Raw genomic sequence first — 60,752 nt, 5'->3', positions numbered from 1 at the left:
TAGGCACCGTGCGCCTTTGCTATGGAGGCTGCCTTCTCCCCATTCCTCTGCCAGCGCTCGTCGCCCTCTCGGGTTCGGTGGCCTGCCTGGCAGGCCACAGGCAGCGCAGTGCCACCAGAGAGCTGCTGGAGGGTGCGGTGGGATCCAGGTGCACCGTGAGCCTCGGGTCCGTCCCAGTTTTAGACCGATGAGCACGACGCATAGTGCTCGCTACTCCCCTCCCGGCCTCGGCAGCGAAGGGGCGCAGCGGCGAGACTAGCCCGAGGCCGGCGCAGGGAGACCTCTCTTTTCACCACGTGCGGGGAGACAGCTCAATCAGCCACGCCGCTGCGGGGCTCCCAGGTGCGTGTCTACGCGAGACTAGAGAACGGGAGAGGCGGGGCGGAAAGCCGCGCGAGAGAGTGGGTTGCGGCCGGGAGCCACGGCCCGCGGGCTGCAGACTCGGAGTGGGGAAAAGGAACCTAAAATTAGCGCGGGGAAGGGAGGCCGGGAACGAAGTAGAGGCTAAGGGTGGAGCCGAGGCCGCGTCAAGAGTGCCGATACGGAGTGGCCACCGGCGGGAGGCCGCGGCCTGAGGGCGCCTCTCCCAGGCAAGGAGCGCGGCTCCGTGCCTGCTCCAGCCCGGGGTAGAAGTGAAAGCGAAACCAATCGCTGGTTTTTTTCCACCACGGCCTCCCGCCAGGCACCGCTTACCGCTCCCGCCCTGGCGGGAGCAGCAACCCTAAAGGCTGCGCCTCGCAGGGCGGCCTTACAGTCTAAGGGTTCCGCCCCGCCCCGCCCCCGCCCCGCCCCCTTCCTGGCGAGAGCCGCTTCCTCACACGGTTCCCCTCCCCCTCTGGGTTCGCGCAGGGAGTCAGGCCCGGGCCGCCTCTGCCACCTCGGCCGCTGCAGCCGCCTTGATTCCCCACCCCCGCCATGGCCGAGGACCTCTCCGCAGCCACCTCTTACACCGAAGATGATTTCTACTGCCCCGTCTGTCAGGAGGTGCTCAAAACGCCGGTGCGAACCGTGGCCTGTCAGCACGTGTGAGTAGACGCCCCCTCTTCTGCGAGGTGCCGGGTGGTCGTTTAGGCCCCGCATGCGGCCCTGGATCCTCGGCTGCATCCTGACAGGAGCGGAGCTCGCCGCGGCCTTCCCGGGGCGCCGGTCTGCGCGGAGGACCCATTCCCGATCCGTGAGAGCCGGGTTCGCCCGCCCTCCGAGCTCCGGGCCCCTGGAGGGTTGCAGTCGGTCAGCCTGAGCCCACGGTCTCCGGGTCTCCTTCGATTTTGCGCCCCCGGGGCAATGCCCAGGCCCTTCTCTGTGGCTTCTTCAGGCCCTGGTCCAGGCCCGGGAGGAGTAGCAGGGAACGTGGAGCCTTTTTGTTTCCTAGCAACACGAGTGAAGGCTGGGTGTCGAGTGTCAAAATCCTCCGAGGCGCCGGCACCGGCCCGCTCGCCCCACTCCTGGAGCTGCCTGGCTTTGAAGTCTTACCTTCTCTTGCTTTTTAGTATCTTAGTCCATCCTTTCCGAAAGTAAGAGCTCTTATCTTACCTTCCAGCCCTGCTGCCCAGACACCCTTAAATGTGTTTTGTTTCGTTTACGTTTAGTACGTTATTAGAATGACCTAGAGGGGGTCTTCTCTCCTGTGTTAGAAGTGACAGGATTTCCGGGTATTGACGTGATAGTTTCCCTTTGTTTTACCCTTCTGCTTATTACTTGGTTATTACAAGGGTGGTGATGAGAAAGGAAAACTGCTGTCAGGAGGAATGAACTGAAAATAAGGCAGTAACCCTACGGACGAGGGAGAACTCAGAGGGCTTAGGGGACGTGTCATGCTGTTTGATTTGGCATATTTTTATAGGAAGAACTTCGATAATTTTACAGACTCCTGGAGTGTCAGTAAGGGTTGGAAGGAGCCCTGCTTGAAAAGGCACTTCTGACAAACCTGGCTGCTGATCAGAGTCCCTGGGCAACTTTTTAGGTAAACATACTAAATCCCAGGCACCATTCCAGACTTACAAAATAATTTCTGGTAGATGAGGTCTGGAAATCTTTATTTCAGAAGAATACACTCAGGTGTAAAAGTTCTGTGTGCTTGCAAGTAGCTGAGAAGACTCAAAACAAGTTTCTAAATACACCCCCCCCCCTTTTTCGGTGGGAGTGGGAGGTTCTAGAGTTTTGTAAAAAATGGATTGAATTTTGGGTTAATCAGAAATTTCATTACAGCTTTCTTGATACCATTCTCACTGTGATCTTCAATCTTAACTGTACTGCCTACCTTACACTTCTAATCCGTGGTGGTTATGTGAGCCGAGAGTATGTGGCTTTTCATGATAGAAGTTAGGCCATTTATGTTTTTGTGTTTGGGGGAGGTGAATGAATGTGAAATTCCTTTATTATTTGGGGCAACAAATGCTGATTGTTAGAAAAATATTTTGAATGCCCAGGGCACAATGCATGTTTTTTAGCCTTTAATCTGTTGGTAAATTGATGCCTTTCCTGTGCGTGTGCTAGCAGTGAGGGGGTAGAAGGAAGGAATGAAGGGCAAAGTGAGAGGAAGTAAATTTTTCTGGACAGAATCATTGCAGTTACCCTCTGGGTCACTGACCCTATAGGACTATTGTAATCTCTAGCTCCTCTCAAAATTCCAAGCAGTTTACTCAAGTCCACTTCCCTTATGGGACATTTAAAATCAGACTGAAATTTGGCTTGACCTCACGGTCATGGAAAAGAGAGTGGAGATGATTGTCAAGGACCTTTCTCAGATCAACTCACTGGGCTTGGATGTGATCAGACCAGATATGGAAATGAAATGAAATACAGAGCAGACTGTGTTGATAAGAGGAGTGAACACTGCTCTAACCCCCTCCCCCATCTCCTCTCTTGCCCCCTCCCCCAAACCTCCAACACACACAGTTGCTCTAGGTTCTGGCTGAAAAAGGAATCCAAGAAAGCAGAGGGGATGAAGTTTTATTTGGAAGGGAGGGGAATGGTGGAACAGGGCCTGATTGACTGGAAGAGAGTGGTGAGAAAATAGTATTCTGTTTTAAATAATCTTAAATTTGCAGTGTCATTGCTCTTTTCACAAAGGACAAACCTGTGCCTTTAAACAAATTTATATTTAGCTACTCAGTTTTTGATTAATGGGTAGTGAGAGATAAGGTCACTGTGGCACTGTGGGTCTGTTAAAAAATAGTTTGTTTTTTTAATTTTATTTATTTTAGAGAGAGGGGAAGGGAGGGAGAGAAGGAGGGAAATATCAGTGTGTGAGAGAAACATCAATATAAACTCAGGCGTGTGCCCTGACCACGAATCAAACCAGCAACCCTTTGGTTTGCAGGAGGGCATCCAACTCACTGAGCCACACCAATCAGGGCAGAAAATAAAGTTTTCACTACCACTTCATTGACAGCAAAAATTTTCCCACTACTATTCTAGTCAAAGGAACAAGTTCATTATCTTTAGAGTAACTCCACCAAAATATAAATTCCCATTTAATCCCCATTCAGTCCTTCAAACAGCAATTATTAAATGCTTTCTGTATGTCAGGTACAGGGAATACAAATTGCTTTATTGCTAGAGACTGTTAATGGTCTAATGGAGAAGACCTATACATGAATGTGATTAATATGAAAGAGATTTCGGTAGAAAATTTTATGTGAGTCTTGAGAGCAGGTGTCTAAATCAGCCTTTGAATGTAGGGGGGGATTTCCTTGATGAAGTAATACTTTAGGTCAGAATTGGTATTTAGGGTTTCCTGGGTAATAACCCGATTAGGTTTATAGCATATGCAGAGATAAGCAGGGATTTCAGAGAATGACTATATCTGGTCTACAAAGTTTGGCTGAAGCCAAAGTATGAGTGTAGTGGAGATAGAGCTTAGAGATATTGGCAGGAACTTACTGTGTAAACCAAAGCTTTTTCCTGAAAGCCATGGAGACCAATTTAGTAATTTTTGGCAGAGGAGAAGCATGATCACATTTCAGTTTTGGAAGGTTCACTTTAGCAGTGGGGTCCAGCTTGTTGGTGGTGAGGCTAGTGAAGAGGTCATCCATTGCTGTGTCAGGGATAGAAATGATTGGAACCTGAACCAAGGTAATGATACTGGGATTGAAGGGAAGAGATTTCTGACATTTTAAGGAGCCATGGAAGAGGTGTATAAATTGAAAGGTAGCAGAGGGCCTAGATAGAACAAAGTGCTAGTGAATACATTTTTAAATATAGAGTGAAGAAAAGTGCAACCTGAGAAGAAATAGACAGGATAGGAAGGAAATAGAGGATGAAGTGTGACAGTGGAAATAGAAAAAATGTAAGGAAACCAGTTGTCAACAGTGTCAGATGCATAGGTCAGATGTACTGTTTTGAAGTGTATAGTTGCATTAAGAATATTAAAGTTGATCTGGCTGGTGTGGCTCAGTGGATTGAGCACTGGCCTGCGAACCAAAGGGTCGTGGGTTTGATTCCCAGTCAGGGTATATGCCTGGGTTTTTGGGCCAGGTTCCCAGTTGTGGATGTGCCAGAGGCAATTGCACATTGATGTTTTCCTCTTTCCCTCCCTTCTCTCTCTAAAAATAAATAAAACCTTAAAAAGAATATTAAGGTTGAGCTGGTATTCAAAGTCAGTTTTAAGAAGGTACAGACTGGCATTGTAGTAAGGTATCTCTTTTGGTGTTGTCCTTTGTAATCTTCAAAGGTTCTTTGAACCAGAACTTTCTTCCCTTTTGTGAATGGTCAAGGAAATAAATAACTTGTGCATTGTTAGAAGTAAGTTCCATTACAATGAAAATCACACATAATAACAAGGTGATACCTTGCCAGACTCTTAAAAATGGAAATTAATCTGTTTGCTCTTAGGCATCTCTTGTAAGGAGATATCTTTTCAAATAAGCTAGTGTAAATCAGCTTCCACTTTCAGGTTTATATTATTCTCTATTAACCTGCCTTGGATTATCCAGAACCTGAATTTTCAGTTTATAGTTCTTATAATTTTAACAACTTTATTGGTTTTTAAGACTATAATTTTTAAAAGCTATGCAATTTAATTATGTAACAGAAAATTGACTTAATTTTAAGTCCTGAAGACCAACTTTAAAAGTCTGACTTAAAAAGGAAGTCTAAATTATTTTGGGGAATGATCTTGATTATAGACTAGGAGGCAAGGTGCCAGATTTTACTAAAATCAGGAGCATGATGGATGGGAAAGTTGTTTTACTTTCTCAGTGTCTATTGATCAGCTTTTGGTTGGGAGAGAATGGGTAAGAACAGAAATTCATCTAGCATTTGCTAATTTAAAGTTGAAAGAAACTTAAAGATAATCTTTTTTAAGTTGTTTCAGAGTAATGCACTATCCTAAAGACACAGGATCCTTTCATGTGTAAAGATAGTTTTAGTAATCTTCATTTGTAGCTTCTTTCCTCCTTGTTCTATACTTTGTTTTGAAATAAGTTCTGTTTAGCAGATTCAAATAGCTCAGCCAAAGGGAGATAAGGAATAAGCAGTTCTACAGACACGTGTGGTTATACAGAGGAAGGAACAGTCCAATTGGAGATAGAAAACCTGAATAACTTTCCTTTGTACCTTTTATCACAGCTTATACTCAACATTTTTGGAATCAGATGATTTGACTACTGTCATTTTCATCTGCTAGACTGTAACCTCTATAAAGCAGTATCCCAGGTTTACTTTCAGTTACCTGAGCCTACTCTGTGCATTCAGTATTGAGAAAAGGAATGAAATGGTTTTGTGTTGAGAGAGCACAGATTATAGCTGTTATCACTTTGTCAAGTCATTTAACTCCTTTTACCCTGTTTTGTTGTCCATAAGCCAGGGGTAGAGCATGTTACCTATTTCACAGTGCTGTTGCAAGGAACAAATGAAGTAATGTTTGTGCATAATGCATACTATATATGTGTTTTATAATTTTCAAAATCCATAATAATATAAAATTATGTCATTACTTTAATAACTATAGCACCTCACACAAAAAGCTAGAATTTTTTTAAATTTTTAATTTTTTTGACATACAACATTGGCATTTATTTATTGCTCATAAGTCTACAGATCAGCTTTGATTTGACTGGTATAGGCTGGCTCACCTGGGCTTGGCTCCAGGCTCCAGGTTGCTTTGAGGCCTGCTCCACGTGTCTGTTAATTCTTATTTTGGAGTCAGAGTGCAAGAAGCAAGCTCAAGTGACCAGGCATTTTTTCCAGCCTCTGCTCATATCCACCCATTGAAACAAGTCACATGGCCATGGATGGGAGGGGTTGAGAGTGAATCCTTGCTGAACAAAATTCAAACTAGCATACTAAGTGACTTTACACAGCCTTTTCCTAATTTCTACCTTGGTGAGTGTCATCCCAAGGTGTCTGACAGTCTTGATATAGTTGTCCCCCTTTATCAGTGAGGGATAAATTCCGAACTCCCAGTGGATTCTTATAATTGTAGATAGTATTGAAACTTATATATACAATGTTTTTTCTTATATATACATATCTACAATAAAGTTTAATTTATAAATTAGGGACAGTAAGAGATTAACAACAGTAACTAATATACTGTAATAAAAGTATGTAACTGACTTTGGGGCCATTAGTAAGTAAAATAAAGGTTACTTCCCCTGGCTGGTGTGACTCAGAGTGGATTGAGTGCTGGCCTGTGAACCAAAAGGTCGCTGGTTCGATTCCCAGTCAGGGCACATGCCTGGGTTGCAGGCCAGGTCCCCAGTTAGGAGCATTCAAGAGGCAACCGGTAGATGTTTCTCTCACACATCAGTGTTTCTCTCCCTCTCTTTCTCTCTTCTCTTACTCTAAAAAATAAAATCTTAAAAAAAAAAATAAAAGGGTTATTTGACCACAACCACTGCTATACTGGGACAGTTGATCTGGTCGCTAAGATGGTTACTAAGTGACTAAAGCATATGCACAAAAAGTTATATTATTGTTGTAAATAGAAAGGCATCTATCTCAGCTTCTTTTGGTCCAGATATTTAATACCAAAAGAGGTGGGGTGAATGGAGAGTATTGTATTTCATAATTATAAAGGTATAAAAGGGAATAATATGACTATATACTACAATCACTGTTATTTTATATCTTATATATTTTATATCTTATATCTTACATATCCTTCCAGTGATATGTATATAAACAAGGCTACAAATATTATTTTGTTTTTCACATAAAGAACAGTATACCGTATGCATTCTTTTGTACCTTGTTATTTACACATTATATCTTAGAAATCGTTCTGTGTCAGTACATAGAGGCCTTTTAAGAAAATTTTTTTTATTTGGTTGTAGAGTTTTCATTCATTCATTCAACCAACATTGCCTGTCCATTATGTGCCTTGCAGGACATTTGGTCCTGTCCAAAGCATCCATGGAGATGTCTATGCCACCCCATCTACCTAACCCCATGTGCCGTTACCAGCTAGGCTATGGAAGTAAGAAGGATTATTATTGGCAATGCAGACACAACACAAACACGATTATTCGACCAAGAAAACATGATAGTATTTTTTTATGCATTAATCTCGTAAACCAAAAGTATAAATAAACATTATGGCCTGTTTGAGCCCATGGAGTTTTTTAGCAGTGTCAGATATCAAGGTCCATTTGGCATGGGCCAAATATGCTCATGGACATTTTTGATAGGACCAAATTTCGAGGACCTTTTGGTGTGAACCAAATGTCTCCGTGGATGTTTTAGAGAGAAGCAAATGTCTGCTAATCATTATGTGCTGGTACTAGTGTAGATAATAGGTCTGTACTGTTCAACAAACCAGATAAAAATCCCTGACCTCATAGAATATAATTTAGCTTTCTACTCATATTCCACTGTTTGATGTATCATTATTTATCCAGTCTCAATATTGATGAGCATTTAGGTCGTTCCTAATTTTTTGTTGTTAGGAATATGCCTCAACAATTAAACTTGTATAAATACCATTTCATATGTGGGAGTTTTCCCTGTATGATAAATTTTTACAAGTTGAATTGTCAATGGGTAAAATACAGGGGAATTTCTTAGCTGTATCATACAGGGATGATTACAGCTTTAGCAGCAAAGTTTTGTATATGGGAGGTGCTTACAGTTTTGATTTGAGGACTATGGATTATATCTTTGGGTTAAGAGATTTAATATTTCTTGGACTGGATTAAGGCAAATTGGCATTCTTTTTCTTTAAGATTTTATTCATTTACTTTTTTGGAGAGAGGAGAAGGGAGGGAGAAGGAAAGGGAGAGAAACATCAGTGTGCGAGGGATACATCAATTGGTTGTCTCTCGCACACCCCCAACTGGGAAACCTGGCCTGCAACCCAGGCATGTGCTCTGACTAGGAATTGAACCGGCAACCTATTGGTTTGCAGGCTGGTACTCAATTCACTGAGCCAAACCAGCCAGCGCTCATTGTTTTAACAAATATTAATGCCTATTAGGTGCCCAACTCTTTGCTGGGCATACAGTGTTGAAAAGATAGATAGGATGAACCCTGCTGTCTTGGAGCTGGTGTTGTTAAGACATATTTTCACTCAACTACTCAGATAAACATATAATTACAAACTTAAGTATACAACAAATATTAATGCCTATTAGGTGCCCAACTTTTGCTGGGCATACAGTGTTGAAGAGATAGATAGGATGAACCCTGCTGTCTTGGAGTTGGTGTTGTCGAGACATATTTTCACTCAACTACTCAGATAAACATGTAATTACAAACTCAAGTATATGTATATAAGAAGGGGATCAGATCTTGGGTGGGTTGGGGGTGGATGGGTAGGTAATCAAAGACCATTTCTTGAGGAAGCGATACTGTTGCTGAGATTTAAGTGGTGTGTAGGTGTTCATTTGTAGAGGGCTGTGTTTAAAAAAAAATTAACATTATTATTTTTTTTAAGTATTTTATTGATTATATTGTTAAAATAGTTCAATTTTTTTTTCCCCTTTGCTCCCCTCTGCCCAGCAATTCCACCCCCCTTAGTTTATGTCCATGGGTCATGCATGTAAGATTCCCAGCTTCACCCTTTTCTATATTAGTCTTAAAAAAATTAATTAATTAATTTTTTAAAACAATTCCTCCCTCTCAGACTTAAGACCCTTTATAATCTTATAAAGGACAATGGGCAAAGGTCTTGTGCTCCTCTAGCTGCTTCAGGCTGGACAGAGTCATTGTCCTGCCTACCCTTGGGTCCAGAAATCCCTAATACAAGTGGGAGTGTGGGTGGGAGGGTGGCCTTCCCACATGAGGAAGGATCTCACAGACTCCACGTCAGTTGGCTATTCCCAGACAGTGGCGTGCTTGATTTAACAGGCTGGCATCCTTGTTGTATTCTGGTGGCAACAGATTTGGCAACAGGGTTAAAAGGCATCATTCAATCCATAACCACTAGATGACAAAAGGCAGAGATTAATTTTTCAATGTCCCACACTTGTCCAAAACCCTTTTGCTGAGGGGAATATTTTAGGTTTCCCCCTCTCAGACCTCTGGGCCCTTTCTGTCCAAGCCATTACGATAGAAAAGAGACACCAGTTTTAAAAGTGAAGTCCCCGTGCTTCACCAACCCAGTCACTTAGTTCAACCAAACCATTGAGTCTCAGGAGGCAGTGATGCAGACAGGATTAAGTGAGGCCTATACATACAATCACTCAGGTAATGAGCATAGGCTTATGCCCTATGAAAACAGAACACATGTTAATTTACACAACATAACCCACAAACCAGTCTCTAAACATGCGAGACTGTCTTATTGGAAGGACATCCAGTTGCAAGGCATTTGACATTCTTCTTGCCTGTAAATTAAGCATCTTTGATCGTGTCACAGACCTAGTTTAACTTTGAAATGAAAACAAACTTTAAATGAAAATAAACTTTAAAGATAGTTAGCTGCACTACTTTATAGTCTACCACTGAGCATTGTGATTTTCCTTGAATTGCGATTTTTCTCCTTAAGGTTACCCTCCTTGTTGTTAAAGGGACTGCATTAAATCCAATTTTAATTTATGCTTGTCGTTTGCCTAAACATAACAAGAGCGGCAAATGATCACATATTTATGTCTGCTTTGTTGGAAGTTACACAGGAACCTTTAGGGTGACCTTTAGTCTGTCCTTCAGGACACAGAAGCTGAGCCACATACCTGGCATTCAGCCTTGCCTGTAAACACCTGTCTTTTCCAAGTCCTTCAGGTTTTCCATTGTGCCTTAAGGTCCCTTCTAGCCATCTTTCAGAAAAGCAACCTTTGTTCCTTCCCCGGAAAGATGGCCATGAACCGCACAACCAACCAAGGTACCAGGCCTTTTATCTCGTGGGCTTTTATTACCTTCGTAAGTCAATCCCAAGTTCCTCAGGGCTTTTTGGTAACAACCAGAGCCCAAGCATGCCTCCTTTAGGCATGACATTCCAGTCAAAGTCTTGATAAGCAAAACCTCTATTAACAACTGGTCTTATTAGTTTTATGCAAAGGAACTTATGGCATTACTTACTTCTTCAGAATGCCAAATTCTGGAGAGGTCAAATAGGGAGAAAAATATACAGTGTGAAGGAAAATCCTTGTCCTTCTAATATTCACTAAAATTTCATTTCCATACTTTACATTTTCTTTTGTTCACTTTCCTACATGTGAAGGGTTTTGGGGGGGGGAGTTTGCTAGCTCATTTATTTATTTTGCTTTCATTTTTTCTCCCCACTAAAAATTTGTGTTTGTTTGTTTTTTTATTACAGTTGTCCCACTTTTTTCCTCATTGCTTCCCCACACCCTGCCCACCCTTTCTCCCAGGTCAGTCCCCACCCAGTTGTCTATTCCATGGGTCATTTATACATGTTCTTTGACTAGACCCTTCCCCTTCTTACCCTCCTCTCTCCCTCTCCCTTCCCCCCTTGTCATTGTTAGTCTACTCCTTGTTTCCATACCTCTGGTTCAACTCTCCTCATCTGTTTTTGTTGTTCATCAGTCTCCTGTATTAGGTGATATCATATAGTATTTCTCCCTTGTTGCCTGGCCCATTTTGCTAAGTATAATTCTCTTGTTCCATCCATGTTCTTGTAAATGGAAGAAGTTCCTTCTTTCTTTCTGCTACATAGTATTCCATTGTGTAAATGTACCACAGTTTTTTGATCCACTCATTTACTGATGGGCACTTAGGTTGTTTCCAGCACTTGGCTATTGTAAACAGTGCTGCTATGAACATAGAGGTGCATAAGTTCTTTTGAATTGGTGTTTCAAGATTCTTCGGGTATAATCCTAGTAGTGGAGTCGCTGATTCAAAAGGCAGTTCCATTTTTAATCCTTTGAGGTAATTCCATACTGTTTTCCATAGTGGCTGCACCAGTCTGCAATCCCACCAACAGTGCAGTAGGGTTCCTGTTTCTCCACATCCTCGCCAGCACTTGTTGTTTGTTGATTTGTTGATGATGGCCATTCTGCCTGGTGTAAGGTGGTATCTCATTGTGGTTTTTATTTGCATCTCTCTGATGGCTAGTGATGTTGAGCATCCTTTCATATGCCTATGGATCCTCTGTATGTCCTCTTTGGAGAAGTGTTTGTTTAGGTCCCTTGCTCATTTTTTAATTGGGTTGTCTGTCTTCTTGGTGTTGAGATTGTAAGTTCTTTATATATTTTGGAGATCAATCCCTTGTCTGAGGTATCATTGGCAAATATTTTTTCCCATATGGTTGGTTCCCTTTTCATCTTCCTGATGTTTTCTTTTGCTGAGCAGAAACTCTTCACTTTGATGTAGTCCCATTTGTTTCTTCTTTCCTTTATTTCCCTTGCCTTAAGAGATAAATCGGTGAAAATACTGCTACGTGGGATATCTGAAATTTCCTGCCTATGTTTTCCTCTAAGACTTTTATGGTGTCACATCTTACATTTGTAAGTCTTTGATCTATCTCTTAAGTTTATTCTGATGTGTGGTGTAAGTTGGTGGTCTAGTTTCATTTTTTTTTTTGCACGTCCCTGTCCATTTCTCCCAGCATGATTTGTTGAAGAGGCTCTTCTCACTTCTTTTTATGCTCCTTCCCCCTTTGTCAAATATTAGTTGGCCATATAGACTTGGGTTTATTTCTGGGCTCTCTGTTCTGTACCATTGACCTATATGTCTGTTCTTATGCCAGTACAAGACTGTTTTGATCACTGTGGCCTTGTAGTATAGTTTGGTATCAGGTTTTGTGATTCCTCCTGCTGTATTCTTTCTCAAGATTGCTTTGGCTATTCGGGGTCTTTTTTGGTTCCATATAAATTTTTGAAGTATTTGTTCTAGGTCTGTGAAATATGTCATCGGTATTTTAATAGGGATTGCATTGTATCTATAAATTGCTTTGAGTAGTATGGACATTTTAAAGATGTTGATTCTTCCCATCCATGAACATGGTATATGCTTCCATTTATTTGTATATTCCTTAGTTTTTTTCTTCAGTGTTATGTAGTTTTCTGAGTACAGGTCCTTTACCTCCTTGGTTAAGTTTATTCCTAGGTACTTTATTTTTCTTGTTGCTGTAGTAAATGGGATTTTTTCTAGTTTCTATCTCTGATCTTTTATTGCTGGTATACAGAAATGCCTTCAATTTCTGAATATTGACTTTGTACCCTGCTATTTTGCCAAATTCACTTATTAGGTTGAGTAGTTTTTTAGTGGAGTCTGTAGGGTTTTCTATCTACATTATCCTGTTGTCTGCAAATAATGACAGTTTTACTTCCTCTTTTCCAATTTGGATGTCTTTTATTTCTTTTTCTTGTCTGATTGCTGTGGCTAGGACTTCCAAGACTATGTTGAATAGGAGTGGAGAGAGTGGACATCCTTGTCTTGTTCCTGACCTCAGGGGGAATGCTTTCAGTTTTTGCCCATTGAGTATGATGTTGGCTTCAGGTTTCTCATATATGGCCTTTATTATGTTGAGGTATGCTCTCTCTATTCCCATTTTGCAGAGTTTTCATCATAAATGTGTATTGTACTTTATCAAATGCTTTTTCTGCATCTATTGATATGATCATGTGGTTTTTGTCTTTCATTTTGTTTATGTGGTATATTACGTTTGTTAATTTGCGAATATTAAACCATCCTTGCATCCCTGGGATAAATCCTACTTGATCGTGGTGTATGATCTTTCTAATGTGTTGTTGGATCTGGTTTGCCAATATTTTGTTGAGGATTTTAGCATCTATGTTCATCGGGGACATTGGCCTGTAGTTTTCTTTCTTTGTTGTGTTTGGAATTAGGGTAATACTGATTTCATAGAAAGAGTTTGGGAGTTTTCCCTCTTCTTGGATTTTTTGGAATAGTCTGAGAAGGATAGGAGTTAGTTCTTTCTTAAATGTTTTGTGAAATTCACCTGTGAAGCCATCTGGTCCAGGGCTTTTGTGTGCCGGGAGTTTTTTGATCACTGTTTCAATTTCACTAGTTGTTATTGGTCTGTTTAGGCCTTCTCCTTCTTCTTGATTCAGTTTTGGAAGACTATATGTTTCCAGGAATTTGTCCATTTCCTCTACGTTGTCAAATTTCTTGTGATAAAGTTGTTCGTAATAATTTCTTACAATCCTTTGTATTTCTGTGGTATCGGTTGTGATTTCTCCTCTCTCATTTCTGATTTTATTTATTTGGGTCCTCTCTTCTTGATGAGCTTGGTCAAAGGCTTGTCAATTTTGTTTATCTTTTCAAAGAACAAGCTCCTACTTTTGTTGATCTTCTGAATTTTTTGTTTAGTCTCTTATGTGATTTAATTCTGCTCTGATCTTGATTTCCTTCCTTCTACTCACACTGGGCTTTGTCTGTTGTTATTCTAGTTCTTGTAGCTGTAGGGTTAGATTTTTTATTTCAGATTTTTCTATCCTTTTCTGGTAGGCCTGTATTGCTATATACTTCCCTCTGAGGACTGCTTTCGCTGTATCCCATAGGTTTTGGGTTGTTGTGTGTTCATTATTTGTTTCCAGAAACTGTTTGATTTCTTCCTTGATGTCATTGTTAACCCATTCATTACTTAATAGCATATTATTCATTCTCCATGAGTTTGAATGTTTTTGAGTTTTTTCCTTGAGGTTGATTTCGAGTTTTAAGCCATTGTGATCTGAGAAGATGCTTGATATAATTTCAATGTTCTTGAATTTGTTGAGGCTTGTTTTGTGTCCTACCATGTGGTCTATCTTTGAGAATGTTCCACGTGCACTTCAAAAGACTGTATATTTTGCTCTTTGGGATGAAAAGTTCTATATATATCAATTAAGTCCGTTTATCTAGAGTGTTGTTCAATGCCTCAATATCCTTGGTGTTTCTTTGCTTCGAAGATCTGTCCATTGTTGACAATGAGATGTTTAAGTGCCCTACAATGAGTGTATTGCTGTTGATATCCTTGTAGTCTTCCTATATTTTCCTTATATATTTAGGTGCTCCTATGTTGGGTGCATATATGTTTACCAAGGTTATACATTCTTGACGGATTTTTCCTTAAGTATTATGAAATGTCCTTCTTTGTCTCTTTTCATGGCCTTTGCTGTGAAGTCTGTTTTGTCTGATACAAATATTGCTACCCCAGCTTTTTTTTCATGTCCCTTTGCTTGGAATACTTTTTTCCATCCCTTCACTTTCAGGCTGTGTATATCTTTTGTTCTAAGGTGGGTCTCTTGTAGACAGCATATATGTGGGTCATGCTTTCTAATCCTTTCAGCTACCCTATGTCTTTTGATTGGTGCATTTAATCCATTTACATTTAAGGTTATTATCGATAGGTACTTATTCATTGTCATTTTCCCCTTTGTACTTGTGTTCCTCTCTGTCTCTCTGTTTCTTCATCTTCTTAAAACAGACTCTTTAGCATCTCTTGCACTGATAGTTTGGTGGAGATGTATTCTTTTAGCCTTTTGTCTGGGAAACTCCTTATTTAATCTTCTATTTTGGATGAGAGCCTTGCCGGGTAGAGTATTCTTGGTTGTAGGCCTTTGTTTTTCATTGTTTGGAATATTTTTTGCCATTCCCTTCTGGCTTATAGTGTTTCTGTTGAAAAATCTGATGATAGCCTTATTGGAGTTCCCTTGTATGTTATTAGCTGGTTCTCTCTTGCTGCTTTTAGGATTCTCTTTTTGTCTTTTAATGTTGCCATTTTAATTATAATGTGCCTTGGAATGGGCCTGTTTTGGTTCATCTTCATTGGGACCCTCTGTGTTTCCTGGACTTGAATGACTTTTTTCTCCTCAAGTTAGGGAAGTTTTCTGTCATTACTTTTTAAAACAGAGTTTCTATACCTTACTCCTCCTCTTCTCCTCCTGGTATTCCTATGATACTGATATTATTACATTTCATGTTGTCCTGCAGCTCTCTTAAAACTTCTTCATTCTTTTTCAGTCTTTTTTTGTTTTGTTGCAGTGTCTGGTAATTTTTTTCTATGTTGCCCCTCCAGCTCACTGATCCAATTTTCTGTTTCCTCTAGCCTGCTTTTAATTCTTTCTAGTGTGTTCTTCAATTCAGAAATTGTATTCTTCATTTCCTCCTGGCTCTTATTGGTAGCTTCTATGTCCTTTTTCATGCTGGTGAAATTCTCAGTAAGTTCCTTGTAGTTTCCCTGGAGTTCTTTGTAGCATTTTCTTTGAGCTCACTGAGCTCATTGAGCTTCCCTATAATCCGCATTTTGAATTCCATGTCTGATAGTTTGCTTTCCTCTATTTCATTTACCACTCTTTCTGGGGATTCCTCCTTTCCTTTTGAGGAGGGTTGTTTCTCTATCTCCCCATTTTTGTGACTCTGTTGTTCTGCAACAGATTATATCAGAATAGATTGTTGTATATGTGATTTCCTCCCTGCACATTGATTTTTGGGCTACTAGCAAATGGCCGCTGAAGCAAAGGACACTAACACTCAGCTTAATAACAAGCCACTGAATCATATACTATTATACAAAATGCCAGTCTACATTCTTTGTTCACTTTGGCCATGAGTTTTCTCTTGGAGAAGCTGTTGAAAATTTACTAACTTCATCCCTGGCTGGTGAGGCTCAGTGGATTGAGTGTCAGGCCTGCGAACCAGGAGGTCACTGGTTTGGTTTGCTCAGGGCACATGACTGGGTTGTGGGCCAGGCATGTGAGAGGCAACCTATCAATATTTCTTTCCCACTCTTTCTTCCTCCCTTCCCCCTCTGAAAATAAGTGAAATTAAAAAAAAATTTTATTAGGTTCAGCCATTCCTTATAACTCTCTGAACCCTTTCTAAATTTTAGGGTTAAGTATTTATTATGAACTTAAATGTCTTTTAAAATGTATTAATATTTTCATTAGGATTGTTTGTGTCTTTGTTAGTGCTCTGGTGATAGGGTTGCCAGCTTTTTTTTTCCCCACAAGCCCTGTAAGTTTTAGTGTGCAGTTTTATAGAATGCAAGGTTTTTAGTATTACTTGTATTACATTGTATCAGAAATGCCTAAAATATATAAAGCAAATGATTTAGTATCAAGAAGATGAAATTGTAGTTGTAAATCATTTTTCCCTCATAAATTTGACACATCATTCTATTGTTTTGTCATCTGTTTGTTATTGCTGATGATTTTGATGCTACTCTGATTTTTCTTAGTAAGTCATCTATTCTTTTATTCCCCCTCTGGAATATATTAGAATTTGAAAAAAAATCATTAATTAAAAATTTCCAGTGATATATGTGGGTGTGGATCTTTTAAAACCGTTATACTGGTCATTCAGTTTTCCCTATCTACAGACCTATTTTTTGCTCTGGATTCTAGCAATTTTTAAATTTTATTTTAAGCTTGGTTAGATGATAATTTTTCTAAATTTCATTTTCAGTTTCAGTTTATATTCATTATTCTTTTATATTAGTTACAGGATAACCGTTTCAACATAATTACCCTTTTTTTTTAAACTCCTAATTAAAATTTTTTTCATGGAACTATAATATACATAATAGAAAAGTGCCCCAACATAAATGTCTGCCTTAGTGCATTTTTCCCAAACCAAGCACACCTGTGTATTCAGTACTCCAGAAACTTCTGTCATTCCCTTTTCCAAGGAGTGTATCCCACCTCTTTCAGGATTTATGTACATGTGAATAACCTAACTCATTTAACATGAGTACATATCCATAAGTGCTTGTTTGTGTTTAATCATAGCAATTAAAAGACTACTTTTTTCTATAGTTAACATGTCACAAACAAATATTTGGTTTAGTTTCTGTAGAAAATGTTTCCTGACTGCAATGAGAGAAAGCGGAATACATTGTCCCCTCTGCCGTGGAACTGTGACTAGAAGAGAAAGAGCATGTCCTGAACGGGCCTTAGACCTTGAAAATGTCATGAGGAAGTTGTCTGGTAGCTGCAGATGCTGTGCAAAACAGGTATTGTAAACGTGGCGTAGCTCTTGAAAGTCAAGTTTCTACTCTAAAATTCCTGTCTGAATATTCTTTGCAGGTGCCGTTTTGAAGAGAAAGAAGTTATTTAGATTGAGTATTGGGGTGAAAATGCCAAAATAAAAAAGTTATGGTTATAGATTATAAACTCTACTGAGAACAGATACTGAAAGAAAACATCTCAGAGTTTACCATAATTTCTACCATGTTCTTTTTTTCTCAATTAGTCATTTATTATCAAGTTAATGTAGATATGAACTAAATGAAAATGAGCAAAGTGAGATTCAACTCTTAAAGCCCATTCTGATACAAAGTCAACCGTTAAATAGTTTTTCTGGTGGTAGTATCATCAGTGCAATTTTGCACATAGAAATAGCCAAATGGATTTTTGTAGTCAAGGAATTCATTAGCTGCCCACTTGTGTATTTGTGTGTTTCATCTAAGAAATCACAAAATATCAGCAGAAGACTTTGCTTAAGATTTAAGGAGCAAGTGGGAAAATCAGGTATTGATAGATAACTGGCATTAATTCTCCAGTCTGATTTTATCTTTCTTCCATTTGGAGAAGGAGTAAAATGGTAAAGTGTGGTTAGGTTTAGAGTATATCCATGTATTTGTGGATTTATTACAGCCACTTTTTCAAATAGTTAATATAGTCAGTGAGTAAAAACCATTTGCTATCTCATGCATTCACCCAAGTCAGATCTGTGTTTCCATGTCTTTGAGGGAGGTCTTAACTGACAGGGCAATGAAGTGAAGCTGGAAAATACACTTGAGAGTTTTTTGGCTCTATTCAGAGAGAAACTGAAAAATATTCCAAGTGTTAACTAAGGGATATAGCTTTTTAAAAATGCTTTCTAATTCTGCCAAGTTGCAGTAGTTAAAGAATAATACCATGAAGCATCCTCATGGTACTTTTATTTTTTGTATATTATTAGTATTGTTTCAATTGTAAAATTATTTTGTATATTCTTTGTTAATATGTTTTGCACCGAGTTTAAGGACAGATGGATTCTTCTCCATTGTCTGCATCTAATGGAAAGAAGTGCATTAAAAATTAAATCACGTAAAAAGTAATTTAATCTCTTGTTTAAGTGGAATATTTAGTTACCAGTTTTTATCTTTTTCCCCCTCTTTTTGATGGTACCTCAAATCTTGTGAATTTTATTTTAAATTGAAAGTCATATTACAGCGACTCTCTCAGGAGCATGCCCATGCTGTTCCCCAGCCCCTCCCCACCAGGAGCATTTTCCTTGCCTCTCTTTCCTAAGCTGCAAGGGCCCTCTTTTGCCTCTGTAACTTGTTCCCTAAGCCCATTTCTTCTGTAGCTCACTTCTTCTATCTCTGTGACTTTGTAAATCAACTTTTTTTTTATCATTTGAGTCTTGGCTCTGAATTTTTTCTTAGCCAGAACTCATGTACTGAGGTTGCTAAACAAAGGTCTGGTCTGACTCCATTGATCTAACACTTGGTACTGCTCTTTCTGTCAGCAGTTAGACTGTTCAGTGCCTTCTTTACTTACTGTGTGTCTGTTTCCAGCTACTGGGGGGCTGACCTTCCTAGCACCTTGCCCCTGAAGATGTAGACAGACCTTTCTGTACCTTGTGATTTAAAGCAGCACGATCTGGTGTCTTCTCTGTGCCTTTTTTGTTCCTTTAGCTATATAAATAAAATTGTTTTTTTTTTTAAGTCACATTACATTTTAATCAATAATTTACAGATTAAATTCTATCGCATGAGACATCATTACAAATCATGTAAGAAGTATCAAGATGAGTATGGTGTTTCTGCTATCATTCCAAACTTTCAGATCTCTCAAGATTCAGTAGGGAACAGGTAAGCAATATTTATTCTTAAAAAGAAAATTTTTATACTTGAAATGGAAATTGTTTTGATATGATAACTATATGATAAGGTGTGTTTTGTTTGTATGTCTGTGTTTTTAAAGTAAAATGATATGAGAACTATATAATTTGTGTGTTTAGAAGTTTGATACATGTGAGATTACATGTGGGAGATCAACCTTGAGTTTATGTCATTTAAAAATAATTTTAGGAAAATTATACTTTTTTGAATAAAAAATATACTTAAGAGTCAAAGGTTATATTCTTTTGCAACTGAAGTTATTTAAAAACAAGAAAAATTCCCTTTTAGTAATGTATTTAAAAACTGGAAACTTCTTTTTTGCTACCTAAGAAATAGAGTTGTTTGAGATTTTTACTCTGATAGTAAGATGTCCTGTAAAAGTGAGACCTGGTATAAGACCTGGTACTATTAAATTCTTAGTTTTAGTCTCAATTTTTTTGAAAACTAGGTTTTTGCTTGATTTACTGTCTCAGATTTCTGTATATTAGACATTTTGTGAAATGTATTTCATATAGAAGAAAGGCCAAAATGCATATATGATTTAAGAAATGGTGATAAATACCTGATTACTCACTAACCCAGGTCAAGAAGTAGAACATTTTTTAGTACCTAGAATCTCCTTTTGAGCCCATGACCATCAGACTTCCATATGCCCAGAGGTAACCACTATTGTCTTTTTTGGGTCACTCTTTTTTCTTATTTGTTTTACCTCCACTGCATGTATCCCCAACAATGAAGTGTTTAACTTAAAAAAACTCAATAACAAGCACACACACAATTGTGTAAAAAAAAAAAAAGGCAGTAGGCTCTGCTATAGAAAGGCCCCTGAGACAGTATTTTAAGCAGAGACTCTTAATGATTTTATTTTAGTAGCAGTTATGTCACATGTTGTTAATTTTTGGTAATGTAATCACTCATACTTCAGTTAGGCTTCTTACCTATTCCTCAGCTAACACGGTTCTGGTAAAAGTCTTTAGTGATTTTATGATCGCCTATTCTGCAGAATCCTTTCATGTTCTCATTTACTTGACGTGTCACTGGATGAAATTGATCACTTGTATCTTGTGATTTAAAAAAAAAAAATACCCTTTGGTTTCTTCATCCCATATTGCTTTGTTATTGTACTTCTCTATTGAAATCACTCAACAATTTGTTATTAACTCAATAGATTATTCTTAAGGGCAGGGATGGTATTTGTCTTCTTGAACATTGTATCTCCAGCTCTTAGCAAAGTTCCTAATACGTATGATTTGTGCAATCACTGAGTGTTTAAATGACAAAATTGTCTTCTTAGGAGATGTCCCTTCTTCCTTTCTTATTCCTCAGATCTAATTGGTCATAGGTACTATTGATTCCTAATAGTATTTCTCATCTGTGCTTTATCTCTGTTGTCACTTCCCTAGCTCAAGCCCTCATCACCTCTCAGTTGAACTGTTCATTACAATAGATCTTTAGGTAGTGGTCCTCCTGTAATCTGTTCTATATACTCTTGCTAAAGTGATATTTCAGAAGTGCGGTTCTGATCTCTTTCTCCCTGTCCTTGCACCTTTCTCCCTATACCTTGTCAGTGACTTCTCATGGCCCCATGACATGTTTCTCATCCAAGGTTCCATGGGTGACTAAGGGCTCTAAACCACTTAAACTGCTAAATTTTTCTTTATGTACATTTTTTCTGGACAGAGATGTTAAGATTCTTAAGGGGTTCCATGATCTAAAGTCCAACAACTGGCTTATAAGACAAAATTTCTTATTTTAAAGCCCTTTCTGATCTGGCACTTGCCTTTCTTTTTAACCTTTGAATTTCTTGACTTCCCATCATTGCATCAAAAGCCTTAGTCTTGTTGAATTATTTGCATTATATATACCCTTGCCATCCTTGAGAAGCAACATAACTTAGTGGTTAAAACGAAGGCTTGGAGCCAGACTGCCAGTGTCCTAGATTGTGTCACTTACTAATTGTATGATTTTGATAAGAAATTGTACCTCAGTTTTCTCATTTGTTTAAAAAAAGTGGATGGTGGTGAGATACTATTAGCACCTCATCGGGTTAGGAGTCAATAAATAGATTAATAAGCATATTGAATAGTACTTTCTTGGGTAAATGTTAGTTTTTAATCATCATCATCATTGTAATCACTCTCTTACCTCTGTACTTTTACCAGTGGTACTCCCTTTCCTCACCACCTCAACCGACACTTGGCCAGCTGGCAGACATTTTCTTTTCTTTGAAGACTTAGAACTAGACCCTCTAATACTTTATATTTATTTATACTTATACTTTTTAAATATATTATATTTATGTCTTTTTACCTAGAATGGGGTTATTCATATTTATGTACTATGCAAAATTCTAATTGCATTAGAAAAGTTGAATTTGGATTTGGGTTTTTTGTAAGGAAACTGGTGAACAAAGGAAAAGCAATTTTTTTAAAAATATTTCTTCAGAAATATAAGATATGAAGACAGAATATAGCGAGGATCTTGGGAGGAAACAGATATGTTCAAATTAGGTAGTTTGAGAAGAATTTAGTGAAGGGACTATTTTCAAAGATTAGGGTACCAGGTACACTATGTGAGAAGGTTATAGAAAATCACAAAGGGTAGTGATTTATTCTGGGTCTACTGAAAATGGGGAGGGGAGAAAGTAGATACCAGAACTTGGAAAAAGAAAGCTGTATGGAGAGGGATGCAGTCAGTCAAGGCAATTTTACTGGGAACGAGTCTGGGAAATAAGTACCTCCTAACTTTCTTCTTGTTACATAGGGCTGTATTTTAAAGATCTTCTGACATGCCTTATTGCAGTTTATTAAAGCTTTTCTTTCAGAGGCTTTTCTGGATATTCTGTCTTAATCTAGGTGTGGTGATAGAATGGACAAGATGTATACATTCAAGTAGTTCTCCAGGAAGATTATTTCTAGTAGCTATACTTTTCTTTTTAATCTTTACCCAGGGATGTTATTGATTTAGAGAGTGAGGGAGGGAAAGAGAAAAGCATCAGTGTGAGAATGAAACATCGATCTGTTGCTGCCTCTATGCACCCATATGGGGGATCGAACCCTCAACCTAGGTATGTGCCCTGACCAGGGATCGAACCCACAACCTTTTGGTGTATGGATGGTTCTCCAACCGACAGAGCCACCCAGCCAGGGCTGGCAACCACGCTTTTGATAAACTTTATTTCGGAGAATTTAAAGTTTCTATTCTTTGTCAAGTAACTGAAGAGTAGATGTATTTTATATTATTGATTAATAACAGGTCCATATGCTGTAGTTAATAGCTAGTTAAGCAGAGTTTGGTGGCATTTTATGAAGATTCATTACTTTAAAAAGACCTTTCTGGCCCTGGCCGGGTGGCTCAGTTGGTTGGAGCATCATCCCAGACTTTAAAAAAGGTTGCGAGTTCGATTCCCAGTCAGAGCTTATACCTAGGTTGCAGGTTCCATTCCCAGTTGGAATGCATCCTGGAGACAACTGATTGATATTTTTCTCACATCAATGTTTGCCTCTTCCTTCCTCTTTTTCTAAAATCAATAAACATATCTTTGGGTGAGGATTTAAAAAAAAAAACTAGCAAATTCAAGGGACCACCTCAGAATAGAGCCTGTTTTTTTCTTAGAATACAGTTTGCAGTATTCTCTCATAAGTACAAATGGGTGATGAAGACTGGATTCTATGGTTATGGAAATTCTTAAAGTGGTATTTACATGTACCTATCTTGGTAGTCAAAAAGTTTTCAAAATCCATAGATCATTTCATTATTCTCTTTTTAAAAAATTTTATTTGTGATTTTAGAGAGAGGGAGAGGAGAATCATAAATTTGTTTTTCTACTTATTTATGCATTCGTTGATTGCTGCTTATATGTGCTCTGACCAAGTATCAAACCTGCAAGTTGGTATATTGGGACGATGCTCTAACTAATTGAGCTATTTGGTCAGGGCACATTTCATTATTCAACATATATTTATTGTACCTTCTGAACTACTGAGCACACTCTGCATGTTGTTGAATATACAAAGATGGGCTACATAGACATAATCCCCTTTTCCATGAATATAAGTAGTATAACTTTCAGTTGAGTGATTCAAAATAAACTAGCATTGGTTTCAGTCAGATCATTCAGAGTAGAACTATTACTATTAACTAATAAATGTTGAAAGATGTTTAACAAATTATTGCATTGGCATGGGTAGTTTCTCTTAATAATTATATAACAGTGCCATTTCTTTTACTAAGGCCATTTCTAATTCATAACAATAAAGTTCTGCTTTTAACATATAAGACTGTATCTTTCTGTTTTCTTTAGCCCCTAGAAGTGAGGAGGAGAAAAGGAGGATGCATGTAATCATTAAGCTAAACCAAAACACATTTCTATTTTATCTTCCTTGGAAATTATTTGGTCTGCAGGCTTTTCCTACTAATTTTGATTCTTTGTAAACATTAATAACTTGATATCTGTAAGCTCATACAGATTTCTCTCCAATGTGTTGGACATTAAAAAAAAATAGTATCTTTTTTTTTAAAGTATATTTTATTGATTATGTAGTCCCAATTTCTTTTCTCCTTTGCTCTCCTCCACCCGGTACCCCCTTTCCTTCCAGCAATCCTAACCCCCTTAGTTCATGTCTATGGGTTGTGCTTATAACTTCTTTGACTTCACTCTTTCCTATATTATTCTTAACTTTCTCCTGTCTATTTTGTACCAACCAATTATGCTTCTTAATTCCTGCACCATTTCCCCATTTCTCCCTCTTCCCCCTCCCAGCTGATAACCCTCCAAATGATCCCTATACCTCGATTCTGTTCCTATTCTGGTTTGCTTAGTTGGATTTTGTTGTTATTTTTTAGATTCAATTGTTGATAGTTGTGAGTTTGTTGTCATTTTAATGTTCGTAGTTTTGACCTTCTTTTTCTTAAGTCCCTTTAACCTGGCTGCTGTGGCTCAGTGGATTGAGCGTCGGCTTGCTAACCAAGTGTCACTGGTTCAATTTTCAGTCAGGGCACATGCCTAGGTTGCATGCCAGGTCCACAGTTTGGGGGCACATAAGAGGCAACCACACATTGATGTTTCTCTCCCTCTCTTTCTCCTTTCCCCTCTAAAAACAAATAAATAAAATAATAAAAATATACTTTTTAATAAAGTCCCTTTAACATTTCATATAGTAATGGCTTGATGATGATGAACTCCTTTAGTTTTACCTTGTCTGGGAAGCACTTCATCTGCCCTTCCATTCTAAATGATAGCTTTGCTGGATAGAGTAATCTTGGTTGTAGGTCCTTGCTTTTTATTACATTGAATACTTCTTGCCAGTCCCTTCTTGCCTGCAAAGTTTCTTTCGAGAAATCGTCCCAGTCTTATAGGAAACCCTTTGTAGGTAACTCTCTGCTTTTCTCTTGCTGCTTTTAAGATTCTCTACTTATCTTTCACCACTGGCATTTTAATTATGGTGTGTCTTTGTGTGGTCCTCTTTCGGTCTAGCTTGTTTGGGACTCTGTGCTTCCTGGACTTATATGTCTATTTCCTTCACCAAATTTAGGAAGTTTTCCTTCATTATTTTTTTCACATAAGCTTTCAATTTCTTGCTCTTCCTCTTCTCCTTCTGGCACCCCTATGATTCGGATGTTGGCACGTTTAAAGTTGTCCCAGAGGTTCCTAAGCTTCTCCTCATTTTTTAAAATTTATTTTTAGAGAGAGGGGAAGGGAGGGAGAAAGAGAAGGAGAGAAACATCAATGTTTGGTTCCCTCTTGCACGCCCCTAACTGAGGGCTTGGTCCACAACACAGGCATATGCCCCAACTGGGAATCAAACCAGCAATCCTTGGTTCGCCAGCAGGCACTCAATCCACTGAGCCACACCAGCCATGGCTAACAACTCTTTTAAACCTATGTAATATGTATACATTTTGTTCACAAGCTATCTCATTTCTGTTTTAACATTTCTGCTATTGAAAGGCCTTGTTTTTATAAAATTGACCACATTGGTGAAATTCTATAATGTCCCTATATAGAATACTCACTCTTCCCTCAGGAGTCCTCTGTTCATGCGTATGACACATGACTCTGGCATCAGGTCTGAATGAGGGTTTCAAGATGTTCTATATATTAAGTATTGGAGAGTCTAGTTTCTTTTTGGAAAATGAACATTCAAGTATTTTCTTAACCCTATTCCACTTTCTAGTACACAACCTTAAACCATGTTCTGGTTATAAACCAAAAAGTTCTTGAATTCTTGAGCCTATCCCACCATTCAGGTACTTACTAGCTTGGGTAGAGGAAGAGGTAGTCTTCATTTTAAAAGTCTGAAGGACCTGGGGAAATGTTCTCATTCTGTAGATTTAAGATAATTCTGCAAAATTCTACATTTTCTATACTTTTGTTACAGCATAAAATAATTTTGAAGGACATTGAACAAGGATGCAGTAAGCAGTCTTATTCAGAATTTATTTGAAAAGTAATTAATGCCATGTATTATTCAGAACAATTTTAAGTTCAGGGTTTTAAAATAAATTTGGACTGGTCTTCTTAATTAGCAGTTAAAGTTGATGAATCTATATTGTGCTTTATTACTTGAGGTATTAACTTTACCCCCCTATGCTTCTTAAGTAATAGGAGTGAAACATCCACATCTGATAACATAGAAAGTTTTCAAGAGAATACAAGGTAAGCTTTTGAAAATCCTGCTGCTTTAGTAAATAGTATCTATTATTATATAACAATAGATTTTTAAGTTAAAAACTTTTTACTCAGTTAAATCACCGGACACAATGTTAGAACTTAGTTTAGAAATAAATGATGCAATTGCTGCTTTTATGGATCGCATTAAATTAGAAGAGTTTTTAGCTATCCTCTTTCACTGTGGTTAGGTTTCTTTCATGCATAATTTAGGTAGAGTTGTCAATATCTAACTGTCTCTTGCTGAAATTCAGAGGTATTAAAACCCAGTGATGCATAATTCTCAAAATGTTTTGAAATAGCAATCAGTTTGATTATCAGTGCTTTTTTGTTTTTCACTTTTTCCTAGGAATTTTGTATGTTAAGAGTCCCAGAGACTGGGATAGATGAAATATATTGATGGAAGTTGTTTCAAAATTAAAGTCCTAGATACAGGGTTTACAAACAGGAACACCACAGGATATTTAAAAACTTACAGGTGCATGCAGTGACATCTTTTGGCCTCATATGAATAACCAAATTAAGTTGTTTGGACCTAACTTCTTAAATACATGGAACAGCAAGGTTGGCTTTTGTTTTGGTCTAAAGGTACCATGAAAAAAATTACTGAGACATTAAAATGAGATTGGGAATATTGGTTGTAGGTTATTTATTTTAGTTTTTTCCCCCCATAAAATTAGAGAATCTTGGAAGTCTGTTAATTGTAACTTAAAAACAAAACAAAACCCTGTAATAATTGGTTAAAAACCAGGAGAGCATTATTTCTATGTTGCGATTTGTGATTTCAAATTAAGTATACTTCATTGAATATTGTTTTATAGTTCTTCTGGGCATCCCACCTTTAAGTGTCCCTTGTGTCAAGAATCAAATTTTACCAGACAGCGTTTACTGGATCACTGTAACAGTAATCACCTCTTTCAGATAGTTCCTGTGGTAAGTACTTATGTCTCTGATAGTCTTCAGCTTAAACACGCTGCTCCATGTGTTTCACTTCATGTGTACAACAGGGAAGGTAGTTGATTTAAATATAGAAGGGGCATTATCAATAAGGTAGATTTTTGTCAACAGAAGATATGAAAGATTTGAATTTAAATGAGATTTCAGTAATTTATGAAAAGGAGATACTTGTTGTGAGAGTAATGTAGACAAATAGTGCAGAGAAGAGTGAAATAATGAAAGGTGAACTGGGGGCTCATTACCCAGCTCTGGGGTTTTTAGTTTCTTGGTCTATAGGATGCTGTCAGCTCGATCTGGTCATGTGGATCTGTTGTAGGTGAAAACTGTAAGTAAATATAGAAGTCACTTGGTATTTTGAATTTGTATCCTTGCAGAATCTAGTATATGAATTTATACTGCAAGGAAGGAAAGGAATCATACTTACTTTTTGATGCATATGTATCTTTTTGATACCATTTTGAGGGTGTGTAAGAAAGTGGTGAGACCTTTTTGGTGAATGAAGGAGATAGTGCAGAGTGCAGGATTCCAACATTGTGTTAATGATCCTACAACTCCATTTGGAACATGAGTTTCACAGGTAAGTGATTTCAGCTGTGGGTGAAACAGGAGTAACTGAGCTAGAAGAGATACTGCCCTTTCAGCTGTACATTTTCATATATAAATATTTTCTTCAGAAATAATAAAAGGAAATACTATAAATAAAATAAGAATTGTAGATATTTCTAAGCAGTTTTAGTGGATGTACTAAAAAAAAAATTGTGAAGGAATAGGTCTCAATAACTATTGTGGATGCCCTTATAAACTTGTCTCATAGCACTAAGGGATCATACCACCAACTTTGCTCATTAGGACAGGGTCAGTTACTGTTAAATAAACAAATGTAGTGCCAAAGATGTCTCTAGGGAAAAAACCTCATATTGAAGAGATTTAATTTGTTTTATATTGCATTAGCAAATTTTTATTTGATTTCATTTCATTATATCATCCATTCATTTTTAAAGCTGTGCTTCATTTAAAACCTTAAGGATACAATTTAAAGTTTACTACTCTTATATTTTACTTATAAATGAAATAAAGCTTATAATAATTACGTCACAGTTATTGTGTGGCTCATATTGGTTAATAATAATTAACATTACAAATAGTATTGTTGAAAACTGGATGTGGTATTTCTCTTGAAACAGTTGTGTAATTGGAGATTTAAGTTATAGAATATATAACATCCCCTTTTTATTATGTTGTGTTAGAATAATGTAATTTAAGGTAATTTGGCTGACAAATGATCTAATCATGGAATTTGGCTCTAGAATGCTTTTCATGTAGGTGTTTTTGGTTATATAAGCCTGTGTTTTAATATTTTCAATAATTATAACATTTTATTTTCATTGATTTTTATTTCAAACATTGTTTCTCATAGACATGTCCTATTTGTGTGTCTCTTCCTTGGGGAGATCCTAGCCAGATTACTAGAAATTTCGTTAGTCATCTAAATCAAAGACATCAGTTTGATTATGGGGAATTTGTGGTAAGTGAATTCTTTAAGATTAAGAAAATACTGTTTAAGTATTCATGTTAAATTAACTTTTTCAGTTTAGACTTGAGTTTTGAGGCAAGCTGTTGTTTCATATTAGATGGTTACAGAGCAATTTCTACTCTTTCTATAATAATATAGGTGAATTTTGGTTTGTGAAAGTGGTAAAAAGTTCAGTATAATGTCCACCTCCTGTACCAGAGAGATAAATAATAAGAGGAAGAACAAACACTCAGAGTAACAAAATGATTTACGTGAAAACTGTATAAGGGAAGACTGTAATTGCTAGAGAAGGAAAATTGGTACAACAGATGAAAGAGGATGTGTTTTTCATGTAGTGTAAGTTGCTTGCTAAACCCATTATAATAGATATATCTAGCACGTGAGACACATTTTTAAAAATGAGGGAGCTTAATTATCAAGTAAAGCCACGTTGAATGGTAGATTTTTGGCCTTAGTTGACTGCTTTAACAGGTTGAGTGAAGAAAGTTACATATGTAAAAATGGATTTTTAAAGCAAAACATGCAGTTAATTTTTGCTTTCCAAATGTATCATGATAATTTCAAAAAAGATTAGATGTGGCTTTTGTTTTAAGTATTGTGGGATTGCATTTTATTCACTTTAGTGTATTAAAACTTTACCTAGTTTAAAATTAATTTTGACAAAGAATAGCTGATACTTTTTCAAGTTTAGGTAGTAAGTATAGGCATGTGCAACTCTTGACAATGACATGAACAAAAATATTTACATTTTCCTCTACCTTCCAGTGTTGAAATCACATCACTTCTGATAAATATTTATTTTGTGGAATTTGCATTTTAATTATGCTCTTTCAAAATTACTCAAATATGTGTAAAATTCAGGTATACTCTTATAATGTTAGTATTTTTATGAAGCAATATTAGGTTATTTTAAAATTCTCACTGTAAGAAAGGTTACTGTGTCTACAGGGCTATGTATTTGGAAAAACAGGTGAGCCACTTTTGATATAATTGGCAGATTGTTTTACCTTCACAGAAAAATATGTAATTTTAATTATTTGAGATTGTCAAGTGGTAGTCTATTCTAAAGCAAACTCATAGACCATAATTGATAGCAAACAGAATTTTTTAAGTTGAGTACTAGTATAACTAAGATTGAGTGAGCTATAGTTTTTAGCTTCATGTGATGGTTAAGAAGCTGTTATTTGACTCTTGTTGATTGAATAAATGCTTATTTTCTTTAAAATGAATTTACCTTCAGATGTTGTCATTCTTTTCTAGAGATCACACAAAATTTATGATTGTGGGTTACTCTTAGCTATACTTTGAATTAATGACTAACCATAAGGCATTTTTTTTTTTAACCATTTATTTTTTTATTATTTTTTTTTTTAATTTTTTAATTTTGGTTTTTCAATTACAGTTGTCCCCTTTTCCCCCAATTTCTCTCAAGGCATTTTTAACTTTCAGCTTTTATTCTCTGCTGCTCCTCTGTTGTTTATCAATTATTCCTAAATTATTACAATTAAACTTAATTTTTTATTAAAGTTTATGTACATAAATCCTATATTTTAAAGGATATATGTTGGCCCTGAACAGCGTGGCTTGGTTGGTTGGAGCATCATCCCGTAGACTGAAGAGTTTTGGGTTCAGTTTCCTGTAGGGGCACATGCCCAGGTTGTAGGTTTGATCCCCAGTTGGGCACTTATTAGAAGGCAACCAGTCAATCTCTCTCTCTCTCTCTCTCTCTCTCTCAAAGCAGTGAAAAAAGGTCCTTCGGTGAGGCAATAAATAAATAAAATCTTTTGTAACATAAACTGTTTCAAGTATGTGTAAGAGTGTGTCAAGATGTGTAATATACTGGGCAAAGTATTGAATAGTTGACTATGTTTTTTCTATTGACATATTAATGTTACCATTTTTAGAATCTTCAGCTAGATGAGGAAACCCAGTATCAAACTGCTGTTGAAGAATCTTTTCAAGTAAACATCTGAAGGCTGGAGACATCTGTGAATCTTTGTACCTGCAAGTGCCATCTTTAAGGAGAAAACTACATGAAGTCACCATTTCAATAACTTGATGTGTATATTAATAAAAGTAATTAAGCCTATTATTTCAGTTTTTTAATTGAAAAATGAAGATGAGCCATCTAAAAATGTCATTCTTTTGATAAGTTAAAAAGTGAACATTAGGATATTATCTTTAAAAGCATTAAAGTGATTATATTTCATTAATGTATTGGTGAAAAGGGAATACTTATTGTAGTTTTTCTTTTTTATATTACATATTCTTGAATTTTTCCTTATGTTGCTTTTGAAATTTGATGCAGTTTCTCCCATTGATGTTATTGTACACAGGTAACATGCAGTAGCAAATGCTGGAAGATGTGATTGATATAAATGTAACAAATCTGAGCCAGTTATTAGAGTTGCAGATGGAGACTTGAAGTGCTAAGTGAAACAATCCAAAGGAAAAAAATTTTTAATACAGATTCTAGCTGAAGAATTCAACTATAAGAACATGGTATTTATATAACATTTAGTATTTTTGAAGACTAGTGAGATTTCTTTAATAATTTTAACTGTTCAAAAAGTGAAAGCTCGTGTTCTTTTTCTTTGCTATTAGAAGGAAATATCAAGAGAAAAATTTCTTTGGCAACCAGTTGGTAATTTCAAATCTTGTTTGTTTGGCTGACTAATTTATAACCCTGGAGCATATTAAATTGAATCACAGTTCTTTGGCTTCAAAATTTTCAATAGCCAGTATTTCTGATGAAGTAAGATGAAACTTTAATTGAAAACTTTCAGTTGGTGATTGAGTTGTATGTTCTACATATATATTTAAGTGAGAAGTTGGGCTTCATCTCAGTTGAGAAATTCAAACAAAGCTAAAGATGTATATGTATAATATACACACATGCATGCAGTTTATCAGGTCATATACAGAATTTATTAAGATTTAAAAATAGATAAGCAATATGGAATTGAATCATTTATCTGATTTGATTAACATTTTGTATATCACCAAATTTTTGAAAAATAACAGTCAAATGCTATTTGGTCTAGTTGGCTGCTATTACACCTTAAAATTGAGTTTACACACACACACACACTCAATTACCTGTTTTTATGGTGCTCATTTGTTCTCAAAAGATAGTGCATGACTATGAAGTAGTGAGTTATATTTTACCAGCCACTTTGTTTCACTACTTTTTAGTCACACTGGGTTTGTTCTTAGTATTAATGAGAATCATAACTTGTACTAGAATGCCTAAATCACAGAATAAAAGATGAAGAGTGGATTAGTGCACATTCCATACTAATATACATTGTTTATGCTTTCTTTAAAATAAATAACTAAAAGAACATAAAATCTCAGAAGTAGTTTGCTGCTAATATATACGTATATTGTATAAAAAGGTATATTTTGGTTTTGTTAAAACCCTTGTTAACTTTTCTACAGTGAACCTTTTTTTAACTTGGTTTAATAAAAATGTTAATTTTGGAAGTGGAGTTTTGTAAAAACCTTTTTCAGTCAAACAGTAATGACTTTATTTATGGGTAGTAATAACAGTCACCAAAAAGCCATACATCTTAATGAACTAATGCCTTTGTTCTATCATTCGAAAGAGTGCTGTTTACTATGTGCTTGAACATTTTCTCTGCAGTTACGTGAGTGTAATTAATTGTAAGAATAACTAATTTAACTTTTTAAAAAGAGACTTTGACCATAGGTTTTTCCAATTTAAAGCAATAACTTTAGTACTTTGTTTCAAAGTTTAATACTTCCCAGTATGTCAAGTTAAACCATTTTGGGATGTGAGAACTTCTTCAAAGGAAAATTGTAGTAGAGATCATCTTGATAAAATTGTGTTTTGCAATTTTGTGGATTAGTTCAATATCATTAATAGTCATGTGTTTTTTATATAAGCTTTCTCATAAAGAAAACATTGACTTTTATTTGCTGTTATGTGGGAACTCCTCAGTAAGGGAATGTTTGCTTAAAGTCTCCCCTCCTCTTGCCAGTGGATTAGGAATAGGGATTTACAGATTTACAGTTTAAATTCATGAAAAAGTCCTTGTAGCTCCGTCAGAATAAAAGAGGGGAACTATTGATAGTTTGATACCTGAATTTAATAATACCAAGTAGGAAAACGATTTTCCTCAACAAATTACAGTTTATGTTGTTTAACAGAGTCTTATTTGAGATGTATTGCTTTGTTTTTCAATTAAAACTGGTTTTCTCCTACTTGTGTGTCTAATTAAAATTTTGTCTGGAGGCAAACATAACATTTAATTCCCATAACTCACACTGGAAGACATGTAGGAGATAACCTATTATTTTGCACTTAAAAATTGGATATGAGAAAGCTACCACGTGCTGGTGCTGTATGTTGGGTTTAACTTTATAAACCTATTTTATCTTTCAAGTGTTAATCAACTTACAAAGTTATTTCATCAAGTATTCATGGAGCGAGATTTTCAAGCCCTGTAAGCAACCAGGTGAAAGATAAGTTAGCTGGTTAATAAATACTTTTATATGGGGAATTTACCCTTAAGTAAGGTATCAGGGCTGTAAGAATACATTGCCAAATACAATGTCATATACTTGTTGGGCTATTCAATAAATGTAATGATCTTAGTGAATCATAACTTACAGAAACCCCTTAGGGTCACTGCTCAAAGAATAAACCCTTTGTGGAGGCGGTGATATTTTAGGCTTTGTAGAATAGTTGTGACCCAGAAAACATGTAAATAACATGTAGTATAAAATTCAACATGAAATGCCCATTCCATGATACAATTTAGTGTGCAATGTAATTTTCTTATTGTGCAATACAATTTGAAAAAAGATGAGGATGGGAATTCTATTAAGAGGTTCAAAGAATACAGGAACCTCAAGAAAATATGTGTTACAGCATGCATCCCCCCTCCCCCAACAGCAATTGTCCAATCCTGGGGCCAAGAAAGATGACAGTTGCTGCACTCCTTTCCTGAATGAGGAAGATAAATGTGTATTCCATTGTGTACTTGATTGAAAAATTAGCATTAAATTGTACCGTACAATTTCCTATGAACAATAATAGGAATTTTTTGGAGTATAATAGTGAAAGAGATACTGTCGTGGAATCTAAGATGAGCATGGCAGGGGAGCAAATATGGAGGAGACTGGTAATCATAAGAATTCGAATCATTCAATGCAGATTATGAAGAAGAAAATACTTGAGGTGTGAGGGAGGGTATTTCATATTTGGGTGGACGGACAAACTAAATGATACATGATACTGAAAGTGCACCAAGTGAGCAATAGCAATAACCTTTGTAATCTGAGCTCACATCAGGGAAAACCATTACTAGAATCCCATAAATCCCCTTATTCATACTTCAAGTCATAACTCACCACCACTACTAACCTCTGGTACCACAGATTGTTTGCCTGCTTTTATACTTTATACAAATGGAAGCACCCAATAAAAATTACATCTGATTACTTTGTTTTGAGATTTTTGTCAGTTTTTAATTTAGTCAACAGTTTGCCTACAGAAATTTGTCCAGAACAGAAAAACTAGAAAGTAACTTCTAAAGCTACTTTTTAATACTTGTTAAAGTTATGTTAGATGTATTGCAAGTTCTTCATGTATGTTGGCACCTGATGGGGGGTTGGGGATGCCAAATCTCAGTAAAAATTGAAAACTGGCTGATCTGCTCATAATATCGAAGGAAAGACAGATGAGGAGTATAACCTAGTGGCCTTCCACTGCTCTCACCTGAACTCATAAGCTATGGATGGGATGTTCTCTTCAGGGCATTTTATAGGGCTTTTTTTTTCCTTCCCCCCCACAAAGACACAACATGCTTTATTTGTAAAATCGCCTCCACATAAAAACTATATACAGATAACTTCTTATCATAATAAGGGAATATGCAAGGGCTACATTGCCACTTCACTAAAAAACAAAAATCATTTTAAAAAAATGAAGTATCAGGCACTATCTCAACACATCTAGAAGTTATTCTAGATGGCCTCTCAGGAGGTGGCATAGGAAAGTTTCAAAATCTATTGTGTTTAATTTAAAAACTAAGCCCTGGCTGGAGTTCCTCTGTGGGTTGAGCACGAGCCTGCGAACCAAAGGGTCGCTAGTTTGATTCCCAGTCGGGGCACCTGCCTGCATTGCAGGCCAGGTCCCCAGTTGGAGCGCAAGAGGCAACCACACATTGATGTTTCCCTCTCTTTCACCCTCCCTTCCCCCCTCCCTCTAAAACTAAATCTAAGCATTCTATAGAACAGTCTTATCAAGACAAGACACATTTGCACTCTCATACACTAAAGAAAGGCCTTTTAAGAAGTGACATGGGGTGGCTTCACCTAGGGGTCTTGAAAGTATGGAATCCAAGACAATTCAAACAGGCAACTGTTGGTTAAGTTCCAGGAAAGACCAGAATTGGCAAAGGGAATGTCATTTTCAGACTCTTAAGTCTGTTGTCAGTAGTGCTTGGAGCGGTATCTAAAAAGAATGAGTGGGATTTTAATAAATATGTAAGGACTATATTTTATTGGAATAGAGTCTAATGTTACTCATAAGAATGAAAGGGCCAGCTGCAGTAGATACAGAAGAAGGGGGTAAATAAGTCTACTGGGATTCTGAAAGCATTGCAAACAACTAAGCCTAATTTCTTGGGCCAAGTGACCTGCTTTTGATGATTCTGTAGGTTGATACTTGCATTGTTCTGGACAAATTATGTAACCTCTTATTTCTGGATTATGAAGATTGAATGACTTAATACATGAAATGCTTGTTATCTTTACTATTACTGTGTACACAGTACAAATCTACCAATTATGTTTATATCTGGTAGGTCTCCAGTCTTCATAAATCCTGCCAGGAAGTCTGGAATAATTTGGATTTTGTAGGAAGATCTGAGACACTCTTTTTCTCCAAGAGGAATGAATACTCCAGACAAAGAAATTCTAAATAAAAATATATGTTTTAGAAAAATCAGCCAATGATCATACTTCTCAATCAAATCTATGCCCAGGATTTATGAGAAATTTATTTAACCCACTTTTTTTTTTTTTTTTTTTTTTTGGTTTATTGAGATAAATGGACATACAGCACTATATGTTTAAAGTGTATAGCATAATGGTTTGACATACATATATTGTGAGTTGACTTCCACAGTAAGTTCAGTTAGCATCCATTGTCTCATACTGATTTTAAAAAGAAGTTCTCCCTTTGATAAGTGTTAGGGTCTCCTCTCTTAATGCCTTTGAAGTAAACCATACATCAGTGTTAATGACAGTCAGCAAGTACATTATGACCCACTTTTTATTTTCAAATGCTTGTTTCTTAGCTAATAATTAACATGAAGAAGCCACTGTTTAAAAGAAAACTTGCCATATTTGCAATATTAGCAAATTATCTGAATCTTATATATGATTATCTAGATTATTCATTCATCTCTTTAAGAACTTTCAGATTTATAGTTCTGACCTTTTTGAAAAGTTCATGAGTGTTGAGAATATTACTTTACACAAACTTTATTTTTTTATTTCTAGATAGAATAATAAACTCATTACATTTACAATATAATTTTTAATGAGAAATAACTTCAAAAATGTTTCACGGAGAATAGTGGCATTGTTTGATATTTTTACAGATCTCTAATATCTGGCTTACTGGACCTTCATAAATCGGTTGTGTAGGTTCTAGATGAATCATGAAGGCAATCTAGTCTCACATGGATAATGTAGTTGGAAAAGAATATTTTAATAACCTTCCATTTTAGATGGATGTGGATATTCTTGATACTATGCCAAAACTCAACAAATGATAACTTCTTAAAAGTTAGTTGCTATCTGAATCCATGGCAAACTTTTTGTACACTGGTAACAGTAAAATCCAATGGCCTGTCTTCCACTTTGAATGGATCTTGTACCCATGCATGATTTTTAACATTGTGTAATGGTCAGTTGGAAGATGGTAGTATAAGTTTAGGTAGATATTCCAATGTTGACACTTCTAAAAATATTTGTATCAAATCATGTTTGCTAATATCACCATTGATCTCATCACTCTTTTAAAAATGGGAAGCTGAGAAGATCACAGCTTTATCAAAATTCTAACTTTTAGCCCTGGTTAGAGCACTGCCCTGACCCACTAAGGTTGCTAGTTCCATCTTCTGTCAGGGCACATACAAGAAGCAACCAATGAATGCATAAATAAGTGAAACAATAAATCAACGTCTCTCTCTCTCCCCCCTTCCTCCAGCTTCACCTTGATCTCTCTAAAATCAATAAAAAAAGATTTTAGAAAACATAAGAATTCTAATTTTTGCTTAAAATCTTTAATTTTATCATTGCAACAAGTGGTTGTTTCCTTGAAGTAATAGGTTTATTTCCTCCAAATACCCAAGTCTGAGTAAACATGGTATGTTCATCAGATGCTCTTTCAAGCAAAAATGGTGGTGCCATGGAAAAGGTCCAAACTCCAAACACTTGCACAAGTATATTTCTTTGAGACGATCAGTGCAAGAAAGTGCTTTGTGCCTATTTCCCATTTCATTACATAGGACTTGTGCTTAAGGGTTAACTTTTAAAGCATATTTTACTGTTTGAATAAAGGTATTCACTTGTTTGCATGGGCATCTTAATGAACCTACACACACACAATCTTGTATAATCTGCACCATTAAAGTTTTGAATTTTGCATTTTCAATCAATTCTATTTTCTTACCTGTTTCCTCATTTTTTTAAATTTTACTTTCAGCATTGCCAATTTTATTTTTAGTAGTAGTATCAACTTCAATTTTCATTTTTTCTTATTTCTAATAATTTTTGCTTATTTTTACAGGATGTATGTATCTTATAGCTCTACAGTCCATTCAGATCGATTTTGGACTAGTTATTTACTCATTCATTTACCTTTTTTAGTATTCACCCCAAAGGACAAGATAGTCACCCCCCATGCTCCTCCCAAATATTAAAGAAATTAATAACAACTTAGTTTAAGTGAAAACTTAAGATTAATTTCTTTTATCTCTTCTAGTGTTGTTTCCTCTTCAATGAATGACTTTGCCTTGGCTTATAACCTAATAAACTTCACAGGGATCTACCATTTTCATCTAAAGGATTTACCTTTAAACCCTGAAGTGTACTTCAGAAAATCTTCCTCGTTATACCTTTAGTACTTTCAAATGGGGGAATCCAGCCCAATAGTGAATGAAATGACCCAGAAGCCTAAACTCTTTTGATAAAGATTTAATTATATATTTCTAGTGTTCCCCTGAGAGCACCTGTGTGCCCAGAAAAGAATTTTATCAAATTGAGAAGACATTTAAAGGTGGTGTTACAGTCATTGACCCATGTAATTCACAGGTTTTTTTGTTTGTTTGTTTGTTTTTTCTTTAGAGAGTCTCAAACAATTTGGCTGCCAGGTTATGTTAATGTCGTGCAAACCATTCTCATTTTATAATAATAACAATGACTGACTTTTTCCAGACAGACCCTGTATGTCTGTGATGATATTATATTTAATCTTCCCTTTTTCTACCAGGAAACCAAACAACCTAACTTGCTAAAATTGTGTAAATAATAAGCAAGCTCTGATTGAAGTGGCGTGGACATCTCCAAAAGTAATATAAATTTAAGCTCATGGACTTTCTGAATGGCAGAGTGAGGGATCTTAAGCTCTGGGTCATTCACCCTTGGTTTTGAAACCAGGTCCAATCATTTATTAACTGTCAGTTTGGGTAGGTCATTTAATCTGTATAATACAATCTGTTTCCTTACCTATACATGAAGGTAGGATTGCCCTACCTCATGAGACATCACAAAGAATAAGATAATACCCAATAAGTAGCACTCCATTTCAGCCATTTCTAAAATCTACATTTACTTTTTTCACTTGGAAAAAAAAAAAAGGCTAGTGTCACTACTCTCAGCTTTTATAAATACATTACCTATTATCTATCTTTGTTATTTTTATAAATGTGTTTTTAAAAATACATCTTAAAATATACCTTGTGTACTGATAAAAACCACGTGTTTTTAAGTGGTTAAGAATATGTGGATCCACACTGGGGACAAGTACATTATAAAAGACACTAATTGGGGCAACTGATGAAATGTGAAAGCTGAATATATATTAGATAATAGTATTACATAGAGCATTGTAAAATTTTCTTAATTTGGTAGTTGTACTGTGGATATATATGTATAATTTATAAAAAATTGCTAAACTGTTTATACCATTTTACCAACAATGTATAAGGAATCCATTCTCCTCAATGGCATTTGGAATTTTGGATATATTTATTTTAGCCATTCAAATAGGTATCTAATGATATCTCATTGTGGTTTTAATTAATATTTCCCTAATGGCTAATAATATTGATTGTCTTTTATTATTTGTTTATTTCATTTTTTCCTTCTCTTTTAATATGTTTATTTGACATCTCTGTAGCCTCTTTAGTGAAATATCTATTCACATATTTTGACAGTTTTCTAATTGAATTATTTGTTCCTTTACTGCTGAGTTTAGAGAATTCTTTGTATATTCTAGACCAAAATCTCTTGTCAGATGTATGGTTTGCAGATATTTTTTCCCAGTCTGTAGTTTTTCTTTCCTTTTTAAAGGGGTCTTTCATAGAGCTAAAGTTTTTAATTTTGGTGAAGTCCAATTTATTGATATTTTTCTTTTATGGATTTTATTTTTGGTGTGTCTTCTGTAGGAATTCCTCAACTAACCGTATATCCTGCAGATTTTTTCCTATGTTTTCTCCTGAAAGTTTTATAATTCTATATTTTACATTTAAATCCATACTCTATTAATATTTGTGTTAGGTGTAAAAATGTGAGGTTTAGGCTGCGGGTTTTTGTTTTTTTGTTTGTTTGTTATTTTGCCTATGGATGTCCTGTTGCTCCAGCAGCATTTATTGAAAAGACGCTCCATCCTGCATTGAATTTGCATTTGCATTTTTGTAAAGAGTCATTGGAGTGTACTTGTGTGGGTCTCTTTTGGGGCTCTCTGTTCTGTTCCATTAATCCGTGTGTTTATTCCTCCACCAATACGTGTAGTGCAAAAGTAAGAGAGTGTCCTTGTTCTTAGAAGAAACATCAGAAATACTAGGTCATGGTATTTGCAATTTGCTCTCAAATGGTTAAGCTAAAAGAAAAGACACAAATATTGATACCCAGAGACAATAGGTGAAGGGCATATGAAAACTTACTGTAATAGTCTTGCAAATTATCAGTTTGAATTTTTTTTTTTAAATGTGATAATTTTCTATAAAAGCATTTTAATTAGGGAAAGACCTGCTTTTTAAAATTTCAACTATGTCTTCAGTTGACCAACTGCAGAGCACCAGTGATTTCTGCAGAAGATGACAGGGAAGACAATGGCCTAACAACAACAACAAAAAATAGTGGAGGCCCCACTGGCTGCTGTCGAAATGGGTACGTTTATGAAACCCGGGAAGATCGTGCTGGTCCTGGCTGGACGCTGCTCTGGGCGTGTCAGACTGCGCCCACAGCCATGCTATGATGGCTGGAATTGACTGCTGTCCCCGCAAAGGGACAGCTGCCAAGGGTAAGAAGAAAAATTGCCAAGAGGTCTAAGATCAAGTCTTCTGTGAAAGTTTAAAACTACAATCACCTCATGCCTACAAGATACTCTGGATATCCCCTTGGACAAAATTGTTGTCAACAAGGACATCTTCAGAGGCCCTGCTCTGAAATGCAGGTCAATTTCGAACAGAGGTACAAGACCAGCAAGAACAAATGGTTCTTCCAGAAACTGCAGTTTTAGATCTTTTTTGTTTCTGTCATTAAGAATCAAAAAAAGAAAAAAAAAAGAAAGTAGTGGTTGTCTGTGAGCCTGCTGCTTGTTGTCTGATGTGATATTGTTACAGAATGAAAGGGGGTTCTTTCACATGGCGCCTTGGTGTAAAACCCAACAACTAGTGTTGAGGAAAACAGGTCTTTATTTACAGTATTCCAACCTGGGGAGGGCAGTGAGCACTTCAGCTTAGAGCCCTGTTCTCCCATGGGACCCAGTACTTTCCTTGCTCCCCAAAAAGCTAGAAGCCAAAAACATGCCCAGAAGTTCCCCATCCCTTATCTGTCAGCTGTCTCCTTCAGGATCTGGGTACAATGGCATCAGCCTCCATATAACAGTCCAGGAAAACATGTGCTATGTTGCACTGGATCATGCATGGTTCTCCCTTTGCCCTTTCAAAGCCGCATGGTATTCTCCCTTCTCAAAACCGCATAGAGAACCCAGCTAAAATGTCTGCCCCCTATTTTTAAACCCCTGACTGAGTCCTCTGATGAAGTGGGTGTGGTAACCAGTTCTGACCATTCACAGAATCTTATGCAGGCTTCGTGTGCTGCTCTTTCTGTACCATTCCATGGTCCAAAACCTCTCCCATCTTCTTGGGACCTTGGAAATATCAAAGCCATTTGAGTAACAAAGGCACTAGCCACAGGCATATGAAGGCATCTTAAAAGCTGTTTCCTTTCCCCATCCCCCAACCCGCAGGCTCTGGGGATTTTTGGACACCCCCATTCTGTAACAATATAAGATGATGATAAGGAGGCAAGTTGATCTGAGGTTTGTGAAAATTATAACATAGCAAAGGGCCTACTTGTTGATAACTATTTTGAATGGGGTTTGAGACATCATATCATTTAATCCAGTGATGGAAACTGCACTCGAAGTCAATGTAGCCTGTGTCTTTCTTATTCTAGACCTGGGACTTCCTGGTTTACTTGTCTCGCCTTTATCACTGCGCATGGAGTAACTGCAGTAGTTCTTTGATAACATTGTGAAAATGATGATTGTCATAATTACCACATTGATATTCAACCTACTTTGAGAATACACCAGGGCTGGACCTGCCTAGCTGTCTGACTTATCTGAGAGCACAGGTCCAAAAACAAAAACCTGAGGTGAAGCCAGAGGTCAGTTAATGTGTAACCAGTTCAAAGGCTCTGAGACAAGAGGGAAAAGGGAAGAGATAAACTACAGTGAACTGGTTGGGGGATGAAGATGCTGGTCAACACAAGTAGGCACAGAGCAGGAAAAGAAGGAAAGAAGTATGAGTGCTCTGTGGCATGAGGTGGGTTCAGGTAAACCTTAGCGGCAGGAGATGCTTGGAGCACATCCCTTTCATTTTCAGGCTGCCTGCAGATTGAACATGAAGCTTGAATGTGGGAGGCTTTCAGCAAACAGTAGTCGTTGTCTTCATTATCATGGAGTTGTCACTCATCATACTGGGATGCCATTTATCTGATATAAATTCATCTGAAGCAGTTATTTACTTTTATTCACATACCTTGAGCTTCAACTCTATGTTATGCCACTCCTTCTAGTTAAGTATTATTTTCCTGAGAAGAAAAAAATAGAAGATATAGTTTGTATCCCAAGGACCTTATTTCCTACATGGAGGTCTGATAGCTACAGAGTACTTGTCTTTTTGTTTTTTACTGTGTTGAAATATTGTTTTTTTAACGTGCTTTATTGATTATGCTGTTACAGTTGTTCCAATTATTTTTCCCTTTGTTCCCCTCCACTCAGTGACCCTCCTCCCTCCAATTATCCCCGCACCTTAGTCCATGCCCATTGGTTGTGCATATAGTTCTCCTCAACATCTTCCTATCTACTTCGCTCCCTCCTACTATGCTTCTTAATTCCTGTACCATTTTCCTCCCTTTCCCTTCTTCCTCCTCCCCACTGACCTCCCCCCCAAATGTTCCTCATATCTATAATTCTTTTCCCACTCTCGTTCCCTACTTAGTTTGCCTTTGTTTTGATTCCCTAGTTTCTGTTGTTGGTTGTAGTGATACAGTTTTCATTTTAATGTTCATAGTTTTGATCCTCTTTCTCCTAAACAGGTCCCTTTAACATTTCATAGAACAGTGGCATGGATCTGATGAACTCCTTCAGTTTTACTTTGTCCTGGAAGCACTTTCTCTGCCCTTCTATTCTGAATGACAGCTTCGCTGGATAGAGTAATTGTGGTTGTCAGTTTTTGCTTTTCATTACTTTGACTATTTCTTGCCAGTCCCTTCTTTCTGCAGTTTCTTTTGAGAAATCAGCAGATAGTCTTATTGGACGAATTTGTACATAATTTTCTTCTCTCTTGCTGCTTTTAAGATTCTCTCTTTATCCTTAATTTTTGACATTTTGATTCTAATGTGGCTTGGTGTGGTTTTCCCTGGGTCCAGTTTTTTTGGAACTCTCTGGGCTTCCTGGACCTATAAGTCTATTTCCTTCCCCAATTTAGGGAAGTTCTGGTTCTTAATTTTTTCACATAATTTTTCAATTTCTAGTTGTTCTTCACCTTCTGGCAACCCTATGATTCAGATGTTGGCCCGCTTATAGCTGTCCCATAGGTTTCCGAGCCTCTCCTCATTTTCCTCGCTTTTCGTCTCCTCTTTCTGCACTGGTTGACTGTTCCTTCGTTATGTTCCTATTTGTTGATTTGGTCACTGGTTTTCTTTTCCTCATGACTAGTTTCGTATGTGTTTTTATTCATTTCAGCATGACTAGTCTTCATTCCTTCCCCGTCTTGTTTAAGATCTGCTGTTAGGTCTGTAAGCATTCGTATAACCAAAGCTCTGAACTGTGCCTCAGAAAATTTCCTATCTGCTGATCTGTTAGATTAGATATTTTCTTTCTGGTCAGCTGCGTCACCTGACGCATCTGTGTCATCCTGACAGTTTTGTATTTACCTTTGCTTCCTGGGCGGGGCTGTCACACCTCCTATGCTATAGAGGGCGGAGCCCCATGCACTCATCACTACTGGGTGACCCTTCTCACAATGCTGTTGTGCTTTGTTTTTGGGCAGGGCTCCAAGATGGATTCCTGCCGTTCACTCTCTGCTGAGAGACTGGGAGCCTCCTCTTCTGTCCCCATGCCTTCCAGCCCTCACAGTCTGAGGCAATGGGAGTCTGCCTTCCCTGGCGTTAGAATCACAAGCTGATGGGTTTGGTCTGCAGTCAGGAGTGTTTCCCAGGTACTTCTCGTGTTAGAGCAGCTTGGTGACTTACAAGCTGAGAGACCCCAGCTCAGCTCCTTCCCACAACTCCTACCTTCTTCTATTTGCTTGTAACTTCTTTATAACTCTTGTAAAGTTATGTCTTACAGGATATCTAGTCTTTTTGCAGACATGACTAAGAGGCTGCAGCTGCAGCTAAAGATAACCTTATGGCCTTGCAAATCTCTGTTCCTGTTACTGCCAAGACATTCCTGCAGCCCTGCCCAGCCCCCGCTTCCCAAGGCTACTTCCCACCAAAAGAAAAAACAAAGAAACAAAGCCCTATATAAGCCCTGCCCTAAAACCCATTCAAGGTCGGAGCTTTGTTAGAGACCTGCTCAGGTCTCAGCTTGACCACTGGCAATATACTTTGCTTACTTTATACACTGCTTCAGATCATTCAATCTCGCCTACACAGCCACAACACTCACCTCCCCTTAAATATGGGTGTCTGTGCTCACCACCGTCCCACCGCCGTCACTGCAGCTGCCACCACCAGCACAGCTTGACCTCTTCACTTTGGCTTCGCCCCTCCTACCCATCTGGATGAGCACCACTTGTTTATAACTTCAGATGTTGGACATCCATGTAGCTTTATTTTCTGGAACTTCTGGTTATTACTGGTTTTGCAGTAGTTGTATTCCTTCTTAGTTGTGGAGGGAGATGGAGCGTGTCAGTCTAGACCTCTATCTTGGCTGGAAGTCTGAAATACTGTTTTCTTTTGGCATATATGGCACTGTACTCTACTTCTCTGGTTCTCCTTAGATTCCTGTCCTGCTCTTTCTTTGCTGGTTCACTTTCTTTAAGCAGACCTTTAAATATCAGAGTTCTTCAGGGCTCAGTTCTAGCCCTCCTCTTTGCTCACTGTGCAATTTATCCCTATTAAGGATTCTCGTTCTTCCTTGTACATCAGTGCTCATATTCATTCACGTTTCCTACCATCATTATATTAACCATTCTCAAATTTTTATCTGTGCCTCTCCTCTGACCACCAGACCTGTATATCCAACTGTTTGCTCAGCATCTTACTGTCTTGAAGGCATCTCAAACTTACAATAGTTTAGACCAAACTGATCTTCTCCTCACACCTCGTTTTCCATGTTCCAAAACTCTGAATCACAGTACCTTCCAGCACTTGCGTAAGCCAAAAAAGCCTGGGAGTCATCCTTCATACTTCTCTTTTCCTTACTCCATGTATTTAATTCATTATCAAATCCTGTTTATTTGATCTCTTAAGTATCTCTTTAATCTTTCTGCTTTTCTTCCTATTGACTCACTCTATTACCTAAAGATATTATCCCTGCTTGTGGACTGTTATTAGTCTTCCTAAATCTGCTTTTTGTCGTCTTAGTATATATCCTCAAATTTCTCATCGTTTTCTGATTAAAATCATTCAATTACTTTTTTTTGTTCTTATGAGATAAAGAAACAAAAGTTCTTTTCTTTTCAAAAATTTTTATTGTTCTCTAACAGTTGTCCCATTTCCCCCTGTTGCTCTCCCCTGTCCTTCCCACACCCACCCCTCTCCCACAGTCAGTCCCCACCCTGTCTCAGTTCTTGTTCACTTAGTTTGTTTTTTAGATTCAATTGTTGCTAGATATATATTTATTGCCATTTTATTATTCATAGTTTTGATCTTCTTTGTCTTGACCAAGTCCCTTTGACATTTCATATACGAATGGTTTAGTGAGGATGAACTCCTTTAGTTTTTTTTCTTGTCTGGAAATCTGCCTTTCAATTCTAAATAATAGCTTTGCTGGGTAGAGCAATCTTGGTTGTAGGTTGTTGATTTTCATGACTTTGAATGTTTCTTGCTGATCCCTTCTAGCCTGCAAAGTTCCTTTTGAGAAATCAGCTGACAGTATTATAGGAACCCCTTTGTAGGTAACTCTCTGCTTTTCTCTTGCTCCTTTTAAGATTCCCCCTTTATCTTGAAACTTTGGCATTTTACTTATGATGTGGCTTGGTGTGGTCCTCCTTGAATCTAGCTTGTTTGGGACTCTCTGTGCTTCCTGAACTTATATGTCTTATTTCCTTCACGAAATTTGGGAAGTTTTCCTTCTTTGTTTTTTCACTTAAGCTTTCACTTTCTTGCTCTTCCTCTTCTCCTTCTGGAACCCCTATGATTCGGATATTGGTATGCTTAAAGTTGTCCCAGACATTCCTAAACCTCTCATTTTTTTTCAATTATTGTTTCCTCATTCTTTACTGGTTGACTTTTTTTTTCTTCCTTTTGTTCCAAATCATTGACTTGAACCTTGGTTTTCTTCCCTTCATCATTGGTTTTGTGTGGCTTTTCCTTCGTTTCATTTAGCATAGCCTTCACTTCTTCCTTTATGCGTCTGCCATACTTAAGCATATCTGTCAAGTGTGTGACCATCTTTATCACCAGTGTTTTGAACTCTACATCTGTTAGGTTGGCTATCTTCTCGTCGCTTAGTTCTCCCACTGGAACCATGATCCGTTCTGTCTTTTGGGCCATATTTCTCTGTCTCCTCATTCTGACAGGATCCTGTGTTTGTTTGCCTCTGTGTCTTAGGTAGAGCTGTCACTCCTGTTATCATATAAGGGGCGGAGCCTTAGGGATTCGTCAGTACAGGGCGACCTGTTTCACCACGTTGTGGCGCTGTGTGTGGGGGAGGGGTCTGAAGGAACAATGACACTTGCTCAACACTCACCCCTTTTCCAGGAACTTCTCCCACTTCTGTATGGGACTGGGACCCCTCTAGTTGTTGCCCTGGCTGTTGTTCCCAGGGTGTGTGGGTCTGTGGACATTCTCGGACTGTGGGGCCCTTTAAACAAGTGGACTCTGCAGAGACTGGCAGTTTCTTCCTCTGCCCCAACCCCCACTGGTTTGCACAGTCAAAAGCAATGAGACTTTTATTTTCCCTGGCGCTGGAATCGTGAGCTGTGCAGTATGTTCTGGTGCTGGGCATGCTCTCCAGGTGTCCCTCCCCTCTTTTTAAAATGTGTGACTGCACTTTCCGCTGGCCTGCCGCCACACCGCATCCTCTCTGCCCTGGTCCCGCCCCTCCTACCTGTTTGGATGAGTATTTCTTCTTTGTATATTTGTTTATTGGACTTCCATATAGCTCGATTTTCTGGAACTTCTGGTTGTCTCTAGTTTTGAGCTAGTTTTATTCCTTCTTAGCTGTGGAGGGAGACACAGCGTGTCTGTCTAAGCCTCCATTTAGGCCGGAAGTCAGGAAACAAAAGTTCTTAAGTTGGCCTATACACCTACATGATTTGTTTCTTGCTTAACCTTTCCAGCCTCATCTATCACCACTGTCCTTACTAGAGACCAGGCATTATAGCCATAGATTTCATTTTTTCAAAACTGCCATACACATTCCCACCAGAGAGCCTCACAAATGCTGTGTCCTCAGCATAGGACACCCACACTCTCACGCTCTTTCCCACCTTGCTATATATGATCTACTCATCTGAAAGTTCACTTCTCACCTGGTTTGCTCAAGGCAGCCCTGGTGACCTTGCACACTGAGGTCTTGCTGCACGCTCCCAGAGCATGAGGTCCTGCCGCACCTTCAGGTGTTTTCTGTGTCTCCTGTATAAACTACTTATAGCTGCATCCTTGGCTCGGTGTCTACTTCCTGTGCAACCCAAACTAAGACATACAACAGATCTCAGAGTGTGTCTCTGAGTGTGGTGCTCAGACTAGCAAAAGCAATATTACTTGGAAGTCTGTTAGAAAAGTAAATTCAGAAGACCTGCTCCCGACCTCTGATATAGAAACCCGTGAGGGCAAGATCAGCAATTTGTGTTTGAGCAAGCAAGGCCTTGAGGTGATTCTTATCCAGCCCAAAGATTGGAGTAAATCGTCACTTCTTCCCCAAACAGAAAACATATCTCTGACTTTTTCCTATTGTCCAAATGTAGCTCTAAAAAGGTAAAAAATAAAATCTTCAAAAAAAAAAATCTTTAGAATTTTTCAAGGGTCTTATATATTCTGTACACTATATATCTTGAAATGATTCTTAAGAGTTTTAGGCCATCAATGTTCTTTATCCTTGTGTATATGTTCCATTTACAAGAAGGATCAATCCCATTTTAAAAATCTGACATCATTTGAATGTGCAGTTACTTTGATTTCATTATTTCCCCCTTTCTCATTGGGATCAGTTTATGATAACATTGTTAGAATATCCTTTCTAGTACCATTTTTAAAAAGTCTCTGACCCAGAGACTTCATCTGAACTTATTGAAATATGCTTTCCCCCCACTACTTCATGACTCTTCCTCCAAAGAGAATTTTTTAATAAATAATTATTTTCCTAATGTATCAAGACATCCAGTTCAGAATTATTGTCAGTTGTATCTTAATAATTTGAAAATCTGCTTTATTTTAGGAGATACTTATTCCCAACAATGTTATATATTATCACCATCTTCCAATATGAATCTAACTGAATCTCTGTATCTTGAAGCACTGCTGTAATGAAAGCCAGGCTCCAGCCAGTTGAACTTCTTTGGTCAAACTATTAGTGGAGTTTTGAATCAAAGAGTAATATCATCAACTTTCTCCCACTATGGAAATGAAGGCATGTAGTCTTCTTGTTTATAGGAATGCAGCTCCATAAAGAAATATTTGATAACCTTAGAACTTGAATGCTGTTTTTGAAAACCAAAAATTGTGTAATGCATTGGTCTTTGATAATTACCAATTTTTGTATACTGTTGAACAAATCCCTTAGCATGGAAATCAATGTAGTTTTCCATTAGTCTTCATCATAAATCTACCAACTAGTTTTTTTTTTTTCTTTGAATTTTATTTTGTATACTTCACAGAGTGTTCCCCTTGATATTTCTAATACCCAACTGGCACCATACATAGTTGTTACAGTATTATTGATTATATTCCCTTTGCTGTACTTTACATCCCTGTGACTAGATTGTAACCACCAATTCGTGCTTCTTATTTATTTATTTATTTATTTATTTATTTTAAAGTATGTTTTATTGATTATATTGTTACAATAGTTCCATTTTTTCCCCCTTTGCTCCCCTCTGCCCAGCACCACCCCTCCCCCAGAAATCCACCCACCCCTCCAGTCCATGCCCATGGGTCGTACATACAAGTTCTCTGGCTTCACTCTTTCCTATATTATTCTTAAAAAAAAAAAATAATTATTTTAACAATAAAAAATAACAATCCCCCCCTCTCAGACTTAAGACCCTTTATAATCTTATAAAGGACAATGGGTAAAGGTCTCGTGCTCCTCTAACTGCTGCTTCAAGCTGGACATGGTCATCATCCTACCTACCCTTGGGTCCAGAAATCCCTAATAAGAGTTGGGGTGGAGGGGACGGTGGCCTTCCCACATGGGGAAGGATCGTGCAGACTCCAGGTCAGTTGGCTGTCCCCGGACAACGGCGTGCTTGGTTTAACAGGCTGGCATCCTTGTTGTATTCCAGCCACTTAGTTCAGTTGTGCTTCTTAATCCCTTCACCTCTTTTACCTGTCCTCCAACCCCCTCCCCTCTGGCAACTACCAGTTCACTCACTGTGTCTACAAGTCTCTTTTAATTTTGTTTGTTTATTTTGTTCTTTAGATTCCACATATAAGTGAAATGATATGGTATTTGTCTTTCTCTGACTGACTTATTTCACCAAGCAGAATACCCTCTAGGTTGATCCATTCTCTCATAAATGGTAAGGTTTTGTTTTTTGTGTTTTAGTAATATTCCACTGTATAAAAGTACCACGGCTTTTTTTTTTTTATCCACGTGCCTATTTATGAGTACTTGGGCTGCTTCCATATCTTGGCAATTGTAAATAATGCTGCAATGAACATAGGGGTGTTCATATTCTTTCAAACTAGTATTTTGGTTTTCTTCAGATATATTCCTAGAAGTGGAATTGCCGGGTCATAAGGCAGTTCCAGTTTTATTTTTTGAGAAAACTCCATACTCCATAGTGGCTACACCAGCCTGCATTCCCACCAACAGTGCAGTAGGGTTCCCTTTTCTCCACATCCTCGCCAACACTGTCATTTGTTGGTTTATTGATGATAGCCATTCTGACAGGTGTGAGGTGAGATTTCAGTGTGGTTTTAATTTGCATTTCTGACAATTAGTGACTTTGAGCATCTTTGCATGAAAGAGAAGTAGTTAAAAAAAATACCACCCTTATACTTACTAAATACTCTACAATTTTCATGTACTTTGAGCCCATTGTTTTGATTGATTGTCACAATGTTGACGTAGAAAGGAAAAATATTCCCATTTTAGAGGTGAGGAATTTGAGTCGAGGTAAATAAGGTTGGGTGATTGGTCCAAGGTTATAGACTTAGTCCCTAGTTCTTAATCCAATACTCTTTTGAACACAATGGGTGTCCATAAAAGGTAAAATTGCCTGTGAGGTTGGCTGTCAGGCAGAGACATGTATGAACTCTGTATTCCCCTTTTTTATGTGTCTGGGTTTACCATCCTAGGAGACCTCCTTCTGGAGCCAGGGCTTATCTATTACCTACCAAGCCCCTAGATGGTGCCTTTGACATGTCCTCCTATATTTATCTCCCAGGACTGAGCCTCAGAGAATTTAGCTTATTATACTTACTTAATGAATGATTTATATTTAATGAGTGGTTGGTTATGCCAGGAACTGTATTACACTCTGGACAGACAATATTGTGTAGGAAGACACAGTTCCTGCTCATGTGATGTGTGACAGTTGTGGGCTAGAGACAAGCACTAAATATCCATGCATGCATGTATTCACACACAAATCTAAAAATTGCAACTGTGATTGCTACAGAACCCTGTGCGCTGTTTAATTATGAGGGGCCCAATTGCCCGCTGCCAGAAGCATATCTCTCAACACCAGAGTTTGGTGAAAAGAAAAAGGATTGTTTATTTAAAGATGATGTGTATTTAAATCTGTGGAGTTCCCAGCTTCCTTGCAAAGAAAGCATGGATCTCTCCTCTACCTCGTTGCAATACCACGTGATTCTCTGTCTCTTTCTCTTCCTTTCTCTTTGTAAACCGCCCAATTCTCCTCCTCTGCCAGCTGCGTGGAGCTCTCTTCTTTCCTTCCTCTCCTCTTTTCTTCCTCCCCAAATGTCTGCCACCCTCTCCTTAAATTCCTGACTGTGGCCTGTGACAGAGTAGGCGTGGTAACTGGTTCTGATCATTCACAGAACCTTTCACAGTCCTTGCTTATTCACTGCTCATTATTCCTTGGAGCTGTGGAAGAACCGAAGCCATTTACATAATTAAGACCCTAGCTACCAGCCATAGATATGCAAAGGTATTTTGAAAGCTGTTTTCCTTCCCCCATCCTCCAAACCACAGATTCTGGGGTTTTCTGGGGGACCCCACTCTGTAACATGATAAGTTCTATGAGAGCACAAAATAGCAGGATTTGATTAGTCAGAGAGGCCACAGTGAAGATCCCAGTTGAAACCTGATCTGAAGGAAGAGTAGGCATTAACTAGACAAAAACAGGGGTAAAGAAGTAAACCAGTTCTTCCAGTCTTTTCCAGCATTGCAAACTCCTTTGAAGTTCAGAAAGTTCCTCAGACCTCCCCGCAGGAAGAGTCACTGATTTTTGATTGAGGAAATGTGCAGTGCTATTAATCTATTAACAATTCTAAATGGATTTATAATTTATTATTCACTTGACAATTATATACAATTGAACCATATATCTTATTTTAATGGGATATTATTTATTGAGGATACAGACAACTCCTTATACTCTCTCAGCCTCCTGAGGGTTTGGTGCCAGCTCTGAGCTAATTTGTGGGCATTTACTGTTGGGAGAAAAGAAAGCAGGGATTTTCCTTTCTTCTCTTTCTCACCCTTACTAGGCACCGAAAGTGTATTTTTCAGTGATTTCTTGGAGAGATCAGTCTCAGCCAGTTTCCAGTCTAGTTTCAAGGGATGGGAGGCTGTGAAAAGACAAAGTGTTGCTTTAGAGTAAGTAATCTTGAAATGGGAAAATTATATTAAAGGAAGAGAGAACAAACATTGAATAATGCAGTGGTTGACCAGACTCGATCTCAGGAATACCCTATAGTTCAGTATAGGATTTTGTTTGAAACAAACAAACAAAAGGGTTCTTTTAAGAAAGTTTAAGTAAGTCTGTTAAAAGCAAGATCCTCTGGAATAAAGTCCCAGACCAGTGAAGTGTCTGTTTCCCCACCAAAGCAGCGCGGCTCTTCGGGTGTCTAGGATGTCTAACCTCCCCCTAGCCTCAGTTCCTTAACCTTTTGGCGTAAACCTCAGCCTAGACTCTTCTGTGAAGACATCATAAGAACCCTTCAGAGAGACTGAAGTGCTCTTTCCCAGACCTCCAGCACACGGATGTACGAAGATCCCTTGCAGAAGATCACGTCACAGCCATAGTCCCACGAGTCTCCTCGCAGGGCTGGGAAATCCCAGGTAGAGGCTAAAAGATGCTCAATAAATGTTCGGGAAAGGAATTTGTGATTGCTCGTGGAACACCGAGGTTTTTAAATAAAAATTACATGGCAGTTTGGGAGAAAACTGTAACTATGTCTAACCATAAAGAAATGTGCAGCCCTATCACAGTTTTAAGTGCTGGGGACACTTGTATGGTAGTTCATTTTCGTGAGCCTTCGACAGGAAAACCAGCTGCTGAGGGGGAAGGAGGTACATACTTCTATTGCTTATCTGTCCCATAAGTAACACGTTATTCCTAAATGCTAGGCCAAGTTAGTGGTAGTGATGAAAACGCAGAAGGGAATGAGGAATGACGTCAAATTACAATTGTCGCTGGGCAGGCGACGCATTAGTCTGGTTAAAACACGCACATGTAACAGCCACAAGGTGGCAGCGTAGAACTATGATATTACGGCTAGATCATCCGAAAACCAAACTGCTTGGCCAGAGTGGAGAACAGGTAAATAGAGGGGCAATTCCAACAGGGAAGGGAGAAAGACCGTGGCTTGTAGTTACTGCTGCCCACATCTTTATAATTTTGTTTCCCATGATAAAAAGGACACACACACACACACACTCATACACAGCAAAGCCTCACCAGATGCACACTTAACCTGTGCCGCTCTTGGGAAACCCCACGGCCAGGAGGTGATGTTTCAAGCATGAGTTGGCAGGCTCCTCAGGTGGCCTCCCTTCCTTTGCAGCTCTCACAGTATGCCGTTAGAGACTATTTAAGCACTTCCTGAGGGCAATTTCACTTTTATTTGGTTTTCACTTGATGTATTCACTTTTGAACCTAACCCTCTGCTTATGAAAATATACACATATAAATTTATGTTATTTATTACATGTATTTTATATATTATGAAAACATATAAACACAGACTGACAATCCAGGGAACCAGTGCTTTCCATCATGCCTTGAATGCAAGTAGGTGCTGTATATATGTTTGGAAACAGATAAAGGAAAAAGAAGGGACAGATTTATCAGAAGAACAAAAATTCAATGTAGTGTAGAGGATCATATGCTATTCAACAGAGTATAGGGAGCAGAACGCAACAACGGAGGGAAGGAATGCCCACTTCTCTTCCTCTTCTCGGATCAAAACTGCTGGGCCCAGAGGTCCATGAAACTCAGGATCCCCTCCCTACTTAGGATCCAAACTGTCACCACCTCCACATGTCCTTCTCAGGTCTTCACTCATGATTGTGAAACACTGGGGGAAAGAAGACCATCATGAAGGTGATTGCTGTTAGAAGGCAAAGTTTATTGAGGACATACATGATGTTTGAACTCTCATGATTTCAGTACCTTGTACAGAGTAAACACTTTTATAAGGACTGATGACAAATCCAGCCTGCCAAAAAAGTCCAAAAGGTAACCACAGAACCATGTGAATGTAGAGAATTACTGAAGTGATTAAAAGGAAATGTTATTTATGGCAAACCATTTATATACTACATAAAGCAGAGCTTTTGTTAAGTATCTAACAAATCAAAATGACATTTTAGCAAAATCACCTTTCCTCAGAGCCACATTAGGCTAAAGAAAGCTATGGGTATAGAGCAACAGACACTGTGTCAACTTGCCTTCGAGGGACGTATAACTTAGTTGAACAAAAAGTCACATGTCCATAAAAACATATTCAACAATGTATGGCAAAAATGAATTCTGTAGAATCTCAGAGGAGGCAGAGGTCCCTGGTTGTTTCAAGGAGGCTTTCATAGAGGAGACAGACTTTGACTTGGACTTTGGAAGGTGAGCCATCCCTAGATAACCACAGGAAGGGAAGCACTCTTGGAGGCAAAGGCCAGGAAACAGACTCTGGAGAGCGTGGAGAAAGCAGAGTGGACAGAACAGATGTTCATGGAAGGTGTGGCTGGAGATAAGACTTACACTCAGATGTAGCAGAGCGTGAGGACCCCTGGGAACTAAGTTCAAAGGTCTGTTCTTTACAGAGACAATGAACATCATTGAAGAGGGTAATGACCTGGAGAAAGCTGAACTTCTGAAAGACTATGCAGTGTGTATTGGCTTGGGTATGATGAGAGATTTAGATGGTGTTTTGTTTTTAAAGCAAAAAACATCATAAAGTACAATCTGTAGTTATGATGCATATATAAATGTTCAAACACGTTGCAGCCAATAGATCTGTTACATGTCTATTAACTGATGATTGTACATAAATAAGATGCAGTACATTCATACAATAAAATATTATTTGGCAATAAAAAGAAATGAAGTTCTGATATGTATTACAAAATGGATAGACTTTGAAAATATTGCAGTAATTGGAAGAAGCCAGACACAAAAGATCACATATTGTATGATTCCATTTATATGAGTAGTCCAGACGAGTCAAATCCATAGAGACAGAAGGAAAATAAGGTTGCCAAGTGTTGCGGGGATTGTGAAGAAATGAAGAGTGACAACTGAAAAATGCAGAGTTTCCTTTTGGGGTGAAAAAAAGTTCTAAAGTTGATTGTGGTATGGTTACACAACTCTGTGAATGTACTAAAAGTCATTGAATCCTATACTTCAAAAGAGCGTATTATATGGTATGTGAATTATATTTCAATAAGACTATTACCAAAAGAAAAATACCCTAGACAGTGACATACTGCTTGTGTTTTGGACAGATCTCTCTGTACATGGGGAAGAGAAATTCAAAGGGAACCATGTTGACAGAAGGTGTCAATTAGGAGACCAGAGTCTAGAAGAAGTTAAAGTGGTAGGATCATGGGTGGGGAGGAGAGAAGGGGTTCCTAAAATTTTGAGGAGGAAGAGTGAGCCAAACTGTGTTTTAGTTTTATGTCCAAGTAGAAGGAGGAGCCAGTAACTGTGATAAGCTTGAGGAGATAGAATTGCCCTGAGAGGAACAGGCTGAGTTGTTCTAGATCTGTTGATTTTGTGAGTTTTTCAGTGGGAGTTGGATTTTGAATCTGAAGCTTAAGGACAGGATGAAAATGAAACCACGAGAACAGATAGATACAACATAATAATATGTAACATTACTTGCTAACTTTTATTATATACTTTCTTCATGTTTATATGTATTAACTTATTTGGTCCTCTCCAAAATCTATTCAGGTGACACTTTTATCCCTTTTACATAGAAATGACAGGTTAGAAATAAGAGAATTCCACAATCTCCCAACCTCCATCTACCTACATGCCTCATGTTCTTGGTCTGCTGTTAATGCAAGTTACTTTTTCTGGAAGTGCAATCTCACAGCTTGTGTACCAGATCTCAGCCTCGATCACCTACTAAAGGACATTGTTTCAGCAATTATCCCCTCTCTCTGTCCATCATAAAACTTTTCCTCCCTACTGGATCATTCTTATCAGCCTATAGTCAGATCTTCTTTCCTGGTTCCAACAAAATCCAACCCAAAACTCTCTCTTGACCCCATTTTGCCTTCTAGCTCATGTCCCTAAGAGTTGTCTGTACGTTTGTCTCTAACTCCTCCATTTCATTCTTGTTCTACTCACTCCAGTATGGCTTTTATTGCTTCTAGTCTGCCAAGATTTTTCTTGACATGGTAGCCAAAGACCTCCATTTTTCTCAATACAGTGGTCAGCTCTCAGTTCTCATCTTGTTTGACTGTCTAGCTTCTGACTCAGTGGATCACTCCCTCCTTTTTCCCTTTACTACTTGCTTTGGATCTAACATGCTTTCTTGCCTCTCTGGTCAATCCTTCTTCATTTCTTTTGCTTATTTCTTTTTGTATCCCTGAGCTTAGTTAAACATTCCTGATTGCATATATACAGTATATATCGTCGTCGGCAGCCGTCCATCTCGAGAGACGATGGTGTAGCTTCTTAAGAGTCTATCTGCACCACCGAGAATGGCTGTGCAGTCCGACTCGGGAGTGACATGGTATCTGTCTCCTCCCGTGTTGAATCGACATCTTGCGATGTCGCTGGAGTGTCCTCTCCAGTGAAGCTGAAGCTACAGAGCCTGGGCAGGGTGATATGGAGGGTCTTCTGTTGCCCATGCAGCAGACCCCCCCTCTCTTCGCAGCTGAAGGATCCAAGGGAAAGACGGAGTCAATACAGCTTGGCTTCAGGTGCGCCGCAGGAGTTGCCGGTGTTGACTACAACGTCAAACCGCCTTAGGGACTCCGGCTCCGGATTTTCTGTCGGGGTTTACTCCCTTAGCCTTTCCCCTGAAGAGGTATGCCGCAAGGCAGCGGAGGTTTTTTGGAATCAGAGTTTTCCTTCTCTGATGTGCCCTGACTGGAAGATCGAACCAGCGACACTTAGCTCGCAGGCCGACGCTCAATCCACTGAGCCAAACCAGCCAGTACAGTATATATATATATATATGACTGTTCTTCAAATTCTTCTTGAAATGGTTCTTATATTTTACTGGTTCTTAATTAATTAATTAAATAAAATCTTTAACATGTATACATTTGTATTTGCATGTGAGTCATAATTTTACTTGTGCCTTAACAGACTATGAGTGAAATATGATTAAAGCAGAATTCACTTGCCTACCATCTTTAATGGAATTAATCTATACAAGTAATATGCTTATAAAGTAACTCAACTGTACAGAAGGCAACAGACTTACAGATTTTAAATCCTAGAAAGATCATGATGTCCAATCCCTCCCCTTATATAAAGACACTATTAATGTTAAAGAAATTGTTGTGACAATCTCCCATGCAAAGGAAGAGCCTTTAGGTGACTAGTTCAAAGATTCATATTTTGTAGGGAAAGATCATTTTTATAATCACTGCAGGATCAAGTACATACATAAAGTAAGCCTGGTGAAAAGAGAGCTGATGCTCAAGTGGGTGGATGTAAAACTAGATTCCTTGAACAAATCTTAGTCCTATTAAACTTCATTAGTAGGTGGCTAATGCATTTTATCAGGAATGCAGATTTCTTCCAAGAAAACCTTTCAAACTCCAGGTTTAGGACAATTTTTGTTTACACTAATCTTACAGTTTAGTGTAAGTACAAGAAAGTACACAAAAGTTCTGAATTTTCCTTGACTTCTTTGATGCTTTCAAATAAATATATCACATTTCAAATACTTTTCAAATAGTTTTTCTTCTCTTTAGGTCCCCAAGAAAATATTTAGTCCAACTAACTAAAATTTCATAATTAAACAAACCAAAAAAGCTTTCTTGCTTCTGTGCTTTGGTTCCTTCCTCAGACTTGACTTATATTGGCACTTCCTTGTGTATTTCTTGTATGTGCTGGGTACAGGTAAGTAGACCTGTCTGAATCCTTTATTAGTCTTTCTTCTTTTCAACTCTACAGGTTGCCCTTTCCTACCATAGCGAGGTGAATGCTCACTGAGATCCAGATGGAAGAACAACAGGCAGGACAATTTCTCCCCTCAGTGCGGCCCGTCCTACTCAATGTGACAGAGGTGGGAACCTGACATGCAGCATTTCTGGTGGAGGGAGGAAGAGCTTGGGAGAGTCCCGACTCTGCACAGGACAAAGGGCCCTCCATCAGAGGCTCAGAGATCTGGGAGAGGAAATCCCTGCTAACCTCCCAGAAGCCCAAAACAGCTGTGCACAAAACGCTGAAGGAACATTAAGACCAGGAGTCTTACCTTTCAAAGAAGGGGTAATGCCTGGGCAGGGAGTGAAGGCTGAAGGAGGGTGGCAGGGGATGGAGAAGCCTGTGGGGGTGGAGGCAAGGGGAGCTGTAGTTGGGAAATCTTCACTCTGAGGCTGTGATCCTTGTGGGAGTTGAGGGGAAAAGTTATAACTTCGGGCTAGTGTGGTTTTGAGACTTTTGAAAGCCTGGGTTCACCCTCTTATTTGGAATCCCAACCCCACATCCTTCTCAACGCACTAAATATTTGATATATTTTTATAATTCTGCTTGTGAAAATACTTCACTGTAACTTTTAATTTTTATTGCCTTTTTCATAATCACATCTACTTGAGGTTTTTTGCAAAGTGAGAGAATCTGATCTGTAAAGATTTTTCAAATGCAAACATATTGATGAATATTCACTGTAACAATAGATGAATTTGACATGTATGATTTGGTACAAGATTTAACTAAACATTTATCACTTGTACATCTGTAGCTTTGCTTTTAGTTTAGAACAGAACCCCTCCCCTTCCCGCTGCTAGGTCTGACTCAAGCACTTGTGCAGACAGCATTGTTCAAGCTCATTGGCCCCAGGCCCTGTTTCTATGGTGCCTAATGGATAAAACAGCTTACAGTCCTCTGGTTTGGAGGTTTGAGCTGCTTCCTGGAACTGTCATGAAAAAACCCCTGCCTATCCCTTCAGAATGCCGTGGGATGTCCCTCATCCAGGGAAGATGAGGTACGATGGATAGAGGCAGCTCTCACCCCTGTCATTTTGGGGCCATGGGCCCCTTTGTTAGCCTGGTGAAACTCAGGGATTCTTTCTCAGACTGAATTTTTAAATGCACAAAATAAAATCCCCAGGGTTACAAATGAAACTAATTATGTTGAAATACAGTTAACAAGAAGAATACATTTGTGAATAGAAATAAATGTTTATTAATATATTAAATGACAAGATCAGGCTGCAAGCCAAATAACTACTATAATGCAAAGCAGCAATGAGTATAAACTGTATTTTGAGGTACCAACACTTACTGTGATCTGATATGAAGGTATTTGTTATTTCTATTGGTGATAGTCCCAGGTACTGATACTACTATTAGGGTTTGTTGCCTATTTTTTGTAGTGGAGAGAAATGCTGCATTTTAATTATTGATTAATGGAATTAAGATGTAATTATTTTGCCATTGAATTCACAGAACCTCTGAATTCTATCTATGCCCGTGGACCTCAAGTTAAGATCAATGGAAGGCGAAGGATGCCCTACCATCAAGAATTATGTGGGAGGATGACAGACACCAAATGACTCTCAGCTGAGAGATTCTGAGCCTGAGTCTCTGGCTCTCTCAGCCCCAGACCACCACCCCCTACTCTCCTGATGTAGTATCAGCTAGACAGAAAGTACTCTTAATATGCTAATCATGCCTATTTATTTTATTTCTATTTTATGTGTAAGGAAGTTGAGACTCAGTGAGTTTGACTTTCCCATGCCCAGGTAGCTAATGAATGACTGAACAGTCTTGTTGAGTCTAGTTTTATCTTTCCCCTCACTGTAAGCCAACAGTTCCCAAAATGTGGAACAAAGATCCCTGAGTGTCTTGGAGACCCTTTCAGAGGCCCATAGGTCAAAACTATTTTCATAATAATACTAACATTTTGACTTAAAAAAAAATTGTGTTGACAATGCGTCTTGATGCAAAAGCAGTGGCGATAGCAGTCATTGCATTCTTCATCGCCGGGTATTTGCAGTAAGAACAACAGCAAACGGCCTCGCTTGAAAATGTTTTGATGGGGCAATAAAAATTAATTTTATAAAACAAGGACCCTTGAGTGCTATTCATTTTAATATTCTGTGTGACAAAATGGGAAGTACACATAAGCACTTCTGCCGCATGTCAAAATTCAAACTTCATCTTGAGGAAGGAACTTATGTGGTAGTTGGAGATGTGAGCTCCTTTTCTCATGAAAGACATATGAGAGGGACCCTCCCCAAAACCAAAATTATCTTCTGGAGGGCGGGCCCCGTGTAGCACAGGCTTCCCCCACTAGGTGAGTGTTCTAAAAACCCATCTGTGTCAGTGTACCAGCTGGTGGTGTTGTGAGAGGCTGTATTGGCCTTAGTGAATTTTTTTGAAGACTCTTTCAACATGTTTGCCCATTTCATGATGGGTGATTTGTGAGCACACCTGCTCACATCATGCTGAGTATTTAGCAGTCTTTGACCAAAAAACCGGCATCACCCCAGGGCCCCACCCTCCCTATTCACTTGATCTTGGCCCCGAGCAACATTTTTTTTTTGTTTCCTTGGATGAAAAAAAGTCCTTAAAGGGAAACATTTCCAATGTGGAAGAGATGAAACAAAAAAAAAGGGCAGAAACACTAAAAGGAATCAAAATCAACAAGTTCAAAAACTGTCTTGAGCAGTGGAAAAAAATGTCTCAAAAGGTGTATTGCATCAGATGGTGAGTACTTCGAAGGTGATTGAAGTTTAAACATGTAAGAATAAATACACACTTTTTTATAAATAAATTCCATTTTGGGGTCCCCTTTCATATTCACTTATAGAACAACTGTTAAAGAACCACAATTAAAAAACAAACTTTAGTTATTCAATATTTGGCAGAAATCTTTTTGAAAATGAATGGAGTGAGCCTAAAACGTCCAAAAACAAACAAGCAAGCAAGCAAACAAACAAACAAACACCAAAACTAACTGATAGTATTTATTGCCAATGATAAAGCTTTCAAGAGAAAGTTAGAATTTTGGAAAACTTGTATTTGTCACAGTGAATTTAACAGTTTCCTAAATACTTAGAAACTTTTCTGATATGACTGTTGGTGATTATAACAAAGGGGTTTCTCTAAGAAGGTATATTAAAGGTGTTAACATTTGGAAGATCTAGGTTCTCTAAAAGACAAATGAATGATGTTACAAATCATGCATAGGTAAAGGCTTTATTTAAAATGCAAGACAGACCCATGGATTTTAATATAACAGAGTAAGACAAGTTCATTGATGTGGCTGTTGAGTTTGGGTATAGTATTTAAGAAGAACAGTTACAATGATCTAAAATGGCTTAAATACTCATTTCTTTTTCAATTACATTTTTGTCTGAGGCTGAATTTTCTTCTTATATTTTAATTATGACAACATATTGCATTGGGCTGAATGCAGAAAAAGATCTGAGAATCCAGCTGTCTTCTATTAAACTAGACATCAAGGGATTTGCCAAGATGTAAAGCAGTGCCACTCTTCTCACTATATTTGGTTTTGAATACATACTTATTTTATTAATATATTATTTAAGTCAACATAAATTGTTTTCAAGTTGGTGTTTTAAAAATTCCTTGCCTTGGCTGGTGTGGCTCGGTGGATTGAGTGGCAGCCTGCAAACTGAAAGAT

General features: G+C 37.9%; 1 protein-coding gene and 1 pseudogene across 2 annotated transcripts; both read left to right on the top strand.

Moving 5' to 3' along the window:
• Window positions 1-812: 812 nt before the first annotated feature.
• Window positions 813-31,555, top strand: RNF138 (ring finger protein 138). 2 transcript variants are annotated; one of them, XM_090285672.1, is made up of 7 exons: window positions 813-1,025; window positions 17,134-17,299; window positions 19,032-19,147; window positions 25,779-25,835; window positions 26,669-26,780; window positions 28,222-28,329; window positions 30,243-31,555. In XM_090285672.1, exons 1-7 carry the CDS (start codon window positions 916-918, stop codon window positions 30,309-30,311), a joined length of 738 nt encoding a protein of 245 aa, XP_090141798.1. In that variant the 5' UTR covers window positions 813-915; the 3' UTR covers window positions 30,312-31,555. The 2 variants fall into 2 exon arrangements, with proteins under 2 accessions (XP_090141798.1, XP_090141797.1); XM_090285671.1 differs by lacking the exons at window positions 17,134-17,299; window positions 19,032-19,147 and having other exon boundaries at window positions 843-1,025.
• Window positions 31,556-39,603: 8,048 nt separating this feature from the next.
• On the top strand, window positions 39,604-40,123 carry LOC150002681 (large ribosomal subunit protein eL27 pseudogene; annotated as a pseudogene).
• Window positions 40,124-60,752: the final 20,629 nt, after the last annotated feature.

Source organism: Furipterus horrens, unplaced genomic scaffold (genome assembly GCF_987537825.1).
Source record: "Furipterus horrens unplaced genomic scaffold, mFurHor1.1.pri manual_scaffold_8, whole genome shotgun sequence".
In the NCBI taxonomy this organism is placed as follows: Eukaryota; Metazoa; Chordata; class Mammalia; order Chiroptera; family Furipteridae; genus Furipterus; species Furipterus horrens.
This window is presented reverse-complemented; position numbering and strand designations above follow the sequence as displayed.

Excerpts from the sequence above, each read along its gene's own strand:
- RNF138 (XM_090285672.1), top strand. The coding sequence starts at position 916 with ATGGCCGAGGACCTCTCCGCAGCCACCTCTTACACCGAAGATGATTTC. Across the intron at positions 26,781-28,221 it reads TCTTTCAGATAGTTCCTGTG|ACATGTCCTATTTGTGTGTC; the intron begins GTAAGTACTTAT and ends TGTTTCTCATAG. Across the intron at positions 28,330-30,242 it reads TTGATTATGGGGAATTTGTG|AATCTTCAGCTAGATGAGGA; the intron begins GTAAGTGAATTC and ends TACCATTTTTAG.